At 38.1% G+C, this 72,089-nt stretch overlaps 2 long non-coding RNA genes across 2 annotated transcripts; both read left to right on the top strand.

Annotated features, from left to right (window-relative positions):
• The first annotated feature begins 36,665 nt into the window (after positions 1 to 36,665).
• LOC121778275 lies at positions 36,666 to 38,370 on the top strand. The gene is made up of 2 exons (XR_006045648.1): positions 36,666 to 37,950; positions 38,044 to 38,370. It is a non-coding gene; the product is annotated as an uncharacterized LOC121778275 (long non-coding RNA).
• An 8,212-nt stretch (positions 38,371 to 46,582) lies between these two features.
• LOC121778251 lies at positions 46,583 to 48,287 on the top strand. The gene is made up of 2 exons (XR_006045640.1): positions 46,583 to 47,867; positions 47,961 to 48,287. It is a non-coding gene; the product is annotated as an uncharacterized LOC121778251 (long non-coding RNA).
• Positions 48,288 to 72,089: the final 23,802 nt, after the last annotated feature.

The following is a 72,089-nucleotide window of genomic DNA, read 5'->3' as shown; positions in this document are numbered from 1 at the left end:
AGCGACAAGCCCCAAGAAAGGCAAGGACGAAGCTACAATTCCTAGGCCTAGGAATTTGGAGGGAGGAACTTCCTGGATCAAGGATGACCTTAAGACAGGGAATGTGGAGAAACCCTTGCCAAGGTCAGCTGAGTTTTTTTTCCTCGATCCAGAGCCGAAGTTGGAGAACGAGGCAGTAAGGGAGGAAACTGGAGAATTCTTAGCTGAAAGCTCTACAGGAGCAGGGAAGCGACTGAAGCCTTTCCCAAGCCGGGGGGAAGCCAAGAAGAAGAAGGAAGAGCCGGTGGACTTCATGGATATTTTCGGGAAATTGGAGATTAATCTACCATTTTTACAAGCCTTGAAACTACCGGTGTTTAGCAAGTTCATCAAGGAATTCATAGCTGGGAAGGCTAGACCCAGTGGGAAAATTTTGATAGGCGAGAACGTCTCTGCAGTGATTCAAAAGCGGAGGATGCCTTCGAAATGCAATGATCCAGGTATGTTTACCTTACCCATCTCTATTGGTGATGTGAGAATCGAGCATGCTATGTGTGATTTAGGTGCATCCATAAATGTGTTACCACTTTCCATATACAAGAAATTAGTGGGGGTAGGCATGGTGGACACGAAGGTTGTGATCCAATTGGCAGACAGGTCATGCATCTGTCCTGAAGGGGTACTTGAGAATGTGATAGCCAAGGTACATAACTTCTTGTATCCGGTTGATTTCCATGTGATTAAGATGAGTGATAATGAGTCCGCAGAGTCTGGCGGAGTACTTATAGGGAGACCTTTACTACGTACCGCTAAGACTATCATTGATGTTTTTGATGGAACAATTTGCCTTGACTATAATGGGGAGAAATATACATTCAGTGTAGATGAAGCAATGAAGAAACCTCTTGACGTTGAAAATCTGCATGCTATGGATGTTATTAACCCCTTGGTCCAGGAATATCTTGAGACCGAATTAATGCAGGAACAGATTGAGAATTCTGAGATGAGTCATGCCATTGATAGAGAAGTGGCCAGTTAGTGTCAAGCAATGAACACAAGTGAGTTATCAGATGAAGAGTTAGCTGAAGCAATTCTGGAATTCTGTGCAAACCCGGAGGTAGCTAGGTCAAGGAATACACCTTATGTGGCGAGTGTGGAAGGTTCTGCTGGGTCGACGAAGGGAATGACGACGGAAGCAACAGAAAAAAATCCCTTGCCCCAGGAAAAAGACGTTCCCAAGAAAGAATTGAAAACACTTCCACCAGGGCTCAAGTATGCGTATCTGGAGGAAAATGAAAATTTCCCGGTAATTATTAACAGCAGCTTGACCGAGGGACATAAAGAGAAATTGCTGAAGGTGATCCGGAGACACAAGAAGGCTATTGGGTGGACACTCTCTGACTTAGTTGGGATCAGTCCAGATATGTGCATGCATCACATTTGTCTAGAAGAAGGAGCAAAAGCCTGCAGGGACCCGCAACGCAAGTTGAATCCGAACATGAGGCAAGAAGTGCTGAAGGAAGTATTGAACCTGCTATCCCTTGGAATCATATGTTCTATACCAGACAGTGAATGAGTTAGTCCAGTACATATGGTACCAAAGAAGTCAGGAATACATGTGGTTAAGAATGATAAAAATGAGTTGGTCCCCACTCGACTTGTTACTGGGTGGAGGATGTGTATCGACTACCGGAAGCTGAACGAGGCTACTAAGAAGGATCACTTCCCGTTACCTTTCATTGACCAGATGTTGGAGAGGTTGGCGGGCAAGCAATATTTCTGCTTCCTGGATGGATATAGTGGGTATTTTCAAATCTATGTGGATCCCGAGGACTAGGAGAAGACGACTTTCACGTGTCCCTTTGGAACGTATGCTTATAGACGGATGCCGTTTGGTCTGTGCAATGCGCCAGGCACCTTTCAGTGGTGTATGATCAGTATCTTCTTGGATTTCCTGGAGGATTGCATCGAGATTTTTATGGATGACTTCACCGTGTACGGGAATTCATTTGACTCGTGTTTGGCAAGTTTGGATGTAGTACTGAGGAGGTGTCAGGAGAAGCACTTGGTTTTGAATTTCGAGAAATGCCACTTTATGGTCACCGAGGGAATTTTCCTAGGGCATGTGGTATCGGAAAGAGTCATACAGGTAGATCAAGCAAAAATCGATGTTATCTCAAAACTGCCTTACCCGACGAATCAGAAAGAGGTGAGAGGATTCCTAGGGCATGCAGGATTTTATAGGAGGTTTATAAAGGATTTTGCGAGAATTGCTCAGCCACTCACTCACCTGTTGCATAACGATGTTGATTTTGTTTTCGATGAGGAGTGCAAAAAAGCTTTTCAGTTGTTGAAGAACAGGTTAGTTTCTGCTCCCAATATTAGAGCACCCGACTGGAATCTACCTTTTGAGATCATGTGCGACGCAAGCGACTATGCCGTGGGAGCGGTGCTAGGTCAAAGAGTCGATGGGAAAAGCTATGTGATCTTTTATGCTTCAAAAACGCTGAATCAGGCTCAGAGAAATTATGACACTACTGAAAAGGAAATGCTGGCGGTAGTGTACTCATTTGAGAAATTTTGCCCGTACTTGCTTGGGTCGAGGGTGATAGTCTTCACCGACCACGCGGCTATAAAGTACCTGTTGGCGAAGAAAGAATCCAAACCGAGATTAATCCGTTGGGTGTTGCTTTTGCAGGAATTCGATTGGAAAGTCAGAGATAAAAAGGGGACAGAAAATAAGGTGGCCGATCACCTGAGTAGGATATTTCAAGGGGAGACCGAGGAAGCAATACCCGATGCATTCCCCGAGGAACATCTGTACTATGTGAAAGAATTTCCTCGACCTAAGGGAAGAGATTATGGCGTTAACAGGTCCAGGGGAAGCCGAAAAAGGGAAATGTCATCAAAACGATGAGCCATGGTTCGCTGACCTGCCAAATTACTTAGTCACTGGAGAGGATGAAGCTCAAAAGTGAGGCCAAGTATTATTTCTGGGACGACCCGTATTTGTGGAAAATGGGAGCTGACCAAGTGATTAGAAGATGCATACCAGAATGGGAACAATGGGATGTGCTGAACCATTGCCATGCCCTAGCTTGTGGAGGTCACTTTGGACCTAGGAAGACCGCAGGGAAGGTGTTAGATAGTGGTTTTTACTGGCCTACATTGCATAAGGATGCTTTCGAGTTTTGTCAGAACTGTGAGAGGTGTCAACAGACAGGGGAAATCTCCAGTAGGGACGAAATGCCACAAGTTCCAGTGATTGTGTGTGAGATCTTCGATGTCTGGGGAATGGTTTTCATGAGTCCATTTCCGTCTTCATACGGGAACGCATACATACTTATGGCAGTTGATTATGTTTCAAAGTGGATCGAGGCCAAGGCGACCGCATCGTGTGAAGCCAAAGAGGTAGCGAAATTTCTTAGAGCTAACATCTTTAATAGGTACGGCGTGCCCAGAGTTATAATATCTGATAATGGGACGCATTTCCGTAACCGGACTATTGAAGCTCTAATGAGAAAGTACGGAGTTCACCATCGCCTTTCCACACCATATCATCCTCAATCAAATGGGCAAGCTGAAATATCAAACAGGGAAATCAAAGCGATTCTTGAAAAGACGGTTAATCCGTCAAGGAAGGACTGGAGTAAGAGACTTGATGACGCACTATGGGCATATAGAACAGCATATAAAATGCCCATTGGAATGTCTCCTTATAGGTTAGTATTCGGCAAGATGTGTCACTTGCCGGTGGGAATTGAGCATAGGGCGTACTGGGCAGTCAAGGAGATTAATATGAGTCCTCAAGCCTGTGAGGGAGAGAGGAAACTGCAGCTCCAGGAGTTGGAAGAATTGAGGCTTGAGTCTTACGAATCAGTGATGTGGTACAAAGAAAAGACAAAGCTTTGGCATGATAAGAATCTCCGGACCAAGGAACTGCAAGTTGGGCAGAAAGTTCTCCTGTTCCAATCCCGGCTCAAGTTAATGCCTGGTAAGCTGAAGTCCAAATGGACTGGACCATACACTATTGTGAGTCTTCGTGCAAATGGAGCAATAGAGATCCAGGGAAGTGCTTCAAACTTAACTCCTTTTCTTGTTAACGGTCATCGTGTGAAGGTATTTAGGGATAACTTGGAGCTGTGTGTAGTGGACGAAATGCCACTACGCGCACTCCCTGATATCGCCTTATCGGTCTAGGAAGAGAGTGTTCTTAAGGACTTCCTAGGTCCATGTATCAAAAAATTTTTATCATGACCTGACCTAGGAATCGTGAGAACACTTGAACACAATTTGTAAATATTTAATTGTTTTCCTTAAATCAAGAAAACCCAAACAAATCAGAAAAAATAATCTTCCAAAAATATTTTCGAAATACCAGACTCCTTGGAAATGTTTTTGATATTGTCATATCCTAGATCTGGGGGGTCTGGCGTTTCAATTTTTTAGTTTGATTCTTTTTATGTGTAGTTCTACAGAGAGTATCTACTGGGGCAGGGAGTTGAGGAGCAAAACATTGGCGGGAATTAGCACCGGTTCGGATTTCAAAACTAAAGGGGCACCTTTATGAGGAGACGTATGGTTGCTAGCGTCATGCCTGCAAAACCGTCCTCATCCGTACCCATCAGCTAAAAACCCTGTGCTGCCTTTTATTTTTCCTTACTCACTCTCTCTCTACATCCAGAATTCCCCAAATTTCTCTCTAGGTTTTCTTTCTCTAACCCTAATCCAAGAAAATTTCTGTCCAAGTTTTTGTCAAAATTTCTACAGAATTCTTCATGGATAACAAGCAGAATACCGGAAACACTTTGAGTTCCGCCGATTCTAACGCGGCGGCATTCATGGCTGATCTACTACAAAAATTTGGGGGGCCAGAAAAAGCTATGGAGGCGTTCGCCATGTTCGCATCTATGATGGGGAAATCCGTACCAGCCGTTTCAACATCCACCACACCGCCACCAGAGACAGTTCAAGAAGCCACCGCTGAGCCGGAGGCAGTTCCAGAAATCACTATTGTCGTTCAAGAAACCACCGTCGCGGAAACTCGTGAAGAAGAAGCAGATCTGACCGCGGGGTTGGAATTGTTGGCCGTAAGTGAACCCAGGTTAGGTTCTGTCACTGAGGGGGAAATCCCTGTTTTAGAGGTAAAAGGTAACGTGGTTGACGTTTCTGAAGAGGTGAATACTGTGTTTGCCGCTGTGGATTTTGTTGAGAGAGAATCCCTACCTGAATCTGAGGGTGTGGATCTTTCTGCTGTTACTGTTAGTCGTACAGAGGGAACCCCTGTTTTGGAGGAGTTTGTTGAGGGGGAAACCCCTGTTGTTGGTGATGATGTTCTAAAGGGCGATGACGCCCAAGAAAACGTTAGTAAGGGGGAAACCCCTGTACAAGCGGTGGGTGCCAAAGCCCACGATAGAGATGGTTTGGAGGGGGACAGAAACCCCTATTTACATCACTGGGGCAACCCCTTTACTGCATGAAGAGGGAGAAGCCCTCGTCTTTGGAAATGTACAGGAACCCATCGGCGACAGGATGAATTTGATAGTGGACTTGACTGATGTCCCCGAAGGAACGATTCGCCGGTTAATGCAAGGGAAGCAAGGAGGCAAGCTCGCCGGAGCCTACTTGATGAGATAGATGAAACCGTCCAGCAGACGGAAGAAGGGTCGCTGGGTCTAGAGACTGTAGCCCCTGAGCAGGTAATCTCTCCTAGTCTTAACGATGAGGAGAGTGACAAGGAGGAGCGCCGTCAGGCGGTGGATAGAAAGAGGAAAGGAAAACAGATTGCTCCTTCCTCGATCAAGAAAGCAAAAGGAAAGACCGTTGAACACTCTCTCACTCCACCTGCTAAAGTACCGTACGCTGCTGAGTCCAGTGACTCCGACGAAGAACAAGAGGTGGAGCTCAACTTTGAGCCGAAAGAAATCTGGATTACTAGAGAGCTGCTGAACGAGATGAGGAAGTTCGCGGATCCAAAACGCACAGCAATATACACGGAGAAGAGTGGTTTAGGAAAGGTTGCTAAGTTCGGGAAGATGTACGACTCGACGGAACTAAAGGAGATCTCGAGCAACGATGAATTTCGGGGGTATATAGACGCAATCGGCTTTGGCTGGTTGCTAAAACATAGCACCCTTGAGGTTCTGATAGACTTGGCCCGGGAATTTTTCTCGACTTTTTGGTTTAAATCCACCACTGACTTGGATGCCGATTCCATCAACTTCCGGCTTTTCAATGAAGAGCATGTGATGAGCATCCGTGAGTGAACTTTACGAATGGGTCTGCTGACGTGTACAGAACATGACGAAGGATTATGGAACGAGACAATGGTTGGCCCACCAAAGTTCACACTAGCCTTTAAAGCACAGAGCGCATGGGAATTCTTGACTCACCCGAGGGTGGGTCAATTTAAAACTAGCTTTTCGAAGGCTCACCGCATCGAGGACAGGGTCCTGAGGTTCGCCCAAACCTTCATTAGCTACAATCTGATGGGCACGGCCAACAACGCATTGACGACCCCCGACTTGTACTTCACCTGGTGCATGGCCACGGGAGTGCGTGTCCACTTGGGTTACTGGTTAGCTCAAGCCTGCCACCAAGTAACTGCCAACCCTTCCCGGCATCTATACACATGCCATCTTCTTGGGGCGTATCTACAGCGGAATGTGTTTATGAAAATCCACAAGTCCTGCTGAGAAGTGAAGATGTGTCTACCCCCAGAAGTTTTCAACATGGATTACTTCTTTAACAAGGGGTTGCTAATCACGCACGGGAAGGACGTCTGTTTCTATGAAGTTGGTAAGTCGGAAGCCCAGATCAAACAAGAGCAAGAGGTGGCGGGAGTGAAGGAAGTTGCTGATGTGGATGGAGCCAGACAGTCAGTCGTGGAAGTGGAAGTAATGAGGAAGGAAGTCGGATGGATTAGATCCGAAATTAAAATGGTGAGGGAAGAGATCGTGGCCCTACGGGGCAAAGGAAAGGACAGTGCAGAAAGTGAGAGAGTACGGAAGGAGGTCACGAGAGTAAGAACGGAAGTACACAACGTGCGGATGGAAGTTGGGCAAGTTAGGGAAGAGATCGTGGCCCTTAAAGGGCGTGTTTCCGATCTAGTGGCTACATCGGCCAAGTCTACTGAGAAGATGACGGAGGCCGTCGCACTAATGATGATGATGACAAAATGGTTTAACAGGAAGTTCCCAGACACACCAGAGTTGCTTCGGAAGCACTTCGGAATCGCCGGGGCAGGGAAGTTTATCTCTTCAAAAGCTTTCCCAGCCGACAAAACCTCTAACCGCCCCGTATACCAGCAAGCCCGTGATTGTGAAATCAATCCCCAAATCCATGACCCTGAAGAAGACCGTACCCGGACAGACAGAAGAAAGGACAGAGAAGCGGGAATCACCGGCAAGAAAGAAAGCTAAAGAGACCCAACAGGCCGTGCCGCCCAAGTCTGGCTCCCGAGGGGGCCAGACCCCGAATTAATCTCCCAAACCAAGTAACCTTTACTTTTCTGTTTTTTTTTACTTTTCGTTTTACTTGCGTTTGTGTTTTTATGTGCCAGCATGCTTTGTTTTGTATATATGTGCTATACCCTCCTACACTTAGCCCGATTTTTGGTCTAAGTGTGAGAAGGGGTTGTTTTGTCTTGCATGTCTTGGTTTTGTATGATGTGCCTTCTCCCACTTAGCCTGATGTTCGGTCTAAGTGTGAAAAGTTTGTTTTGTTTGTGCGCCTTGTTTGTTTTTGTTTCATGTTTTTGTCTGCTGTTCTTACTTCCTTTTCCCCCTTCACTAGGATAGCTTGGGGACAAGCTTGAGTGAAGAGGGCGGGGGGGGAGTAAGTATGGTGTCTGTTTTTCTGTTTTAGAGTCTTTAGGATGTGTGTTTTGCATGAGCTAGCAAGATAATAAGGCAAGTTTCCCTTAGTGAGAGAGATTAAAGAGAGAATGCATGTCAACTTTGACACCTTCTTCCTTAATAAACTAAAAGCGGTCTGAATGAAGTTAGGACGATGGAAAAGCCTTAGATAACCTAGCTGTGCAACCCTACTATAAGAGTGAGTTGTAAGCCTAAACACCTTTTGTGCTAACATGTAAAATGGGTTACCACTTGATGCTTAGGGAGTAGAGTATGAAGGAGAAAAAATGGGTTATGGAGGAGGTATAAGCTGGACGAAGTCCAGAACAGGAGGTATAAGCTGGACGATGTCCAGGGAGGAGTATATTGAAAATATATATATATATATATATATATATAGAAAAAAAAGGGGGGGAAAGAAAACGGAGGTATAAGCCGGACGAAGTCCGAGGGAAAATAAAAAGAGGAAAAAGAAGATTAACTACCTAAAGGCAGGAAGAAAATATTACCTGACCCAGGAAAAAAAAGGGGGGGAAGGAAATGATAGAAAGGGGAAACTCTCATAACCCAACGCATCAGTGGTATAACTTTAACTGTGGAACGTGTTGATCCTAACATCCTTGGTGAGGAATGAGCGATCGAGCGAACCTAACCGCTGGGAAATCAAAAGGGTATCTTGACGAACTGACAGACCGTTTAGATAGATGAAGGAAGGGGGAGGATTTGAAGACTGCAGACGATCGGATTGAACTTAAGCTTGTGGGGACGGTCGCCTAAAAGTTGAAACTAGTTCATGTTTATCTGTTATGTTTGTTGTTTTTTGTTTTTGTGATGTTTTCTATTTGAGTCTGTTAGTTGTCTAGGTCTAGGAGTCTGTTGTTGTTTTGTAGAGTCATACTTGGGGACCGTGCCTTGAAATTCGCCTTATTTCTTTTCTTGTCTTTCATACTTGAGGACAACCATGGTTTAAGTGTGAGCAGTTTGATAAGGCCAATTTTATGCATCGGTCTAGGGATTTTATTTCATGAAAACGCTGGGTCTAACGCATGTTTAAAGCCAGGTGTGTGAAGGTTTTCGCTAGATCCAGGAAAGGAAGAGGACGATTGCATGGTCCTAGGAAACTGACGAAAGAGTGGACATTATGAAGAGAATTGCTTGACGGAGGAAGCCTCGGAGTTGAAGGGTAGAATAGGGATTTCTACGAAGACTCTAGAAGGCTATGTCCGCATCTATAAAAGGAAGAAGCATGCAAGCTGAAGGGACCTTCTCGGTTGGAGGCCTCGCTAACAGCTTGTAACTTAGTTCACTTTTCACACACTTGGGTTCTTTTCTAAGGGGAGATTCAGGGTGACGCACCTTGGGTTCACATCTAGCTTTCTCACGTTCTCGATTGGGTTGTAACACCGTCCTTCTGTGGGGCGAAGAAACAATTTAATTTCCGTTTCGTACTTTGCTGAATATTTCTCTTATCTTAATGCAAGTTTCATTTTCGCTTATGTTGATTGTGTTGATTTATGTTTGTTGATTGTGTTTACTTGAATTCTGGAGTTGGAATTGTTGGAGTTGGTTGTTTTCGCTGATTATTGCAGGTTCGTGGTTGGATCTGGGAGAATGGAGTTTGTTTGTGGATGAATCGGGGTTTAGTCTTGCTGATATTGTAGGATTGTCTGTGATTGTTGGAATTCAGAGTTGATCGGAGCAGATCTGTAAGAATCGGAGTTATAGAGTTGATTTTGATGGTTGTTGAGTTCGGGTGGCTTGGATCCGGAGTGGATTGAGCTCTCAACGTGAATCTGAGCAGTGCTGATTTAATTTCATGCCTAGTTTACGTGTTTTCATTTCACTTCGCCTAGTTTATGTCGATCTGATGTATTTCCGATTCGTAGCAAGTTTCCGGCGTCCTGATTTCTATATTCTGTTTGAATCTAGGTACGTGCTCTGTTTTCTCCATTTACGTACTTGAGTCGGTTAGGGAAATGTATGTCGTTGTTAGTCAGGGCATGAGTTGGTTGTTTGCAGCTTTTACCGTACTTGCTATATTTGGAGTCGTGGTCCCCACTGCTTTTATTCTCTCTGTCTAGTCTTAATTTGTGAATCGTTTACATTGTCTAGGAAGTGAATTTTAATACCTCGCGATCATGACGATGTTTGCTGTCAGTGTGTTTACAGTTTCCTAGGTCTAGCATTCACATTTCGTGCCTAGGACTAGAGTTAGGTAAAATTCTCAACCCTTTGCGTGGCAGCAACCGCTTGTTTCCAGAGTCTCTAGCACTACTTCACGAATCCATCTTCGTGGGATCGACCCCGCTTCCCTATACTAATCCATAGTATTTGGGTTGAGGGATTTAATTGTTGAAGGGGAGTCGAGTGTGTCCAACGACAGAAACACTATGTGTTCCTTGAGTTCCTGGACCTAGTGATCCAGTGGATTTAAGAAGCGCGGAGTCTTGACCGAGTATCTGCATTAACTTTCTCTGTGCACACTTGCTCACTCCGCTCCGAGTCATATCTTAGCGAGTACTCGCGGGCGACAACCTTCAATAGTGTATGCGGTTTGTGTATTGTATATATATTGTCGATAGTGCGTGTAGCCGAATGTTTGTATTTTGTGTAGTTTGTATATTGCGTGAATTGTATGTAGTGTTTGTGTACAACGTATTTGAATTTTGTATATAATGTGTGCATTGTGTGTATTTTGTGTGTACTACATGTGTTTGGGTGTATTAAGATTATAATCTGTTTATTGTGTATAGTGTGTATTTTGTGTACTATGTGTATGTGTGTGTATTTTGATTATAATCTGTGTATAGTGTGTATTTTTTGTACAATATATTTTGTAGTGTATAAAGTTAGTGTGTTTATAAGGTGTGTAGTGTGTATTTTCTGGACATGTGTGTTTTATGTAGTGTGTATTTTGTATATGTGCGTGTTTCGTGCATGTATTTTTTGTATATCGTGGGCTCAGAGCCATCTTGCCCAGCTGCAAGATGATCTCGGTGGATTTTTCATGCGTTATTTACTTGTCATCATACCTCTTCATTCATATTTCTTATTCAAATAATGGAATAATTAATCTGGGATTGATTCAAATTGGTATCAGAGCCATTTCGATGGCGGTAATGTATATTAACCGGTTTTCTATGTTTACTTGTCATGTAACTCAAAGCAGAATAGATAAGGAATATTTTAGATCTGAATCTAGTAAAAGAAGCATTGGAATTCAGGATTGGTAAACTTGTAAATCGGTTGGTAAGCCTTGACTTTAGGTGTTCCACGTGTAGTGTTCCCTGCGACCAGCTTCTTTCTACAAAAACAGATCCTTTTTAAACCCTTATCTCTCTGTTTGTCCATGGCCAGTAAATTTGTAAATCTGTTAAGACCCAAAACTGAAAAGAAATATGATAAAAATATTGTTTCAAGTAATGAGATTCATGCACCCATTAATTACTCAGATTGGAGTATCCCTAAAGAAAAGGTTGAAATTTTTTATAAAATAGGTCTTATAGATTTTAGGACTGCCTTTCTATAAGGACTCATGAAGAAACTAGAAGTATCTTGCGCAAGTCAGAAAGCTTTCCTCTCCTCAATAAAGATTCTATAAAAAAATATATAGAAAAAGGCCATAGGGATGCCCATTTTGGTCTAGCCCAAATTGCTGTCAAACCTTTAGTCCGTATAGGAGTCGACACACCCATTTACCTAGATTTGAGAGACAAAAGACTTAAGAAATATCAAACTTCTATCTTAGCCATGGTTCAAACTAATATTTGTGATGGCCCAATATACTTCAACTGCTCCCCGAACTTTTCTGTTGATCTGACTGACCCTATGATTTTAGAATCCCTTGTGCTTGACATTCAGATACAGGGAAATGAGTTTCATAATTGCAAAAATTTTGTTGTCATGTTCAGAGTCTACCTTAGGCTCATGTCTTCAAATTTGAACCCTAAATTTAGTAAGAACCCTTTTGTGAAAGGAGAAACTATTCTCTTACAAGTAGATGCTGAACAATCCACAACATACACTCCTAAACGTCATAAATGGAATCAAATGATAATTCCAAGTCAGTTTATTATAAAAGAACCTCAAATCCCCAGGGACATTGAAAGGAGAGAACCATCTCAAATAATTGAAGAACCTGATGGTACGGTAACAGTCAAATTTGATAGGACAAATTCTTTCTCAAACTACAGAATCAATAGAAGCTTTAGATATGAGGATAGTAGAGCTTCCTGTTCAGATATTCCTAGTCCTTCCGAGAGAAACTGGACGTTCAAAACACCCATACCACAGTCAAACTCCCCGGTTGAAGAAAATATAGGTGACCCTTACTCACCCACTAGAAGTACTATGGTCATAACTCTTAATAAAGAATTTACACCAGATATGGAGTATTTGAATAAAGAATTAAGTTCTCCTTTTTACAGAGAAAAAGAAAGATGGTTTAACAAATTAGATAATAAGATTAGAAGCAAAATAAAGAATGAATGGATGAATGAATGAAAAGAATAAAATCAAACTTTCTTTTTTATGATTTTATAGCAATATACCTCTCTTCAGAAGGATGGTATGATTGTTTTAAAAAACCTACCATTGAAGTTAATTCAAGTCTTATAAAAAAATGGTGTTTGTCAAATAATGGTACTGTCATTTCGGCAGTTCATCCTCCTCTTCAATCTTTAAAAAATCAAACTTATAAAGGTGAAATTATTGCAGACCCTTTTAAACAAACTAAAAAGCCTAATGAAAAAAATCCTGCTGAAATGAAGAATTACAGAGAATTATCCAGCAGAATAATTATTCAAACCAAATTCTTAACACTATTGCTAACCAATTAGATACTATTTCCACCAAGAGCCCTTAACCCATCAAACAGAGTATCCTGAATGATACTTCTACACTTTTTTTCAGAAGTAATGATATTTTTAAAAATAAGAATGTAACTTTTAAACCAAAAACAGAAAAATTATTAACAAAAATTTCTGAAAAACTTGGGGAGCCAAGTACCTCTGATACTAATGTCATCCGAGAAAATCATGAATCAAGTTCTGAACAAGCAAGTTGTTCTTCCTCTGATACGGAGAATGATTCTGTTGAAAAATTAGAAGAAGTTTTCAAAAAGTCTGATAACTCCCCCTTTAAGATAAACAAGATATTTAAAGGAAAAAAGTTTAATAGTAACAAAAATTATTATAATAGACCTTCACCCGCAGATATGCTTTATGAAGAAAGAGGACAATTTCATAAATCTAGTTACGATGGAAATTCAATAACAGAATGGAACATATATGGAAAATCTGAGTATGAAATCCTTAATACTTTGCAAGAAATGAGAATGGCAAAGATTGCTTATAGGTACAATGGAATTTCTGAAAGAGAAGCTTGCATCCTTCTTGTTAATGGTTTTACTGGTCAATTAAAAAATTGGTGGGATAATGCTTTAGATCTTGGAAGCAAGGAACAAATTTTAAGCCATGTTGTGAGTATTGAAGACCAAGACGGAGAAATAAAAGAAACAAGTGATGCTTGTGATTTCCTTGTAGTCACTATTTCAATGTATTTTATAGGAAACCCCGAGAGAGGAATATAACAGTTCTTCCATCGTCCTGACCAATCTTAGATGCCCCTCCTTATCTGATTATAGGTGGTATAAGGATGTCTTCATAACCCAGGTTCTCAAAAGAAATGACTGTAATCAAGCTTTCTGGAAAGAAAGGTTCATTGCAGGATTAGCCAAACTTTTTAGTGAAAGAATAATACAAAAAATCAAAGATGATATAGATTCTGAGAATATTCCTTTTGAAAATATTACATTCGGGCAATTATTTGCTTTTATCAAGAAAGAAGGCTTAGCCCTATGCATGGAAATAAAAATACAAAACAAATACAGAAAAGATAAACAAAAAGAGAAGAGCGAATTAGGATGTTTCTGTGAAATGTTTGGAATTGAAGAGATTGAAGCCCCTTCTTCTAAGATTAAAAGGAAGACTAGGAAGATTAAAAAAGAATCACAAAGGTCTGAATATAAACCTAACAAAAATAAATTTAGAAGAAAAAAACCTAAAAGAACTTATAAACCAACCAATGATAAAGGAAAAAGTGATATAAAATGTTGGTATTGTAAAAAATTAGGACACACTGAAGACCAATGTTGGAAGAAAAAGAAGAAGAACATTAGACTAATAGGTAAACAAATCAATAATCTTTTAAGAGAAAAGGATAACTCTTCTAACTCAGAAAGTGAGTCTGATCAAGAAATAGAAGAGATGCTAAATACCTCTGACGAAAGTGATTATCATAGTAGTATTGAACATGGAAAAGATATTTGCAAAAATTGTATCCAAGTCATTTCTAAAGAAAAGAAAGAAGTCATCTTTGATCTCATCCAAAAAATTCCAGATACCGATATATGGGATGATTACCTTAATAAGTTAAAAGATTTAATTCTTGAAGAACCTTCTACTTCTAAGAGGATAAACATCAATGAACAATTTAGTCTAAATAAACTTTGGGATAAATATCCCTATCAAAGCATATCTAAACAAATAACAACCAAAGACCTCCAAAGTGAAATTAATAGCCTTAAAAAACAAATTAATAAAGAATTTTATGAATTAAAAGAAGAGGACTTTGAAATAGAGACAAGACTCTCTATTATTGAAAATAATAAAGAAATTGATAACTGGAAGAATCTTGATCCAGAAAATAATTCTATAAAAGTTATCCGAGAAATTGAATACCAAAAATGGCATGTTAATATCACTCTTGCGGTTAATGACTTCAAAACCAGTATTATGGCCTTGGTGGATTCAGGAGCAGACCATAATATTATTAGAGAAGGTATTGTTCCTACTAAATATTGTGACAAATCAAAAGAAAAACTTTATACTGCTAATAATAACCTTTTAAAAATCAAATACAAACTCTCCAAAGCTCATATTTGTAACAATGGGTATTGTTTCAAGAATATCTTTACTATTGTTGAAGATATCACATATAATATGATTCTTGGAAAACCTTTCCTAACTCAAATTTATCCTTTCTATGTCAATGATAGTGGTATTACCACCAAAGTTTAGGGAAGAGAAATAAATTTTAAGTTCATCTCTCCCATTAAGAAGCAAGAAATTCTTAATCTTCAGAATAACTCTATATTCAGACAAATTAATAATATTACCCAAAAACAAAAACAAATTGGTTTTCTAAAAGAAGAATTACCTTTTCAACAAATTGAAGACCAACTTAGAACTCCTAAAATCATTTCAAAGATTAAGGAAATCGAAAACAACTTTGTCAAACGAGTTTGTAATGAAATCCCTAATGCCTTATGGGATAGAAAGCACCATGTGATTGAATTACCTTATGAAAAGGGTTTCAATGAAGAAAATATCCCGACAAAATCAAGACCAATCCAAATGAACCAAGAACTCTTAGAAATTTGTAAAAAGGAGATTAAATAATTATTAGATAAGAAACTTATAAGGCCTTCAAAATCTCCTTGGAGTTGTTCTGCCTTTTATGTAGTTAAACAAGCAGAACTTGAAAGAGGAACACCTAGACTTGTCATAAATTATAAACCTCTTAATAAAGTTCTACAATGGATTAGGTATCCTATCCCCAACATAAAGGATTTAATAGGAAGACTTTTTAATGCTAAGATTTTTTCCAAATTCGACCTCAAGTCTGGATATTGGCAAATCCAGATCTCTGAAAAGGATAGATATAAAACAGTCTTCACAGTTCCTTTAGGACATTATGAATGGAATGTCATGCCTTTTGGGCTAAAAAATGCCCCCTCCGAATTTCAAAAAATCATGAATGATATCATGAATCCTCTTAGTCATTTTAGTATTGTCTATATCGACGATATTTTAATCTTTTCCCAAGATATTGATCAACATATCAAACATTTGGACACTCTCTTAAAAATCATAGAAAAAAATGGATTAGCTATATCCACCCCCAAATTAAAACTATTTCGAACTAATATCAGATTTTTAGGACATGAGATTAGCAAAGGAACTTTCAAACCTATCAGCAGGTCGATTTCTTTTACAAACAAATTCCCCGATGAAATAAAAGATAAAAATCAATTATAAAGATTCTTAGGATGCCTGAATTACATTTCAGACTTCTTTCCTAATCTTAGGGAGACTTGTAAACTTCTTTATCAAAGGTTTAGGAAAGACCCCCCTAATTGGACAGAAGAACACACTAATATTATCAAAACCATAAAATAAGAGGTAAAAACTCTTCCATGCTTAGGCATCCCTAATCCAGAAGCCTTTATGATCATAGAAACAGATGCCTCAAATCTAGGTTATGGAGGAATTTTAAAACAAAAAATTAATTCAAAAGAACAATTAGTTAGATACCACTCTGGAATCTGTAATAATACACAGATGAATTATTCCGTTATCAAAAAATAAATTTTATCCATAGTTTTATGTATCTCAAAATTTCAAGATGACCTTTACAATAAAAAAATCTTACTCAAAATAGATTGCAAATCAGCAAAAGAAGTTCTTACAAAAGATGTTCAAAATATTGTTTCAAAACAGATATTTGCCAGGTGGCAAGCTATTCTTTCTGTTTTTATTTTGAAATTGAATTTATAAAAGGAGAAAACAATTCTCTACCTGATTTTCTAACTAGAGAATTTTTACAAGGGAACAGTGATGGACTCGACAAGGAAGAAAATACAAAGTGCTAAAGACTATGAAGTATTCTCTTCAAAACTCCTGTCACTCCTCAAAAATCCAATCAAATTATCCCAAACAGATTCTCTCCAATCCAAAATATACCGGAAATTCCTTATAAAACAGTCTTTGCTTCAAACCTACCAAAACCCACTAATATCCAAATCCCAAACACTCCTGAAGTATACAAATATACAGCCAAAGATTGGCATGATGATTGTGGGATGACTACTTTTTCTGAATATCCAGCGAGTCTTTCTCAAAAAGATTTTATCAAAAATCACTTTCCAAATCCTTCCCAACTTTGGGAATCCGATGATCGTTTTAAAGATCAAAAGTATTATGAGTTCATTTTAGTGGACTCTGATTCAGTGGAAATAACTCACAATTACGATAGATCTAAAGAGATTGAATACTCAAAATGTGTTATCAAAAGAGTTCACACTCCTACCACTTTTGGTGGTCAAAATGAATTCAAAATATTCCCAGTTAACCACCCAGCTCAGGGGTATAATTACATTGATTATAAGAATGCTTGGTCACTCCTGGTTCATAACTTTCCACCACAACTGTGATAAACAACCTCCCGTCTGGTTTGTTGATTGGTGGAGAAAAATGGGGTCTTCTATCCAAATTCTTCCTTTTCAAATTCAAGAAGGTTTTAATGTCTTTGCAGAGTGTTCGACTCTAAAAAATTATCAAAAGCTCATCATCTTCCACGCTGAATTCAAAATTCCTTGGATTTTTGCATGGGATTTCAATTTTGAGAAAATTTATCCAGACTCTACCCCTTATTCTCTGACAAGGGTCTATAAAGTCAAATGGTGGGCGAGGTTCCAAAATCATATTGGAACTGAACTGGTTGTTAGACATATTTTAAGCACTGATGAAAAAGTGATTTATCAAAAAATGATAAAGGAAAAGAAAAAACAGAAACAACCAAGAAGGCCACCAGTTCAGGACAGAAAATTGATAGTTATATGGATCATCTTCTAGATAAAATATCAAGAAAGAATTCTTAGAATATCTGGCGCAAAAGTCTGTCTCTTCAAGATCAAAATCTGAAGAATCTGTCTCCTCAGACCCTATTAGGGATCAAGACCCTTATAACTTTTAATATCTCTAAATTTTCAGGAAAATAGCAATCAAAGAGAAAAAAAAAGAAGAAACAAAATTATCCATATAAAGCATGTTGCACATAGATGCCATTAAGAAAGAATTTGGTCATGAAGTCAGAAGATTAGAAGAAGAAATCAAAAATCAAGAAAGAAGGATCAAGGTCTTCTATGAAATCCGAAGAAGTATAGAAAGAATTTCTAGATTTATCAGATTCAAGAAAGACCATGAAAGAAATATGAGAACTATCGAAGAGCTTATTCAAAGGAGAATCAAAATCATCAAAGAATGCAAAAGAAGGATTCACATCATCCAAATCATACTAGCTGCCTAATCAAAAGATTGTCAGAATATTTGCCACAAAAGACAAAAGTTTTATCACAATTTTCCAAGAGTATACTAAAAGTCAAGAGTTATCATCAAAGGTGTCCACCACTTCACAAGATGATCAACACGTAGCATTTATTGTAATCTTTTGCAATATAATATTATGTAATAGTTAACTTTGTAGCTCTATAAATAGCTTGTAAATTAAGGAGAAAGGGCATACCGGTCTTAGAGTTTTCATGCTTAATCAGTACACCATCCAAGTGGAGACCATTTTGATATACTTGCAGATGATCTCGGTGGATTTTCCATTGGATTTCAATGTTGTGGAAACCATTTTGATATACTTGCCCAGCTGCAAGATGATCTCAGTGGATTTTCCATACGTTATTTACTTGTCATCATACCTCTTCATTCATATTTCTTATTCAAATAACGGAATAATTAATCTGGGATTGATTCAAATTGGTATAAGAGCCATTTCGAAGGCGGTAATGTATCTTATGTGTAAAAAATACAAATACATTACACACTACATACAATTCACACAATACACAAACTACACAAAATACAAACATTGCGCTACACACCACTATCCACAATACAATACACACATCACAATACTATGAACAAAAAATACACACGTAGGTAAAATACACATATTACAGACGCAAAATATACCAATTACACACACATATACTCTAAATACTAGCACAAACACACAACACACACTTTTCATAAAATACACACATTATATACCTACACATATACACATATTGTACACAAAATACACACAATGCACACTTTAAGCACAAAATATACATAATTCACACACTACACATTATATTCATTGCACACAATACACACAATACAATCATTACGCTACAACACTATACACAAAATATATCTACAATACACACACCGCACACACTATAAACAATAAATACACGTAGAAAAAATACACATACATCACATATTACACAATATACACAATGCACATGTTCTACACAAAACACACAAATTACACACTAAACAAACTATAAACACGTAATAATACACAAAATATACACAAAACACGTAACACACACTACACACAAACTACACATACTAAATACATCCACCAAACATACAAAAAGAGCACACACTATACAACAGAAAATACTTATAAAATACACTAAAAACACAATATACGGAAAATATTTGTGCTGGACATATATTATATACTGAATACGCTCAACATACACAAAATGCAAACACTGTTCACAACACAAAATAATTTAAAATAGTTAAAGTAGAGAAATATTAAAGTTAAAATAGGAATAATGTAGATACGACTCTTATCTACATTATTCTATCTTTTTCTTTAATTTTTTTCCATGCTAATCATTTTATATTATTTTCTCAAAAGGAGTGCGAAAAAGAAACGCCTCGCTTATCATGGGATGAAAGGAGTACTATATACGCACACTAACACTGCACACAACACAAAATACACACACATACACATCCTACACACTACACATAATGCACAAAATACAAAATATAAAAACATTATACACAAAAGAAACACTATACACTACACACACTACGCGTAGTACACTACACACAAAATACACACGTTCACACACTATATAAACAAATAGCACACAATATACTAAAAATACATGCCTCGAACACTGCACGAACTACATAAAACACACCCTATGCATAAAATACACACATGTATAGAAAATACACACTGCACACTTATAAACACACTAACTTTATATAGTACAAAAAATATACACACTGCACATACTACACGCACATTAGACACAAAATGCACACAATGCACACACAACATGCACTCACGCAATACACACCTCATACATTGCACTTAATACACACCCTGTACAAATATGTTTAAACACTATATGCAAAATACAAAATACACAATACACACACTGCACACACTACATAAAACAAAATATACATAGAATACAAACACTTATATAAAATACACAATACACACCTTAAATACACAATATCTGCAAAATGCACACACTGCACACACTACACAAAATACACATTATGATAAACGCACAATACATAAAGAATACCCACTATACACTCACTACACACATTATGCATACAACCCGCACACACCACATTAAACATAAAATACATACACTATACACACATTATAAACAAAAAATAAATACATACACACATTCCGTACAAAATACACACAATGAAAAAATACAAACGTTGCGCTACAGACCATATACATAAAATATATATACAATACAAATACCGCACACACTATAAAAAAAACTACATACCCTGAAAACACACTTTGAATAAAATACACACATTATATACCTACACATATACACATAATGTACACAAAATACACACAATGCACACTTTACGCACAAAATACACATAATTCACACACTACACATTACATTCATTGCACACAATACTCACCCTATACAAAATACAAACATTGCGCTACAACACTATACACAAAATATGTATACTATACACCACGGCATACACTATAAACAATAAATACACGTCGGAAAAAATACACATACATCACATATTACACTAAACATACACATACTAAATACATGCACCAAACATACAAAAGAGCACACATCATACAACAGAAAATACTTATAACACACTCTATAAACACACTATACACAAAATAAACACAATACGCTACACACGCATAGTACACTACACATAAAATACACAGTATAAAACCAATCACATGTTGCACACGCTATATAAACAAATAGCACTCGATATACAAAAAATACATGCACGAAACACGCACATATACAAAATACACACACTGCACAGAGTACATAAAACACACCTAGTACATAAAATACACGCATATCCAGAAAATACACACTGCACACCTTATAAACACACTAACTTTATATACTACAAAATATATTGTACACAAAATACACACTATACACAAATTATAATCAAAATACACACATACACATATTGTACACAAAATACACACTATACACAATACACACACAATATAATCAAAATACACACACATACACATTTAGTACACAAAATACACACAATGCACACATTATATACAAAATACAAATACATTACACTCTAAATACAATTCACACAATACACAAAATACAAACATTGCGCTACACGCACTATCCACAATACAATACACACATCACAATACTATAAACAAAAAATACACACGTAGGTAAAATACACATATTACAGATGCAAAATATACCAATTACACACACATATACTCTAAATACTAGCACAGCAAACACATGCTACATACGCAACACGCAGTTCACTCACACAACACACACTTTTCTTAAAATACACACATTATATACCTGCACATTTACAGTACACAAAATACACACAGTGCACACTTTAAGCACAAAATACACATAATTCACACACTACACATTACATTCAATGCACACAATATATACAATACCCAAAATACAAATATTACGCTACAACACTATAAACGAAATATATCTACAATACACACACCGCACACGCTATAAACAAAACTACATACCCTAAAAACACACTTTTCATAAAATACACACATTATATACCTACACATATACACATATTGTACACAAAATACACACAATGCACACTTTACGCACAAAATACACATAATTCACACACTACATTACATTCATTGCACACAATACTCACCCTATACAAAATACAAACATTGCGCTACAACACTATACACAAAATATGTTTACTATACACCACGGCATACACTATAAACAATAAATACACGTCGGAAAAAATACACATACATCATATATTACACAATATACATTGCACAAATTATACACAAAACACACCAATTACACACTAAACAAACTATAAACTCGTAATAATACACAAAATATACATAAAACACGTAGCACACACTACACACTACACATAAAATAAACATACTAAATACATGCACCAAACATACAAAAGAGCACACACTATACAACAGAAAATACTTATAACACACTCTATAAACACACTATACACAAAATAAACACAATACGCTACACACGCATAGTACACTACACATAAAATACACAGTATAAAACCAATCACATGTTGCACACGCTATATAAACAAAAAGCACTCGATATACAAAAAATACATGCACGAAACACGCACATATACAAAATACACACACTGCACAGAGTACATAAAACACACCTAGTACATAAAATACATGCATATCCTGAAAATACTTATAACACACTCTATAAACACACTATACACAAAATAAACACAATACGCTACACACGCATAGCACATAAAATACACAGTATAAAACCAATCACATGTTGCACACGCTATATAAACAAATAGCACTCGATATACAAAAAATACATGCACGAAACACGCACATATACAAAATACACACACTGCACAGAGTACATAAAACACACCTAGTATATAAAATACACGCATATCCAGAAAATACACACTGCACACCTTATAAACACACTAACTTTATATACTACAAAATATATTGTACACAAAATACACACTATACACAAATTATAATCAAAATACACACATACACATATTGTACACAAAATACACACTATACACAGTACACACACATTATAATCAAAATACACACACATACACATATAGTACACAAAATACACACAATGCACACATTATATACAAAATACAAATACATTACACTCTAAATACAATTCACACAATACACAAAATACAAACATTGCGCTACACGCACTATCCACAATACAATACACACATCACAATACTATAAACAAAAAATACACACGTAGGTAAAATACACATATTACAGATGCAAAATATACCAATTACACACACATATACTCTAAATACTAGCACAACAAACACATGCTGCATACACAACACGCAGTTCACTCACACAACACACACTTTTCTTAAAATACACACATTATATACCTGCACATTTACAGTACACAAAATACACACAGTGCACACTTTAAGCACAAAATACTCATAATTCACACACTACACATTGCATTCATTGCACACAATACATACAATGCCCAAAATACAAATATTACGCTACAACACTATACACGAAATATATCTACAATACACACACCGCACACACTATAAACAAAACTACATACCCTGAAAACACACTTTTCATAAAATACACACATTATATACCTACACATATACACATACTATACACAAAATACACATAATATACACTTTACGCACAAAATACACATAATTCACACACTACATTACATTCATTGCACACAATACTCACCCTATACAAAATACAAACATTGCGCTACAACACTATACACAAAATATGTTTACTATACACCACGGCATACACTATAAACAATAAATACACGTCGGAAAAAATACACATACATCATATATTACACAATATACATTGCACAAATTATACACAAAACACACCAATTACACACTAAACAAACTATAAACTCGTAATAATACACAAAATATACATAAAACACGTAGCACACACTACACATGTAATACCCGAAAATTTGTGGAATTTTATTCTTTTAATTAAGGATGAAATTTTTATGTTTTTGTGTTTAAAATATGGTGTGGAAAATATTATTTGTGTTTATTTGATTGTTGTGGATGTGGTTTTTTTTCTACCTAGGCAAATTAAAATGGAATTAAGTAATTAAGCTATGAATAAAAACTCCTAATTAACAAATTAAATCCCTCCCTCCCCAATTCTCTCTTCTTTTTCGAAAAAAAACCTCCCCCATCACCCCATGATTCTCTCAACCGCCCCCACTCCCTCATAACCGATTTCCCTCCCCCTCTTTTCCATTCGTTCTCTCTTCTCGGTCTCTCTCTCTCTCCCTCTCTCTCTCGGTTTACCTTTCCCCATTCATCCCCTTCTCATCATCATCTTGGCTTCTTCAAGGTGTTACGCTCGTACGTTGTAAATCGGTGTAGGGAAAGCTTCGAATTTACGTTTGAACTATCCAAGAAAGGTAACCAAACCCTAACCCTTGTTTAATTCGAAAACTCATGCATATAGGACGTTTTGGATGGTTTAGATGCTGAATAGGGTTTGTGGCTATGTGATATGGTTGAGCATGTTTTTGGTAGTAACTGGCAGTGGGTTCCGACCCCTTTTTATCTAAGCAAACGATCTCCGTTGGGTACGAATTTTGAACTGTATAAAGGTTAATGTGGCTTCTGTGTGGTGTGTAATTTTCAGCCTCTTTGGATGTCGTATGAATTTATTATGATTTTTGCAAGTAAACTGCGCAGTTTCGCGAGTTGTATGTTTTTGGGAGATGTTTTCATGTGCAATTGGCGTGATTCTGAGTGCTATGTTTTTGTGATGAATGTGGGTGTGTTTGACCAAGAGATGGCTCGGGAAAATCAGTGTTTGGTTCGAGGGTTTTGCGTGGGTTGGCCGAGAGTTTTAGGGGCCGGCCTAGGGCAGTGTTGTGGGGGGGTTTTGAAGGGATGATCCCAGGTGTCTGGGTGTGTTTTGGGACGGAGAATGTGTGGTGTGAATGTTGTATAGGGTTTGAGAATCGGAAGTTGGAGGAAAGTGAGTGTGCACGGGACGAGCCAGGCGGCCGAGGTGCCGAGCCAGCGGCCGAGGTGCCGAGCAGGCGGCCGAGGTGCCGAGCAGGCGGCCGAGATGCCGAGCCAGCGGCCGAGGGGCCGAGCAGGCGGCCGAGGTGCCAGAGCCAGCGGCCGAGGTGCCGAGCAGGCGGCCGAGGTGCCGAGCCAGCGGCCGAGGTGCCGAACAGGTGGCCGAGGTGCCGAGCCAGCGGCCGAGACACCGAGCCATGTCGAGACGCCGATCCTTTTTCCGAGTTTTTCCGAACCTTTTCCGAGCCAAGTGAACCGTTGCACAGTAGGGTATGCCAGGACTTGGAGTGCTGTGTTCGTGTGTCGTGTGCGCGTTTTGGGTACGTCGTTTGCGTGCGGGGTGTGTTTCGAACGTGTGACTTTGTGTGTTTGTTTTGTAACATGTTGTTAAGTGTATGTACGTGTAACGTGCTAGATGTTGAAGTCGTCCACGTAGGAATCATGCATTGTCGTTTAAAGTCTCGTCTCTTCTGACTCTAATCATGATACAATTTATCTTTCAAAAGGGTGATCGTTTACGAGGAAAGTGTGGTTGAAGAAGGGAATTATTTTAAAAGCTAAGCAATCGAGGTGGGCTTTTCTACCCTACTTTTACGTGGGTTGTTTTTAATACGGACTCTGTTCCGGAATTGTTTATGGAGGTGAACTGTTTGTCTTGCCAAATGTTTTGATTTGAAACCTATCTGAAGTGGTTTACCCATATGTTTAATCGAATTCGGGTCTGTTGGGCTGCGAACCCTCAGGCTAGTGTACACGAGACTGGGTGCCATCTGAGAGCAAGTTGGCCGGTCTAGATGACCTGGGGTGTGGCCACGCCCCTTGTCACCGTTTGGATCAGTTAGTGTATGATTGAGGGAATAAGGGTGGCAATATCGGAAAATGACTGCGCAGTCGACTTTATGAAATATATTTTGGTGTACTTGGGTTATTTTCATTACACTCAAAACCCCAATGTTACACTGTTATGGCATGACAAACTATGATTTTGGCGTGTGTCCACTGAGTGCAATAAGTACTCAGCCCTGCATGTTGTTTTCTTAATGTGCAGGTTTGAGCGGCGATGGGGGAGGACGGATGTTGAGCAGTTAAAGTCAAAATGCGTTTCACTTTGTTTTGGATAATGTCGTGTCGTCATACCCGGCATTATCTGTCTCTTGATCTTTTTCCGCTGCTTGTAATCCGAAACAATGTTTTCATTTAAACTCTGGTTACTTAAACTTTTGAAATGTCGCTACAGTACCTTGTTTTAAATGAATTTCCTTTTATTAAATGTCTTTGGGTCAAATATCTTGTTTTTTTCCCCTTTCTTCCCCGCTTCTTTACTCCTCCCCTAGTCGCGGTCCACCGTACTTCCTATCCTTAGGAAATGCGGGCGTGACAGAGTGGTATCAGAGCCTAGGTTTTCTCTTTCTGCTCTGGACCCAAAAAATTCTTTTTCTGACTGGAGTAAGTTTTCAAAAGTGTCATTGGCTCAACATCCGACTCATCGCACTCAACCTGAAATGAGGTAATGAAAATTTCGAAATTTTGGAAAGTATATGGAAGTGGAGGAAATTGTGATTTTGGTGTTGAAATGAATTTTTATGTAAAGTTTAAGTAAATGTTGAGACATGTGGAAGGGTACAAAGTGATGTGGAAAAGTTGGAAATTATTTGAGTTATGAATTGTTATGGTGTTATGAACTGTTGATGGTATGATGAACTTATATGCAAAGCATGTGGCTGATGTGTGATGATATGATGACGTGAATGTTGATGTGAGCTTTTTATGTGAGTATGTGTTGGCCTTTTGAATGTTTGAACTTAGACGTGATAGAATTTCACTAGTGTTTTTGGACCTATAGTAGATAAGAACGTTTGGCCTTTGAACACCAGCGGGTTGGGAGTTAGAACATCGATACGTCTGCATACACATATCTCTCTCTCTCTTCTTCGGTTATGTACTCTGTTTTTATACGCGAGGCGGGTTGTTTCTGTTTTTCTATAGATGGCGCGTATGTTCCGAACCCCGCGACGGAGTGATCGCGATAGACTTAGGGCACAGAGGGTGCTCAGAGATTATAGAGTGTACCGGAAGAAGGATCACGTACCGTTGATCGAGTTCGTGGCACACTTCGACACCCTCTGGAGGGCAGCTCAGGAGTTCGGAGTGACAGAGCATGACGGCATTGAGAAGCTAATAGATTTGCTTCCCGTATAGCAGGAAGGAGTGGGCCGAAAGAACGGCGAGGAGGTACACGTGGCATGAGCCCGCTACCGATGACATGGTGGGTGACATGGCTGGCTTTCGGAAAGCCGTGTATTGTGCACTGGTGGACTCTCGAGAGGAGCAGCCCCCACAGGAGGTGGAAGAGAGGGTCGTGTATCAGGACAAGTATGTGAGCATGTACGAGGGTGAACAAGGGTATGAAGATGATTATGAGGAGGCTCTGCCAGGGAACTCCGAGGAGGACGACGACGAAGACCCGGAGGAAGGGCCTATGGATGAGGATGATAGAGTCGTAGTCTAGAATTAGAATAGTTCGTTGTCTTTTCAGTTTTGCTTTCAGTACGATCTACTCTTGGGAACAATGTTGGCCTTCTTTCTTTTAATGAGAATTTGATTTTGATTTATATCCTATGTGTTGCATCTTATACTACATGAAGGTTTTATAAGAAAATTTGGAGAAAGTGGTAATTTTGGATGAGAAATGGGCGGTGAAGTTCCGGGCCGGGCTCAGAGATGAGATAAAGGCCGCATTGGCCTGTCGAGGAGAACTCTCCTACTCGGAGATCTTGACTTGTGCACTGGACGTGGAAGATGCACTCCCTAAGCCAAGAGTTGTGGCAACAACAAACGCAACACCCCTACAAGCTCAGTCAGGCCACCAAGAGAAGAGGAGGTGGGATGGTGACCAGGCTCAGTATGGTGGTAAGAGGCCACAACACATGAGGAACCCACCCTACAATGGCGGGGAGACAGAATACTTTCCAACCGAGGGCAAACTTTCCGCCGAGGAACCCAAAATGTGGAAGGTGCTTCAAGTACCACGCCGGGGAGTGTCGAGACCCTAGGTGCTTCAACTGTGGTGGAAGTGGCCAATTACTTCCGAAGCTGCCCAAATAAGAACATGGGAACGGGAACGAGACAGAACCAGCTAGGTTTCCGTCCACAATCCCAGGCACTACCTGCACCTCCACCGCAACAACGCCGCCAAGGATTACCATCGCAAGCAAGGGCCTACGCCTTGAAGGGGAAGCAGCCGGCAAACGGGAAAGAAACCTTTGGGCAAGGAAACTTGGCAGGTATGGGCACACTTCTCAATATGCCTATAGTTGTCTTGTTTGATACGGGTGCGTCGCATTCCTTTATATCAACGTCTTGTGTGGATACTTTGGAATTACATATTGTTAAGACCGAACCCACTATGAGTGTGACCTCACCGGTAGGCGGGACTATAGATATATCCCGATCTTGTGCATGTGTGAACTTTGGAATAGGTGAACTCAGTTTAGTGGCTTATAATTTGCAAGTAATGACGATGGGTAGCGTAGACATAATCTTGGGTATGGATTGGTTAGCGGAGAACCACGTTACCCTTCATTGTAGAGAAAGGGAAATCTCGTTGAAACCCCCGGAAAAGAGCCGATGAAGTTTCACGGAGTCCCAATGAGCCGACGCAAGTCCATTATCTCTGCGCTGCAAGCCACTACAATGATGAGGAAGGGATGTCCAGCGTACCTTGTTTATTTGAATGGGGAGGAGAAGAAAGACAGGAAGATAGAAGATGTGGCGATAGTGAGTGAATATCCCGATGTCTTCCCCGATGCATTGCCGGGACCCCCACCCGACAGGCAGGTAGAATTCACGATCGATCTGGAGCCCGGATCGGCACCAATATCCAAAGCACCTTATAGAATGGCACCAAAAGAGTTGGAGGAGCTTAAGGTGCAACTGCAAGAGCTGCTGGAATTGGGATTTATTAGACCTAGCGTGTCGCCATGGGGAGCACCAGTGTTGTTTGTGAAGAGAAGGATGGATCGATGAGGATGTGCATCGACTATCGAGAGCTAAACAAACTAACGCTAAAGAACAAGTATCCACTACCAAGGATAGACGACTTGTTTGACCAACTTCGAGGGGTTCGGCGAGAAGATGTACCCAAGACGGCTTTTCGAACAAGATATGGTCATTATGAGTTCGTCGTGATGCCTTTTGGACTGACGAACGCCCCGGCAGTGTTCATGGACCTTATGAACCGCGTGTTCCATCCATTTCTGGATCGGTTTGTCCTAGTTTTCATCGATGATGTGCTTGTTTACTCAAAGAACGAGGAGGAGCACAAAGAGCACTTGAGAACCGTCCTAGCAACTCTAAGGGACGAGAAACTATATGCCAAGTTCAGTAAATGCGAGTTTTGGCTCAAGGAAGTGAATTTTCTGGGACATGTAGTAACCTCAGATGGAATTCGTGTGGACCCGGCCAAGGTGGAAGCGGTGCAGGAGTGGAAGTCACCTTCTACACAAAACGAAATCCGAAGCTTTTTAGGACTGGCGGGCTATTATCGAAGATTCATCGAGGGATTCTCGAAGATAGCAAGGCCAATGACGCAACAACTGAAAAAGGGAGTCAAGATGATTTGGACGCCAGAATGTGAGGCGAGCTTTCAGTTGTTGAAGGAGAAATTGACCACCGCACCAATCCTAGCTGTGCCGGAGCCAGAGACTGACTATGCGGTATATACGGATGCGTCGAAGGTGGGACTGGGATGTGTGCTTATGCAGAAGGGGAAAGTGATTGCATATGCATCGAGACAATTGAAGCCCCATGAACTGAATTATCCGACGCATGACTTGGAACTGGCAGCTGTGGTGCATGCTTTGAAGATCTGGAGACACCATCTCTATGGAGTCCGTTGTGAGATATACACGGACCATAAGAGTCTAAAGTACTTCTTTGAGCAAAAGGAGCTGAATATACGCCAACGTAGGTGGCTCGAGTTGGTGAAGGACTACGATTGTGGTATAAATTACCATCCGGGAAAAGCAAACGTAGTGGCCGATGCTCTTAGTAGGAAGTCTCAATCTCAGCTGGCCACCTTTCTTACTATCGAGGAGAGTATAATCCAAGAGTTCAGTAAGATGCGCTTGGAAGTGGTGAGAATGCCCGAGGACTGTGGAAGGGATAGTAGCCACGTTGGTGATGGAACCCGACTTAAGAGCCAGAATTGTGGAAGCTCAACGGCGAGATACGCTACTAGAAAGGATTCGCTCAGAAGTGAGGACGGGTGAACCCGGAAGTTTCCGTGAGGCAGCGGATAACGGTCTCACCTACAAGGGAAGGTTGTGTGTGCCCAAGGATGAAGGCCTGAGGATGGAAATCATGAGAGAAGCACATGAAACCCCATACGCTGCTCATCCAGGGAGCACCAAAATGTATCAAGACTTGAAAAGACAGTTTTGGTGGAACGGTATGAAAAAGCATGTTGCAGCTTTTGTGGAGAGATGCCTAGCGTGTCAACAAGTAAAGGCGCTACACCAACGGCCCTATGGGAAATTGCAACCCCTCGAGATTCCAGAATGGAAGTGGGAACATATTGCAATGGACTTTGTGATAGGACTGCCAAAATCCCAGCGAGGGAACACGGTGATTTGGGTGATTATAGATCGCCTCACCAAATCTGCCCACTTTGTACCGGTTCGCGCTACTTATGGATCCGACCAGTTGGCTAAGGTATATGTACGGGAGATTATACGCTTGCATGGAGTTCCAGCGACAATCACAATCTGATCGTGATGCTAAATTCACTTCTAGATTTTGGACAAGCCTGCAACGCCGAGTTGGGGACTAAGTTGAATTTCAGTACAGCTTTCCACCCTCAAACCGACGGGCAGTCGGAGAGAACGATACAAGCCTTGGAGGACATGCTACGAGCCGTGGTGCTTGATCGAGGCTGGGGTTGGAAGAAGTGTTGCCATTGGTTGAATTCGCGTACAACAATAGTTACCAGGCGACTATCAAGATGGCCCCATATGAGGCCTTGTATGGAAAGAAGTGTAGATCGCCACTTTATTGGGATGAAGTGGGTGAGAGAAGAATTCTCGGACCAAGACTCTATAGAAGAGATGATAGAGATTGTCCGACAAATCCGTGGGAGGATCAAGGAGGCACAAGATCGACAGAAATCTTATGCGGATGTTCGAAGGACCGAGTTACAGTTCGAGGTCGGGGAAAGGTCTTTCTGAAAGTTTCCCCTTCTAAGGGAATAACTCGTTTTGGAGTGAAGGGAAAGCTGAGACCCCGATTTATTGGTCCATACGAGATTTTGGATAGAGTCGGCGTGGTAGCATACAGGTTGGCTCTACCACCAAGCTTTGGAAATGTGCACAACGTCTTCCATGTGTCACAATTGAGGAAGTACGTGTTTGACCCCACACACATAGTTCACCAAGAAGAGATGATGGTCCTAAATCCCGATCTAAGCTATGAGGAGAAGCCCGAGGCCATTTTGGATCGAAGAGTGCAAGAATTGAGGAATAAGTCAATTGCTTCGGTGAAAGTACGGTGGAGGAATCATGGAACCGAAGAGGCAACATGGGAATCAGAAGATAAGATGAGAGAGAAGTTTCCAGAGCTGTTTGAGTAATCTAACAAATTTCGAGACGAAATTTTGTTAAGGTGGGAGGAATGTAATACCCGAAAATTTGTGGAATTTTATTCTTTTAATTAAGGATGAATTTTTATGTTTTTGTGTTTAAAATATGGTGTGGAAAATATTATTTGTGTTTATTTGATTGTTGTGGATGTGGTTTTTTTCTACCTAGGCAAATTAAAATGGAATTAAGTAATTAGGCTATGAATAAAAACTCCTAATTAACAAATTAAATCCCTCCCTCCCCAATTCTCTCTTCTTTTTCGAAAAAAAACCTCCCCCATCACCCCATGATTCTCTCAACCGCCCCCACTCCCTCATAACCGATTTCCCTCCCCCTCTTTTCCATTCGTTCTCTCTTCTCGGTCTCTCTCTCTCTCCTCTCTCTCTCTCGGTACTTCCCTTTCCTCCCCTCCCCTTCTCATCATCATCTTGGCTTCTTCAAGGTGTTACGCTCGTACGTTGTAAATCGGTGTAGGGAAAGCTTCGAATTTACGTTTGAACTATCCAAGAAAGGTAACCAAACCCTAACCCTTGTTTAATTCGAAAACTCATGCATATAGGACGTTTTGGATGGTTTAGATGCTGAATAGGGTTTGTGGCTATGTGATATGGTTGAGCATGTTTTTGGTAGTAACTGGCAGTGGGTTCCGACCCCTTTTTATCTAAGCAAACGATCTCCGTTGGGTACGAATTTTGAACTGTATAAAGGTTAATGTGGCTTCTGTGTGGTGTGTAATTTTCAGCCTCTTTGGATGTCGTATGAATTTATTATGATTTTTGCAAGTAAACTGCGCAGTTTCGCGAGTTGTATGTTTTTGGGAGATGTTTTCATGTGCAATTGGCGTGATTCTGAGTGCTATGTTTTTGTGATGAATGTGGGTGTGTTTTGACCAAGAGATGGCTCGGGAAATCAGTGTTTGGTTCGAGGGTTTTGCGTGGGTTGGCCGAGAGTTTTAGGGGCCGGCCTAGGGCAGTGTTGTGGGGGGGTTTTGAAGGGATGATCCCAGGTGTCTGGGTGTGTTTTGGGACGGTGAAATGTTGTATAGGGTTTGAGAATCGGAAGTTGGAGGAAAGTGAGTGTGCACGGACGAGCCAGGCGGCCGAGGTGCCGAGCCAGCGGCCGAGGTGCCGAGCAGGCGGCCCGAGATGCCGAGCCAGCGGCCGAGGTGCCGAGCAGCGGCCGAGGTGCCGAGCCGAGCGGCCCGAGGTGCCGAACAGGTGGCCGAGGTGCCGAGCCAGCCGGCCGAGACACCGAGCCATGTCGAGACGCCGATCCTTTTTCCGAGTTTTTCCGAACCTTTTCCGAGCCAAGTGAGCCGTTTGCACAGTAAGGGTATGCCAGGACTTGGAGTGCTGTGTTCGTGTGTCGTGTGCGCGTTTTGGGTACGTCGTTTGCGTGCGGGGTGTGTTTCGAACGTGTGACTTTGTGTGTTTGTTTTGTAACATGTTGTTAAGTGTATGTACGTGTAACGTGCTAGATGTTGAAGTCGTCCACGTAGGAATCATGCATTGTCGTTTAAAGTCTCGTCTCTTCTGACTCTAATCATGTTATTTATTTATCTTTCAAAAGGGTGATCTTTTACGAGGAAAGTGTGGTTGAAGGGAATTATTTTAAAAGCTAAGCAATCGAGGTGGGCTTTTCTACCCTACTTTTACGTGGGTTGTTTTTAATACGGACTCTGTTCCGGAATTGTTTATGGAGGTGAACTGTTTGTCTTGCCAAATGTTTTGATTTGAAACCTATCTGAAGTGGTTTACCACATATGTTTAATCGAATTCGGGTCTGTTGGGCTGCGAACCCTCAGGCTAGTGTACACGAGACTGGGTGCCATCTGAGAGCAAGTTGGCCGGTCTAGATGACCTGGGGTGTGGCCACGCCCCTTGTCACCGTTTGGATCAGATAGTGTATGATTGAGGGAATAAGGGTGGCAATATCGGAAAATGACTGCGCAGTCGAATTTATGAAATATATTTTGGTGTACTTGGGTTATTTTCATTACACTCAAAACCCCAATGTTACACTGTTATGGCATGACAAACTATGATTTTGGCGTGTGTCCACTGAGTGCAATAAGTACTCAGCCCTGCATGTTGTTTTCTTAATGTGCAGGTTGAGCGGCGATGGGGAGGACGGATGTTGAGCAGTTAAAGTCAAAATGCGTTTCACTTTGTTTTGGATAATGTCGTGTCGTCATACCCGGCATTATCTGTCTCTTGATCTTTTTCCGCTGCTTGTAATCCGAAACAATGTTTTCATTTAACTCTGGTTACTTAACTTTTGAAATGTCGCTACAGTACCTTGTTTTAAAATGAATTTCCTTTTATTAAATGTCTTTGGGTCAAATATTCTTGTTTTTTCCCCTTTCTTCCCCGCTTCTTTACTCCTCCCCTAGTCGCGGTCCACCGTACTTCCTATCCTTAGGAAATGCGGGCGTGACAACACACTACACATAAAATAAACATACTAAATACATGCACCAAACATACAAAAGAGCACACATTATACAACAGAAAATACTTATAACACACTCTATAAACACACTATACACAAAATAAACACAATACGCTACACACGCATAGTACACTACACATAAAATACACAGTATAAAACCAATCACATGTTGCACACGCTATATAACAAATAGCACTCGATATACAAAAAATACATGCACGAAACACGCACATATACGAAATACACACACTGCACAGAGTACATAAAACACACCTAGTATATAAAATACACGCATATCCAGAAAATACACACTGCACACCTTATAAACACACTAACTTTATATACTACAAAATATATTGTACACAAAATACACATTATACACAAATTATAATCAAAATACACACATACACATATTGTACACAAAATACACACTATACACAATACACACACATTATAATCAAAATACACACACATACACATATAGTACACAAAATACACACAATGCACACATTATATACAAAATACAAATACATTACACTCTAAATACAATCCACACAATACACAAAATACAAACATTGCGCTACACGCACTATCCACAATACAATACACACATCACAATACTATAAACAAAAAATACACACGTAGGTAAAATACACATATTACAGATGCAAAATATACCAATTACACACACATATACTCTAAATACTAGCACAGCAAACACATGCTACATACGCAACACGCAGTTCACTCACACAACACACACTTTTCTTAAAATACACACATTATATACCTGCACATTTACAGTACACAAAATACACACAGTGCACACTTTAAGCACAAAATACACATAATTCACACACTACACATTACATTCAATGCACACAATATATACAATACCCAAAATACAAATATTACGCTACAACACTATAAACGAAATATATCTACAATACACACACCGCACACGCTATAAACAAAACTACATACCCTAAAAACACACTTTTCATAAAATACACACATTATATACCTACACACATACATATATTGTACACAAAATACACACAATGCACACTTTACGCACAAAATACACACAATGCACACATTATATACAAAATACAAATACATTACACTCTACATACAATTCACACAATACACAAAATACAAACATTGCGCTACACGCACTATCCACAATACAATACACACATCACAATACTATAAACAAAAAATACACACGTAGGTAAAATACACATATTACAGACGCAAAATATACCAATTACACACACATATACTCTAAATACTAGCACAACAAACACATGCTACATACGTAACACGCAGTTCACTCACACAACACACACTTTTCATAAAATACACACATTATATACCTACACATTTACAGTACACAAAATACACACAGTGCACACTTTAAGCACAAAATACTCATAATTCACACACTACACATTGCATTCATTGCACACAATACATACAATGCCCAAAATACAAATATTACGCTACAACACTGTCACGACCGCAACTTCCTAGTCAAAGAAAGCGCAGCTATTTCGCGACTAAAAATTCTAAACTGTCTCAACACATCCTCATAATTACGGAAATTAAGGAAATACTGTCTAAAAGTCATCAAAAAGCAAATTATTACATCAGAGTGAAAAGGGGGACATTGTCTTTACTGAGACAAAGCTAGGTTTATGCAGCGGAAGAGTTCCAAGACAAGTATAACATGTATGGAGACATACTATACTAGCTACCCTTCTTTCATTCCATCTTCAGTCCCAACACCTCCTCTGCCTCGATCGATCAACCTGCACATTAAGGAAAACAATATGCAGGGCTGAGTACTTGATATACTCAGTGGCTTATGCCGAAAACTGTTTTTCTTTTAATTGTCTGCCAAGCTGAGTGAACGCAGGGTTTTTTTCTGAAAACAAGTCCCGGTCACTAAAATCTGTTATTTCTTTCTGAAATAGACTGCAGTCTTTTAACTTCCTGATGATATACCATGTCAAGCTGTGTGAATCGGGAATGTGGCCACATTCCACGATCACTGGGTCGGCCAACCTGGCGCTAGCTCACGACCCACGAACCGGCCAACCTTGCGCTAGCTCACGGTCCCTATGTGTACACTAGTCCGAGTAGGATTTACTGACCTACTGGGACCCGAATTCGTCTTAACCATGAATGGCAATCACAAAATAAAACATGGCATGACAATTTATTCAAAAGTTCACACTCATTCTCATAGAGTTCTGTAAATAAAAAGGAAAGAAGCCCACACATAATGTAGGATAGAAAAGCCCACACATAATGTAGGATAGAAAAGCCCACCTCGTTTGCTTAACTCTTTCAAACGGGTACTGTCTGACTTGAGATTTACTCGTCGGGCGACGACGCCCCTTTTCAAAAAAAAAGGTACTTAAATTAGGCTTTAAGTAATTATTCAAATCTTGCATGAATGCATGCCTAAGCGTGCTCTTTTATTTTAATTTCTGCCTTCTAAAAAAAAATTAGAAATCTTAAATCTTTAATTAAATCGGCGATTTAATTTTCTGAAACGGGCATTAACATTTTCCGCATTTTTCTTAAGTATTTTTAAAATACTTTCTGTGACTATTAAAGTTAGCTTAATTCATTTATCGCAAAGCTATCCCACACGGTTTAATATTTCTTTTCTTCCGTTGCTTAGGAAATTAAATTCCATAGATTAAATTCTGTTATGAGCAGTGGCCCAATAATATTTAACCTCTGCGGCCCGAAGAAAAAAATATCAGGCCCGACCTGTTTTAACTAGTAGTGGCCCGTTTAAAAATTCTTTTCTCTTCTTCCTCCTTTTTTTTTTTTTACACAAGGAGCCCAAGTTTAAATAAATTGGCTATGGTCCAATTCGAAATACCCACCTAGCCCAGATTGTAAAATGGCCCAGATCCTTACTCTTCTTCTCCATCGGCCATTCCCCTTTTCCCCCAAAATCCCAATTCCAAAAGAAAGGAACCCTACTCTTCTCTCTTCCGCTTTCGACCTGGTCGGATGTCACCAGAGCACGCCGCCGCTCACAGGCGTCGCCCCTCGCTCCCCAGTTTACGCCAAGATCCCCCTCTTCCCTTTCACGTTTCGCTGAGTCCCTTACGACGACGTCGGCGTTAGGATGCGAAGCCACCGCCGCCGCCAGCCGTCAAGGACGAGCAGCCATCTTGCTGCTGCCGTTGTCGACTCCTCGGCGGGTCTGCAGAGTTGTCGCCTTGTCTTCGGCGTCTCGAAGAACAGGGCCACCTCCTGCGGTGTTGCTCAGCCCGAACTCTCTTCGCCGACACGCTCGCAACTGTCTAGCGGCTTTCGGGATTCAGCCGACACTTGCTCTCGTCCGGCAGCCTCGACTAATAAGCTAAGTTTTCCTTCTAGTTCATAGCTTATTTCGTGGATTTCTAAATGACAGTGGCTACGCGACAGTTGGGAGTGATGATGCGTAGTGTTTAAATGGTGTTTACTGCACTTAAATGTGGGAGCTCGAGTTACTAATCTGGGCAGCCCTTCAGGCTACGACATACTTGATTGAGCATTTTTGTTGTTGGATGCTTATCCTATGTTATTCCTGAACTAGATGGCAGGGGTGTGTTAAATCATGCTGTCCTAAAAGGTCATTCTAGCATGCTTCGATTTTCTATATGATGATATGGAAATCAAAACGAGTTGGGACTGAGTGAGGTTACCTTCTCCTCACAATGCTATGCCTTCCCCTTCTGCTAGCTTTGATCTCCCCCACTCCTCCCCTTGTTGCTCAGTTTAGTGAGTATTTTGTTATGGGAATGAAGGGTAGAACCGAGGGGAGTTGGCTTATTTATGCCCAGCTTGTAACTGAAAGCTGCACAAAGGCTGTTCTTTTGCAGCTCTGCAGAGCTTACCCTGTTCTCTTGGCCTCTTTTGTAACTGATTCTGTTGTGTCATGGCAGTGGTTGTTCCCTCTGCAACTCGCAGGGATGTACTCGTGCATTTATTGGCATTGTAGCCTCTTATGTTATCAATTTGCAGGGTGTTTTGGCTCTTGTTTGTGACTGCCTACTCACTGAACTTTGTGTAACCTTTTCGCAGGTACTAGCTGGGGTACAAGTGGTTAGGATTGGAGTGAAAGTGCTGTGATTCTCTGTGCTTTGCTGCACTTGGCAGCCTGCGGTCTTACCCTTTTTAGCAAGTTGTTGGTCTCCAAACCTTAAAGTAGTGTTGCCCCTTTTCTTGTTTGTTTTGCCTATCAAATGCCTTATCTTGCTACAACATTTGCTTATTGTTCATTCTTGTTGTTCCTGGCAGGAAAAAGGCTGGCTACACAGGGCTCGTTTCCAATGCCCCAGCCCATCGGCCTCTCCGATTCTGGGTCGAGACGGCTCGCGCTGAAGGCCGATGAAGTTCACTAGGGACTCTTGATTGTTGTAGCTCGATATGAACTCCTTTTGTCTGCCTTAACAACCATGTAGTATCTAGAGTTGTTGGTGTGTAGTTCGTTTTTCCTTTAATTTCATCGTTAAAGATTGTAGTTCTAGTTTGAGATTCTGTAATTTGTAATTTGTACCCTTTCTCAAGAAATAACAATACTCTTTTCATTCGATAAAAAAAAAGTTCTAGCGTTTTATTTCATAACTCCCGAGAAATCTAAGTCTCGGCTATTACATTCTACCCCCCTTAACAAAAATTTCGTCCCGAAATTTTGTCTCGGTTAGGCAAAAAGCTGTGGGTATTTCTCTTTCATCTGGTCCTCGAGCTCCCACGTCGCCTCCTCGCGGTCGTGGTGCTTCCAAAGGACTTTCACTGTCACAATATTTTTACTTCGCAGTTCTTTAACTTTTCTGTCCAGAATTGCTTCTGGCTTTTCTTCATAGCTCAAATCTGGTTCTAACACCACCTCTTCTTGGTGCACTATGTGTTTGGGGTCAAACACGTACTTCCTCAACTGTGATACATGGAACACATTATGAACATTCCCGAAACTTGGCGGAAGCGCTAATCTGTACGCCACAGGGCCGACTGTTTCTAGGATCTCGTAAGGTCCGATAAAACGCGGTTTCAGCTTGCCCTTGACGCCAAATCTGGTTATCCCTTTTGATGGGGATACTTTCAGAAAGACCTTGTCTCCTGCTTTAAACTGTAAATCCGTTCTGCGAGCATCTGCATAGGATTTCTGTCTATCTTGAGCTTCCTTGATTCTCCCTCGGATTTGTCGGACAATTTCTATCATTTCCTCTACCGAGTCCGGTCCGAGAATCCTTCTCTCACCAACTTCATCCCAGTAAAGTGGTGATCTGCACTTTTTCCCATATAATGCCTCGTATGGAGCCATGTCAATAGTTGCCTGGTAACTGTTATTGTAGGCGAACTCTATAAGTGGAAGTACTGACTCCCAGCTCACTCCACGGTCGAGCACTACAGCTCTTAACATATCTTCCAATGTCTGGATCGTCCTTTCGGACTGTCCGTCCGTCTGTGGATGGAACGCTGTGCTGAAATTCAGCTGAGTGCCTAACTCTCGCTGTAGGCTTATCCAAAATCTAGAAGTAAATTTTGAATCTCGATCTGAGGTGATCGTTACTGGGACACCATGTAAACGTACGATCTCTCGCACGTAGATCTGTGCCAACTTGTCTGAACCGTATGTGATACGAATTGGTATGAAATGAGCGCTTTTGGTGAGGCGATCGATTACAACCCAGATGGCCGTGTTTCCCCGTTGTGATTTTGGCAATCCTGTCACAAAATCCATTGCTATATGCTCCCATTTCCATTCTGGAATCTCGAGAGGCTGCAACTTTCCATAGGGTCGTTGATGCAAAGCTTTCACTTGCTGACAAGCCAGGCATTTTTCCACAAATGACGCTATGCTTCTCTTCATGCCATCCCACCAAAATTGCTTCTTCAAGTCCTGATACATCTTTGTACTTCCAGGATGGGCAGTATAGGGTGTCTCATGAGCTTCACTCATGATCTCATTTCTGAGTGTCTCCTTATTGGGTACGCATAATCTCCCTTTGAAAGTGAGAGCATTATCCGCCTCTTCGTGGTAGTATTCACCTTTTCCCGTCCTCACTCTGAGACGGATCTTTTCTAGAGCGTCATCGTCTCTCTGGGCTTCCACAATTCTGGCTCTTAAATCTGGTTCTATGACCAAGGTGGATATTCTGCTGTCCACTGTCTCCGGGGCTCTTACTATTTCCAGTCGCATCTTGGCGAATTCCCGGATAAGCTCTTCCTCCTGTGTGAGGAAAACAGCTGCTTGAGGCGCTGTCTTTCTGCTCAAAGCATCTGCTACTACATTGGCTTTGCCTGGGTGGTAGTTTATACCACAGTCGTAGTCTTTGACTAGTTCCAGCCATCTGCGCTGTCTCATATTCAGATCCTTCTGTTCGAAAAAGTATTTGAGACTCTTATGATCTGTGAAGATCTCACACCGAACTCCGTAGAGGTGATGTCTCCAAATCTTCAGTGCATGGACCACTGCTGCTAATTCCAGATCGTGCGTCGGATAGTTCAACTCGTGCGGCCTCAATTGACGTGACGCATATGCTATCACCTTACCCCTCTGCATCAGCACGCACCCGAGTCCGACCTTCGATGCATCTGTATACACCACATAGTCGACTCCCGCCTCTGGTACGGCTAGCACCGGCGCTGTGGTCAACTTTTCCTTAAGCAATTGGAAACTTGCTTCACATTCTGGGGTCCAGTTGACTTTAACTCCTTTCTTGAGTTGTTGAGTCATCGGCCTTGCTATTTTAGAAAACCCCTCAATGAATCTTCGGTAGTATCCTGCTAGTCCTAGGAAACTTCGAATTTCATTGGGCGTTGCTGGTGACTGCCAACGTTGCACGGCTTCAACTTTAGCGGGGTCTACTCGGATCCCTTCTGCTGTCACTATGTGTCCAAGGAAATTCACTTCATTGAGCCAGAACTCACACTTGCTGAACTTAGCATAGAGTTTCTCGGCTCTTAACGTTTCCAAGGTGGCTCTCAAATGTTCCTCGTGTTCCTTTTCGTTCTTCGAATAGATGAGCACATCATCTATGAAGACCAGAACGAACTTGTCCAGGTACGGGTGGAACACGCGGTTCATTAGGTCCATGAACACAGCTGGAGCATTGGTAAGCCCAAAAGGCATTACCGTAAATTCATAATGGCCATATCTGGTGCGGAACGCAGTCTTTGGTATATCGTCTTGTCGAACTCTCAACTGGTGATAACCCGATCTCAAATCCATCTTCGAGAACACTCCAGCTCCTTGCAGCTGATCGAAGAGGTCGTCGATTCTCGGTAAAGGATACTTGTTCTTGAGGGTTATTTTGTTCAGCTCTCGATAGTCGATACACATCCTTAAGGTGCCATCTTTCTTCTTTACAAAAAGTACTGGTGCGCCCCACGGCGACACACTGGGTCGAATGAAGCCCAGGTCTAGTAGTTCCTGTAATTGCATTTTGAGTTCCTCTAACTCCCTTGGTGCCATTCTGTAAGGCGCCTTTGATATTGGAGCTGATCCTGGTTCCAGATCGATGCTGAACTCCAATTGCCTGTTTGGTGGCAAGCCTGGTAGCTTTTCTGGGAATACATCAGGATATTCTCGTACTATTGCCACGTCCTCAATTTTCTTGTCCTTTTTCTCTTCTTCGTTCAAAAAGATGAGGTACGCAGGGCATCCTTTCCTCATCATGGTTGTTGCTTGTAGGGCAGAAATAATCGATTTTCGTTTCCTCATGGAGATCCCATGAAACATTACGGGTTCTGTCCCAGGGTATTGTAGCGCTATCTGTCTCTCCTTACAACGGATTGTGGCGTAGTTCTCGGCTAACCAATCCATTCCTAGTATAATGTCGACGCTCCACATCAACATCACATGTAAGTTATGAGCTACTAGGTTCAGGTTTCCCATGGAAAATTTTATGTTTGAGCACGTTCGTGTGATATCTATCAGGCCTCCTACGGGTGAGGACACCCTCATACTATGTTCCATCACGTCCGTAGGCAAGTTCAAAGTATCCACACAAGATGTTGATATAAAGGAGTGTGATGCACCGGTATCAAACAAAAGGGCGATTGGTACGTTGAGGAGAGTTCCCATACCTGCCAAATTGCCTTGCTCCCGTTTCCCTTCCCCGGCCCTGGCCTGCTTCTGCTGCAGTGCGAAGGCTCTTGCCTGTGGGGGAAGTCTCGGGCGTAGCTGTCGCTGAGGACGTGGTGCAGGGGGCATCGCCTTCTCTCTCCTTGGTTCAACCTGGAGTGCCCGCAGTTGCGGACGCTGTCCTCCCATTCCAGTCGCCTTGCTCGGGCAGTTTCTGGCAAAATGTCCCTTCTGCCCGCAGTGGAAACATCCACCAGTCCCGGCCTTACACTCGCCGTCATGTCTCTTCGAGCATCTCGCACATAGAGGTGCCTGGGCTCCGCGCTCCGCAGCTGGAGTCGGGGCAGTTTGGTACCAACGGTTCTGCTGTGGCTTAGGGGCAAACTGTGGTTTCTTAGCATCAGTCGGGACTCGGTCTCCTTCCTAATTCCTCTTTTCTCGAGGGAACCGCTGCTGTGGCGGCGGTGGAGCAGTGGTGACATGTGTCGTCGGCCTCTCTTTGGGCATAGCTGCCTCAATGTCCAGGGCCCGGCCCAATGACTCGACATAAGACAGACCTCCATGACTGGCCAGAGCCATTCTTATTTCCGATCTCAGGCCAGTACAAAACTTTTCGGCCATTTTCTCGTCCGTGTCTACTAGTTCAGGCGCATAGCGTGACATGTCACAGAATAACCTATCGTACTCGGTCACTGTCATCTTTCCCTGTATCAAACTGTAAAACTCCACCTCTTTGGCCTTGCGGTAGCTCTTGGGGATGTACTTGCCGTACAGCTCATTCTTAAACTCCTCCCAGGTCAGGTGCTCCAACTGTTCGCGAGTCATAACCTTTCGCCTAGCTTCCCACCAGAAGTCGGCGGACTCAACCAGCTGAAACTTCACACATGAGAGTCGCTCTCTGTCGGTGCACCGAAGAAAATCAAAGATGCGCTCGATCGCACGTACCCAGGTCTCGGCTGCAGCAGGATTCCCCAAACCGTTGAAGACAGGTGGGTTCTGTTTGAGAAATGTTTCTTCCACTCGCCTCTCCGGCACTGCAGGAGGCGGTGGTGGAGGAGGTGGCGGTTGTGCTCCTGCTTCCCCAGCCTGGTCTCTCCTAGGTACCTGCTCTGGTACTCGCGCGTACCTTCTCGGCCTGCCTGCTTGTCTTCTGGGAGGCATTCTGTTTATAACACGATATCAGTACTAGTTATTCACTTTCATCAATACAGAGTGTGTATCTCTTTAGGATTCATTTCATACCTTATGCATTTTCTTTCATGCATATACTTAAAATAAATCAATAGGAGCCATAATTTGTGCAGCGTCATATGCATTCATCATAGAGTGGAAAATTGCCTCTCGCGAGGTCTTAATATCTTTTACACATGACATCATCGAAGTTCTACAAAAGAAAGGAAACTAATCTACTAAGCTAGCACGGCTATGTCCCGTCTGACCGACCCCTACTCCAAGTCACTGTCGATCCACATCGGGTCGTCGTGGCTCGTCCCAGGGAGGGGCATCTCTATAGGTGACCATACCTCCTCCTCGCCCTCGGAGGCGACAGGCTGTGGAACTACTGGGGTCACATAAGGCGCCACTGGTATGTTGGGATCGGCGGCAAAGTTGGGATCCACGTACTTCGCGTATAGATATAGGCTCCCGTAGAAAGCCTGGTCTACCGGATGGAGCGGCAGCTGCGGCTCCTCAGGATAAGGCTCCACAGGGGGCGGAGGAATCTCTAGTGGAGGCTCAAGAGGCTGTGGTGGTCTGGTATCTGTCATCAGGTCCGTGGGGCCGCCAGTCTGTGGCTCCTCGTCGTCGTCATCATCATCGTCCCCTACTATGTCCTCCTCGGGATCCTCCTCCTCTGGATCCTCCTCCTCTGGATCCTCCTCCTCTGGACCCTCCTCCTCTGGATCCTCCTCCTCTGGATCCTCGTTGCCCTCTCCACCTCCTGTGCCACTCTCCATCGGCTCAAACTCGTCGCCGGACTCCGACACATCTCCTATCTCTGCCCTACTCCTGCGACGGCCGGGAACTCGGGACGACTGTCCCTTCTCGAACACTCCGTCTGCCGCCCGCATCAGGGCCAAAGGTGGCAGGCTACGGAACCGCTCACTACCCGGGGCCTGCATGTCTGGCGGGGGCCCGTTCCCAAAGTGGAAACACCCTGCCGAGACTGCACTCAAGAAGCCCGGCATGTCTCCTATTGGCTCATAGGTCGGAGGCCGCGAAGAAGTGTACAACTGGGCTGTGGTTGCCATCCACCCCTGCCACTCCGGTGGGAACAACTCCACCAGTCTCACGATGCCCTCGTAGGGTTTCACCCCATGCCAATTCGCCTCCTCCCATAGCTTACCATAATGGGCGACGAATTCGGCGAGAGTGTCCCCGTGGCAACGCCGGTACGTCCTGTAGTAACGTACCACCGCATCTGGATCAGCACCTGTCCGGAGTGGGCGTCGGTGGGTAAAACGCTGTCGTGCCATCTCTACATAAAAGAAGAAAAGCCCTCAAAACGGCTCGTAACTGAAAGTATGCATATACAAGTATGCGAAAAGCTGTAAAAGATGGTATGAACTGAGTCGTTGTCTCTCGAAGAGGTCGTACTAGGTTCGTCTGTGGCTATGTCTCATAACCGGCTGGTATACACATATATCTATATATGTACTATCTGTATGCTCAAAGGAATGGACTTCCTTTCTTTGCTGTCTATTGATATTGCAACGATACTTTCTGGTTCGTTGTTGATTGATTTTTTTTTTGAAATTCTGTGGAATTAGGGGTTCTCCCTAACTGATGAGTTCAGTTGGTCTCGTCGCCGTGGAAGGCGGTAACAAGCTCTCATTCTGCTAATACTTGATTTCTGCATGTCTCACCTAAGGTACTTCTCTAAAGCACTCTAGGTTCACATACATAGTCCCCATGACATCTATACATTCATGTCAAGCTCATAAAACACAGATACAGTAAGCATATCTCATGCAAAGTATCAGCTATCACGTTGCATCTTGCAAGCATTTCAAATAAACATTTTCGTTCCCATGAGGGCTGTGAAAATTATTTTCTTTTTCTGGAAAAACTTAGAAAATTTCATTTTCTTTCTCAAAATGGAAAAAATATTTTCTTTCTCAAAAAAAAAATTTTCTTTCTTCAGAATTCTCTTTTCTGGACGAGCGGGCATCGACCCCTGTTTCTGGTGCAGTTGATCGTGTCGAGCTGAGGTGTTGGGATCTTGTACTGATCATTCTGTTCACCTTCTAGCCTAGTGCTACTGTTCTGGACTGAGGCTTAGAAAGAAGGTTCTTGGGTCAGAGCGAAAGAAAAGTGCTCTGATACCACTCTGTCACGACCGCAACTTCCTAGTCAAAGAAAGCGCAGCTATTTCGCGACTAAAAATTCTAAACTGTCTCAACACATCCTCATAATTACGGAAATTAAGGAAATACTGTCTAAAAGTCATCAAAAAGCAAATTATTACATCAGAGTGAAAAGGGGGACATTGTCTTTACTGAGACAAAGCTAGGTTTATGCAGCGGAAGAGTTCCAAGACAAGTATAACATGTATGGAGACATACTATACTAGCTACCCTTCTTTCATTCCATCTTCAGTCCCAACACCTCCTCTGCCTCGATCGATCAACCTGCACATTAAGGAAAACAATATGCAGGGCTGAGTACTTGATATACTCAGTGGCTTATGCCGAAAACTGTTTTTCTTTTAATTGTCTGCCAAGCTGAGTGAACGCGGGGTTTTTTTCTGAAAACAAGTCCCGGTCACTAAAATCTGTTATTTCTTTCTGAAATAGACTGCAGTCTTTTAACTTCCTGATGATATACCATGTCAAGCTGTGTGAATCGGGAATGTGGCCACATTCCACGATCACTGGGTCGGCCAACCTGGCGCTAGCTCACGACCCACGAACCGGCCAACCTTGCGCTAGCTCACGGTCCCTATGTGTACACTAGTCCGAGTAGGATTTACTGACCTACTGGGACCCGAATTCGTCTTAACCATGAATGGCAATCACAAAATAAAACATGGCATGACAATTTATTCAAAAGTTCACACTCATTCTCATAGAGTTCTGTAAATAAAAAGGAAAGAAGCCCACACATAATGTAGGATAGAAAAGCCCACACATAATGTAGGATAGAAAAGCCCACCTCGTTTGCTTAACTCTTTCAAACGGGTACTGTCTGACTTGAGATTTACTCGTCGGGCGACGACGCCCCTTTTCAAAAAAAAAGGTACTTAAATTAGGCTTTAAGTAATTATTCAAATCTTGCATGAATGCATGCCTAAGCGTGCTCTTTTATTTTAATTTCTGCCTTCTAAAAAAAAATTAGAAATCTTAAATCTTTAATTAAATCGGCGATTTAATTTTCTGAAACGGGCATTAACATTTTCCGCATTTTTCTTAAGTATTTTTAAAATACTTTCTGTGACTATTAAAGTTAGCTTAATTCATTTATCGCAAAGCTATCCCACACGGTTTAATATTTCTTTTCTTCCGTTGCTTAGGAAATTAAATTCCATAGATTAAATTCTGTTATGAGCAGTGGCCCAATAATATTTAACCTCTGCGGCCCGAAGAAAAAAAATATCAGGCCCGACCTGTTTTAACTAGTAGTGGCCCGTTTAAAAATTCTTTTCTCTTCTTCCTCCTTTTTTTTTTTTTACACAAGGAGCCCAAGTTTAAATAAATTGGCTATGGTCCAATTCGAAATACCCACCTAGCCCAGATTGTAAAATGGCCCAGATCCTTACTCTTCTTCTCCATCGGCCATTCCCCTTTTCCCCCAAAATCCCAATTCCAAAAGAAAGGAACCCTACTCTTCTCTCTTCCGCTTTCGACCTGGTCGGATGTCACCAGAGCACGCCGCCGCTCACAGGCGTCGCCCCTCGCTCCCCAGTTTACGCCAAGATCCCCCTCTTCCCTTTCACGTTTCGCTGAGTCCCTTACGACGACGTCGGCGTTAGGATGCGAAGCCACCGCCGCCGCCAGCCGTCAAGGACGAGCAGCCATCTTGCTGCTGCCGTTGTCGACTCCTCGGCGGGTCTGCAGAGTTGTCGCCTTGTCTTCGGCGTCTCGAAGAACAGGGCCACCTCCTGCGGTGTTGCTCAGCCCGAACTCTCTTCGCCGACACGCTCGCAACTGTCTAGCGGCTTTCGGGATTCAGCCGACACTTGCTCTCGTCCGGCAGCCTCGACTAATAAGCTAAGTTTTCCTTCTAGTTCATAGCTTATTTCGTGGATTTCTAAATGACAGTGGCTACGCGACAGTTGGGAGTGATGATGCGTAGTGTTTAAATGGTGTTTACTGCACTTAAATGTGGGAGCTCGAGTTACTAATCTGGGCAGCCCTTCAGGCTACGACATACTTGATTGAGCATTTTTGTTGTTGGATGCTTATCCTATGTTATTCCTGAACTAGATGGCAGGGGTGTGTTAAATCATGCTGTCCTAAAAGGTCATTCTAGCATGCTTCGATTTTCTATATGATGATATGGAAATCAAAACGAGTTGGGACTGAGTGAGGTTACCTTCTCCTCACAATGCTATGCCTTCCCCTTCTGCTAGCTTTGATCTCCCCCACTCCTCCCCTTGTTGCTCAGTTTAGTGAGTATTTTGTTATGGGAATGAAGGGTAGAACCGAGGGGAGTTGGCTTATTTATGCCCAGCTTGTAACTGAAAGCTGCACAAAGGCTGTTCTTTTGCAGCTCTGCAGAGCTTACCCTGTTCTCTTGGCCTCTTTTGTAACTGATTCTGTTGTGTCATGGCAGTGGTTGTTCCCTCTGCAACTCGCAGGGATGTACTCGTGCATTTATTGGCATTGTAGCCTCTTATGTTATCAATTTGCAGGGTGTTTTGGCTCTTGTTTGTGACTGCCTACTCACTGAACTTTGTGTAACCTTTTCGCAGGTACTAGCTGGGGTACAAGTGGTTAGGATTGGAGTGAAAGTGCTGTGATTCTCTGTGCTTTGCTGCACTTGGCAGCCTGCGGTCTTACCCTTTTTAGCAAGTTGTTGGTCTCCAAACCTTAAAGTAGTGTTGCCCCTTTTCTTGTTTGTTTTGCCTATCAAATGCCTTATCTTGCTACAACATTTGCTTATTGTTCATTCTTGTTGTTCCTGGCAGGAAAAAGGCTGGCTACACAGGGCTCGTTTCCAATGCCCCAGCCCATCGGCCTCTCCGATTCTGGGTCGAGACGGCTCGCGCTGAAGGCCGATGAAGTTCACTAGGGACTCTTGATTGTTGTAGCTCGATATGAACTCCTTTTGTCTGCCTTAACAACCATGTAGTATCTAGAGTTGTTGGTGTGTAGTTCGTTTTTCCTTTAATTTCATCGTTAAAGATTGTAGTTCTAGTTTGAGATTCTGTAATTTGTAATTTGTACCCTTTCTCAAGAAATAACAATACTCTTTTCATTCGATAAAAAAAAAGTTCTAGCGTTTTATTTCATAACTCCCGAGAAATCTAAGTCTCGGCTATTACAAACACTATACACGAAATATATCTACAATACACACATCGCACACACTATAAATAAAACTACATACCCTGAAAACACACTTTTCATAAAATACACACATTATATACCTACACATATACACATACTGTACACAAAATACGCACAATGCACACTTTACGCACAAAATACACGTAATTCACACACTACATTACATTCATTGCACACAATACTCACCCTATACAAAATACAAACATTGCGCTACAACACTATACACAAAATATGTTTACTATACACCACGGCATACACTATAAACAATAAATACACGTCGAAAAAATACACATACATCATATATTACACAATATACATTGCACAAATTATACACAAAACACACCAATTACACACTAAACAAACTATAAACTCGTAATAATACACAAAATATACATAAAACACGTAGCACACACTACACACTACACATAAAATAAACATACTAAATACATGCACCAAACATACAAAAGAGCACACATTATACAACAGAAAATACTTATAACACACTCTATAAACACACTATACACAAAATAAACACAATACGCTACACACGCATAGTACACTACACATAAAATACACAGTATAAAACCAATCACATGTTGCACACGCTATATAAACAAATAGCACTCGATATACAAAAAATACATGCACGAAACACGCACATATACGAAATACACACACTGCACAGAGTACATAAAACACACCTAGTATATAAAATACACGCATATCCAGAAAATACACACTGCACACCTTATAAACACATTAACTTTATATACTACAAAATATATTGTACACAAAATACACATTATACACAAATTATAATCAAAATACACACATACACATATTGTACACAAAATACACACTATACACAATACACACACATTATAATCAAAATACACACACATACACATATAGTACACAAAATACACACAATGCACACATTATATACAAAATACAAATACATTACACTCTAAATACAATTCACACAATACACAAAATACAAACATTGCGCTACACGCACTATCCACAATACAATACACACATCACAATACTATAAACAAAAAATACACACGTAGGTAAAATACACATATTACAGATGCAAAATATACCAATTACACACACATATACTCTAAATACTAGCACAGCAAACACATGCTACATACGCAACACGCAGTTCACTCACACAACACACACTTTTCTTAAAATACACACATTATATACCTGCACATTTACAGTACACAAAATACACACAGTGCACACTTTAAGCACAAAATACACATAATTCACACACTACACATTACATTCAATGCACACAATATATACAATACCCAAAATACAAATATTACGCTACAACACTATAAACGAAATATATCTACAATACACACACCGCACACGCTATAAACAAAACTACATACCCTAAAAACACACTTTTCATAAAATACACACATTATATACCTACACACATACATATATTGTACACAAAATACACACAATGCACACTTTACGCACAAAATACACACAATGCACACATTATATACAAAATACAAATACATTACACTCTACATACAATTCACACAATACACAAAATACAAACATTGCGCTACACGCACTATCCACAATACAATACACACATCACAATACTATAAACAAAAAATACACACGTAGGTAAAATACACATATTACAGACGCAAAATATACCAATTACACACACATATACTCTAAATACTAGCACAACAAACACATGCTACATACGTAACACGCAGTTCACTCACACAACACACACTTTTCATAAAATACACACATTATATACCTACACATTTACAGTATACAAAATACACACAGTGCACACTTTAAGCACAAAATACTCATAATTCACACACTACACATTGCATTCATTGCACACAATACATACAATGCCCAAAATACAAATATTACGCTACAACACTATACATGAAATATATCTACAATACACACATCGCACACACTATAAATAAAACTACATACCCTGAAAACACACTTTTCATAAAATACACACATTATATACCTACACATATACACATACTGTACACAAAATACGCACAATGCACACTTTACGCACAAAATACACGTAATTCACACACTACATTACATTCATTGCACACAATACTCACCCTATACAAAATACAAACATTGCGCTACAACACTATACACAAAATATGTTTACTATACACCACGGCATACACTATAAACAATAAATACACGTCGGAAAAAATACACATACATCATATATTACACAATATACATTGCACAAATTATACACAAAACACACCAATTACACACTAAACAAACTATAAACTCGTAATAATACACAAAATATACATAAAACACGTAGCACACACTACACACTACACATAAAATAAACATACTAAATACATGCACCAAACATACAAAAGAGCACACATTATACAACAGAAAATACTTATAACACACTCTATAAACACACTATACACAAAATAAACACAATACGCTACACACGCATAGTACACTACACATAAAATACACAGTATAAAACCAATCACATGTTGCACACGCTATATAAACAAATAGCACTCGATAAACAAAAAATACATGCACGAAACACGCACATATACAAAATACACACACTGCACTGAGTACTTAAAACACACCTAGTATATAAAATACACGCATATCCCGAAAATACACACTGCACACCTTATAAACACACTAACTTTATATACTACAAAATATATTGTACACAAAATACACACTATACACAAATTATAATCAAAATACAAACATACACATATTGTACACAAAATACACACTATACACAATACACACACATTATAATCAAAATACACACACATACACATATAGTACACAAAATACACACAATGCACACATTATATACAAAATACAAATACATTACACTCTAAATACAATTCACACAATACACAAAATACAAACATTGCGCTACACGCACTATCCACAATACAATACACACATCACAATACTATAAACAAAAAATACACACGTAGGTAAAATACACATATTACAGATGCAAAATATACCAATTACACACACATATACTCTAAATACTAGCACAGCAAACACATGCTACATACGCAACACGCAGTTCACTCACACAACACACACTTTTCTTAAAATACACACATTATATACCTGCACATTTACAGTACACAAAATACACACAGTGCACACTTTAAGCACAAAATACACATAATTCACACACTACACATTACATTCAATGCACACAATATATACAATACCCAAAATACAAATATTACGCTACAACACTATAAACGAAATATATCTACAATACACACACCGCACACGCTATAAACAAAACTACATACCCTAAAAACACACTTTTCATAAAATACACACATTATATACCTACACACATACATATATTGTACACAAAATACACACAATGCACACTTTACGCACAAAATACACACAATGCACACATTATATACAAAATACAAATACATTACACTCTACATACAATTCACACAATACACAAAATACAAACATTACGCTACACGCACTATCCACAATACAATACACACATCACAATACTATAAACAAAAAATACACACGTAGGTAAAATACACATATTACAGACGCAAAATATACCAATTACACACACATATACTCTAAATACTAGCACAACAAACACATGCTACATACGTAACACGCAGTTCACTCACACAACACACACTTTTCATAAAATACACACATTATATACCTACACATTTACAGTACACAAAATACACACAGTGCACACTTTAAGCACAAAATACTCATAGTTCACACACTACACATTGCATTCATTGCACACAATACATACAATGCCCAAAATACAAATATTACGCTACAACACTATACACGAAATATATCTACAATACACACACCGCACACACTATAAACAAAACTACATACCCTGAAAACACACTTTTCATAAAATACACACATTATATACCTACACATATACACATACTGTACACAAAATACACACAATGCACACTTTACGCACAAAATACACGTAATTCACACACTACATTACATTCATTGCACACAATACTCACCCTATACAAAATACAAACATTGCGCTACAACACTATACACAAAATATGTTTACTATACACCACGGCATACACTATAAACAATAAATACACGTCGGAAAAAATACACATACATCATATATTACACAATATACATTGCACAAATTATACACAAAACACATCAACTACACACTAAACAAACTATAAACTCGTAATAATACACAAAATATACATAAAACACGTAGCACACACTACACACTACACATAAAATAAACATACTAAATACATGCACCAAACATACAAAAGAGCACACATTATACAACAGAAAATACTTATAACACACTCTATAAACACAATACGCTACACACACATAGTACACTACACATAAAATACACAGTAGAAAACCAATCACATGTTGCACACGCTATATAAACAAATAGCACTCGATAAACAAAAAATACATGCACGAAACATGCACATATACAAAATACACACACTGCACTGAGTACTTAAAACACACCTAGTATATAAAATACACGCATATCCCGAAAATACACACTGCACACCTTATAAACACACTAACTTTATATACTACAAAATATATTGTACACAAAATACACACTATACACAAATTATAATCAAAATACAAACATACACATATTGTACACAAAATACACACTATACACAATACACACACATTATAATCAAAATACACACACATACACATATAGTACACAAAATACACACAATGCACACATTATATACAAAATACAAATACATTACACTCTAAATACAATTCACACAATACACAAAATACAAACATTGCGCTACACGCACTATCCACAATACAATACACACATCACAATACTATAAACAAAAAATACACACGTAGGTAAAATACACATATTACAGATGCAAAATATACCAATTACACACACATATACTCTAAATACTAGCACAGCAAACACATGCTACATACGCAACACGCAGTTCACTCACACAACACACACTTTTCTTAAAATACACACATTATATACCTGCACATTTACAGTACACAAAATACACACAGTGCACACTTTAAGCACAAAATACTCATAATTCACACACTACACATTGCATTCATTGCACACAATACATACAATGCCCAAAATACAAATATTACGCTACAACACTATACACGAAATATATCTACAATACACACATCGCACACACTATAAATAAAACTACATACCCTGAAAACACACTTTTCATAAAATACACACATTATATACCTACACATATACACATACTGTACACAAAATACGCACAATGCACACTTTACGCACAAAATACACATAATTCACACACTACATTACATTCATTGCACACAATACTCCACCCTACACAAAATACAAACATTGCGCTACAACACTATACACAAAATATGTTTACTATACACCACGGCATACACTATAAACAATAAATACACGTCGGAAAAAATACACATACATCATATATTACACAATATACATTGCACAAATTATACACAAAACACACCAACTACACACTAAACAAACTATAAACTCGTAATAATACACAAAATATACATAAAACACGTAGCACACACTACACACTACATATAAAATAAACATACTAAATACATGCACCAAACATACAAAAGAGCACACATTATACAACAGAAAATACTTATAACACACTCTATAAACACACTATACACAAAATAAACACAATACGCTACACACGCATAGTACACTACACATAAAATACACAGTATGAAACCAATCACATGTTGCACACGCTATATAAACAAATAGCACTCGATATACAAAAAATACATGCACGAAACACGCACATATACGAAATACACACACTGCACAGAGTACATAAAACACACCTAGTATATAAAATACACGCATATCCAGAAAATACACACTGCACACCTTATAAACACACTAACTTTATATACTACAAAATATATTGTACACAAAATACACATTATACACAAATTATAATCAAAATACACACATACACATATTGTACACAAAATACACACTATACACAATACACACACATTATAATCAAAATACATACACATACACATATAGTACACAAAATACACACAATGCACACATTATATACAAAATACAAATACATTACACTCTAAATACAATTCACACAATACACAAAATACAAACATTGCGCTACACGCACTATCCACAATACAATACACACATCACAATACTATAAACAAAAAATACACACGTAGGTAAAATACACATATTACAGATGCAAAATATACCAATTACACACACATATACTCTAAATACTAGCACAGCAAACACATGCTACATACGCAACACGCAGTTCACTCACACAACACACACTTTTCTTAAAATACACACATTATATACCTGCACATTTACAGTACACAAAATACACACAGCGCACACTTTAAGCACAAAATACACATAATTCACACACTACACATTACATTCAATGCACACAATATATACAATACCCAAAATACAAATATTACGCTACAACACTATAAACGAAATATATCTACAATACACACACCGCACACGCTATAAACAAAACTACATACCCTAAAAACACACTTTTCATAAAATACACACATTATATACCTACACACATACATATACTGTACACAAAATACACACAATGCACACTTTACGCACAAAATATACATCATATATTACACAATATACATTGCACAAATTATACACAAAACACACCAACTACACACTAAACAAACTATAAACTCGTAATAATACACAAAATATACATAAAACACGTAGCACACACTACACACTACATATAAAATAAACATACTAAATACATGCACCAAACATACAAAAGAGCACACATTATACAACAGAAAATACTTATAACACACTCTATAAACACACTATACACAAAATAAACACAATACGCTACACACGCATAGTACACTACACATAAAATACACAGTATAAAACCAATCACATGTTGCACACGCTATATAAACAAATAGCACTCGATATACAAAAAATACATGCACGAAACATGCACATATACAAAATACACACACTGCACAGAGTACATAAAACACACCTAGTATATAAAATACACGCATATCCAGAAAATACACACTGCACACCTTATAAACACACTAACTTTATATACTACAAAATATATTGTACACAAAATACACATTATACACAAATTATAATCAAAATACACACATACACATATTGTACACAAAATACACACTATACACAATACATACACATTATAATCAAAATACACACTCATACACATATAGTACACAAAATACACACAATGCACACATTATATACAAAATACAAATACATTACACTCTAAATACAATTCACACAATACACAAAATACAAACATTGCGCTACACGCACTATCCACAATACAATACACACATCACAATACTATAAACAAAAAATACACACGTAGGTAAAATACACATATTACAGATGCAAAATATACCAATTACACACACTTATACTCTAAATACTAGCACAGCAAACACATGCTACATACGCAACACGCAGTTCACTCACACAACACACACTTTTCTTAAAATACACACATTATATACCTGCACATTTACAGTACACAAAATACACACAGTGCACACTTTAAGCACAAAATACACATAATTCACACACTACACATTACATTCAATGCACACAATATATACAATACCCAAAATACAAATATTACGCTACAACACTATAAACGAAATATATCTACAATACACACACCGCACACGCTATAAACAAAACTACATACCCTAAAAACACACTTTTCATAAAATACACACATTATATACCTACACACATACATATACTGTACACAAAATACACACAATGCACACTTTACGCACAAAATACACACAATGCACACATTATATACAAAATACAAATACATTACACTCTACATACAATTCACACAATACACAAAATACAAACATTGCGCTACACGCACTATCCACAATACAATACACACATCACAATACTATAAACAAAAAATACACACGTAGGTAAAATACACATATTACAGACGCAAAATATACCAATTACACACACATATACTCTAAATACTAGCACAGCAAACACATGCTACATACGCAACACGCAGTTCACTCACACAACACACACTTTTCATAAAATACACACATTATATACCTACACATTTACAGTACACAAAATACACACAGTGCACACTTTAAGCACAAAATACTCATAATTCACACACTACACATTGCATTCATTGCACACAATACATACAATGCCCAAAATACAAATATTACGCTACAACACTATACACGAAATATATCTACAATACACACACCGCACACACTATAAACAAAACTACATACCCCGAAAACACACTTTTCATAAAATACACACATTATATACCTACACATATACACATACTGTACACAAAATACACACAATGCACACTTTACGCACAAAATATACATCATATATTACACAATATACATTGCACAAATTATACACAAAACACACCAACTACACACTAAACAAACTATAAACTCGTAATAATACACAAAATATACATAAAACACGTAGCACACACTACACACTACATATAAAATAAACATACTAAATACATGCACCAAACATACAAAAGAGCACACATTATACAACAGAAAATACTTATAACACACTCTATAAACACACTATACACAAAATAAACACAATACGCTACACACGCATAGTACACTACACATAAAATACACAGTATAAAACCAATCACATGTTGCACACGCTATATAAACAAATAGCACTCGATATACAAAAAATACATGCACGAAACATGCACATATACAAAATACACACACTGCACAGAGTACATAAAACACACCTAGTATATAAAATACACGCATATCCAGAAAATACACACTGCACACCTTATAAACACACTAACTTTATATACTACAAAATATATTGTACACAAAATACACATTATACACAAATTATAATCAAAATACACACATACACATATTGTACACAAAATACACACTATACACAATACACACACATTTTAATCAAAATACACACACATACACATATAGTACACAAAATACACACAATGCACACATTATATACAAAATACAAATACATTACACTCTAAATACAATTCACACAATACACAAAATACAAACATTGCGCTACACGCACTATCCACAATACAATACACACATCACAATACTATAAACAAAAAATACACACGTAGGTAAAATACACATATTACAGATGCAAAATATACCAATTACACACACATATACTCTAAATACTAGCACAGCAAACACATGCTACATACGCAACACGCAGTTCACTCACACAACACACACTTTTCTTAAAATACACACATTATATACCTGCACATTTACAGTACACAAAATACACACAGTGCACACTTTAAGCACAAAATACACATAATTCACACACTACACATTACATTCAATGCACACAATATATACAATACCCAAAATACAAATATTACGCTACAACACTATAAACGAAATATATCTACAATACACACACCGCACACGCTATAAACAAAACTACATACCCTAAAAACACACTTTTCATAAAATACACACATTATATACCTACACACATACATATACTGTACACACAATGCACACTTTACGCACAAAATACACACAATGCACACATTATATACAAAATACAAATACATTACACTCTACATACAATTCACACAATACACAAAATACAAACATTGCGCTACACGCACTATCCACAATACAATACACACATCACAATACTATAAACAAAAAATACACACGTAGGTAAAATACACATATTACAGACGCAAAATATACCAATTACACACACATATACTCTAAATACTAGCACAGCAAACACATGCTACATACGCAACACGCAGTTCACTCACACAACACACACTTTTCATAAAATACACACATTATATACCTACACATTTACATTACGCAAAATACACACAGTGCACACTTTAAGCACAAAATACTCATAATTCACACACTACACATTGCATTCATTGCACACAATACATACAATGCCCAAAATACAAATATTACGCTACAACACTATACACGAAATATATCTACAATACACACACCGCACACACTATAAACAAAACTACATACCCTGAAAACACACTTTTCATAAAATACACATATTATATACCTACACATATACACATACTGTACACAAAATACACACAATGCACACTTTACGCACAAAATACACATAATTCACACACTACATTACATTCATTGCACACAATACTCACCTTATACAAAATACAAACATTGCGCTACAACACTATACACAAAATATGTTTACTATACACCACGGCATACACTATAAACAATAAATACACGTCGGAAAAAATACACATACATCATATATTACACAATATACATTGCACAAATTATACACAAAACACACCAACTACACACTGAACAAACTATAAACTCGTAATAATACACAAAATATACATAAAACACGTAGCACACACTACACACTACATATAAAATAAACATACTAAATACATGCACCAAACATACAAAAGAGCACACATTATACAACAGAAAATACTTATAACACACTCTATAAACACACTATACACAAAATAAACACAATACGCTACACACTCATAGTACACTACACATAAAATACACAGTATAAAACCAATCACATGTTGCACACGCTCTATAAACAAATAGCACTCGATATACAAAAAATACATGCACGAAACATGCACATATACAAAATACACACACTGCACAGAGTACATAAAACACACCTAGTATATAAAATACACGCATATCCAGAAAATACACACTGCACACCTTATAAACACACTAACTTTATATACTACAAAATATATTGTACACAAAATACACATTATACACAAATTATAATCAAAATACACACATACACGTATTGTACACAAAATACACACTATACACAATACACACACATTATAATCAAAATACACACACATACACATATAGTACACAAAATACACACAATGCACACATTATATACAAAATACAAATACATTACACTCTAAATACAATTCACACAATACACAAAATACAAACATTGCGCTACACGCACTATCCACAATACAATACACACATCACAATACTATAAACAAAAAATACACACTTGGTAAAATACACATATTACAGATGCAAAATATACCAATTACACACACATATACTCTAAATACTAGCACAACAAACACATGCTACATACGCAACACGCAGTTCACTCACACAACACACACTTTTCTTAAAATACACACATTATATACCTGCACATTTACAGTACACAAAATACACACAGTGCACACTTTAAGCACAAAATACACATAATTCACACACTACACATTACATTCAATGCACACAATATATACAATACCCAAAATACAAATATTACGCTACAACACTATAAACGAAATATATCTACAATACACACACCGCACACGCTATAAACAAAACTACATACCCTAAAAACACACTTTTCATAAAATACACACATTATATACCTACACACATACATATACTGTACACAAAATACACACAATGCACACTTTACGCACAAAATACACACAATGCACACATTATATACAAAATACAAATACATTACACTCTACATACAATTCACACAATACACAAAATACAAACATTGCGCTACACGCACTATCCACAATACAATACACACATCACAATACTATAAACAAAAAATACACACGTAGGTAAAATACACATATTACAGACGCAAAATATACCAATTACACACATATACTCTAAATACTAGCACAACAAACACATGCTACATACGCAACACGCAGTTCACTCACACAACACACACTTTTCATAAAATACACACATTATATACCTACACATTTACAGTACACAAAATACACACAGTGCACACTTTAAGCACAAAATACTCATAATTCACACACTACACATTGCATTCATTGCACACAATACATACAATGCCCAAAATACAAATATTACGCTACAACACTATACACGAAATATATCTACAATACACACACCGCACACACTATAAACAAAACTACATACCCTGAAAACACACTTTTCATAAAATACACACATTATATACCTACACATATACACATACTGTACACAAAATACACACAATGCACACTTTACGCACAAAATACACATAATTCACACACTACATTACATTCATTGCACACAATACTCACCCTATACAAAATACAAACATTGCGCTACAACACTATACACAAAATATGTTTACTATACACCACGACATACACTATAAACAATAAATACACGTCGGAAAAAATACACATACATCATATATTACACAATATACATTGCACAAATTATACACAAAACACACCAACTACACACTGAACAAACTATAAACTCGTAATAATACACAAAATATACATAAAACACGTAGCACACACTACACACTACATATAAAATAAACATACTAAATACATGCACCAAACATACAAAAGAGCACACATTATACAACAGAAAATACTTATAACACACTCTATAAACACACTATACACAAAATAAACACAATACGCTACACACTCATAGTACACTACACATAAAATACACAGTATAAAACCAATCACATGTTGCACACGCTATATAAACAAATAGCACTCGATATACAAAAAATACATGCACGAAACATGCACATATACAAAATACACACACTGCACAGAGTACATAAAACACACCTAGTATATAAAATACACGCATATCCAGAAAATACACACTGCACACCTTATAAACACACTAACTTTATATACTACAAAATATATTGTACACAAAATACACACTATACACAAATTATAATCAAATACACACATACACGTATTGTACACAAAATACACACTATACACAATACACACACATTATAATCAAAATACACACACATACACATATAGTACACAAAATACACACAATGCACACATTATATACAAAATACAAATACATTACACTCTAAATACAATTCACACAATACACAAAATACAAACATTGCGCTACACGCACTATCCACAATACAATACACACATCACAATACTATAAACAAAAAATACACACGTAGGTAAAATACACATATTACAGATGCAAAATATACCAATTACACACACATATACTCTAAATACTAGTCACAGCAAACACATGCTACATACGCAACACGCAGTTCACTCACACAACACACACTTTTCTTAAAATACACACATTATATACCTGCACATTTACAGTACACAAAATACACACAGTGCACACTTTAAGCACAAAATACACATAATTCACACACTACACATTACATTCAATGCACACAATATATACAATACCCAAAATACAAATATTACGCTACAACACTATAAACGAAATATATCTACAATACACACACCGCACACGCTATAAACAAAACTACATACCCTAAAAACACACTTTTCATAAAATACACACATTATATACCTACACACATACATATACTGTACACAAAATACACACAATGCACACTTTACGCACAAAATACACACAATGCACACATTATATACAAAATACAAATACATTACACTCTACATACAATTCACACAATACACAAAATACAAACATTGCGCTACACGCACTATCCACAATACAATACACACATCACAATACTATAAACAAAAAATACACACGTAGGTAAAATACACATATTACAGACGCAAAATATACCAATTACACACACATATACTCTAAATACTAGCACAGCAAACACATGCTACATACGCAACACGCAGTTCACTCACACAACACACACTTTTCATAAAATACACACATTATATACCTACACATTTACAGTACACAAAATACACACAGTGCACACTTTAAGCACAAAATACTCATAATTCACACACTACACATTGCATTCATTGCACACAATACATACAATGCCCAAAATACAAATATTACGCTACAACACTATACACGAAATATATCTACAATACACACACCGCACACACTATAAACAAAACTACATACCCTTAAAACACACTTTTCATAAAATACACACATTATATATCCAAATACACATATACACATACTGTACACAAAATACACACAATGCACACTTTACGCACAAAATACACATAATTCACACACTACATTACATTCATTGCACACAATACTCACCCTATACAAAATACAAACATTGCGCTACAACACTATACACAAAATATGTTTACTATACACCACGGCATACACTATAAACAATAAATACACGTCGGAAAAAATACACATACATCATATATTACACAATATACATTGCACAAATTATACACAAAACACACCAATTACACACTAAACAAACTATAAACTCGTAATAATACACAAAATATACATAAAACACGTAGCACACACTACACACTACACATAAAATAAACATACTAAATACATGCACCAAACATACAAAAGAGCACACATTATACAACAGAAAATACTTATAACACACTATATAAACACACTATACACAAAATAAACACAATATGCTACACACGCATAGTACACTACACATAAAATACACAGTATAAAATCAATCACATGTTGCACACGCTCTATAAACAAATAGCACTCGATATACAAAAAATACGTGCACGAAACACACACATATACAAAATACACACACTGCACAGACTACATAAAACACACCTAGTATATAAAATACACGCATATCCAGAAAATACACACTGCACACCTTATAAACACACTAACTTTATATACTACAAAATATATTGTACACAAAATACACACTATACACAAATTATAATCAAAATACACACATACACATATTGTACACAAAATACACACTATACACAATACACACACATTATAATCAAAATACACACACATACACATATAGTACACAAAATACACACAATGCACACATTATATACAAAATACAAATACATTACACTCTAAATACAATTCACACAATACACAAAATACAAACATTGCGCTACACGCACTATCCACAATACAATACACACATCACAATACTATAAACAAAAAATACACACGTAGGTAAAATACACATATTACAGATGCAAAATATACCAATTACACACACATATACTCTAAATACTAGCACAGCAAACACATGCTACATACGCAACACGCAGTTCACTCACACAACACACACTTTTCTTAAAATACACACATTATATACCTGCACATTTACAGTACACAAAATACACACAGTGCACACTTTAAGCACAAAATACACATAATTCACACACTACACATTACATTCAATGCACACAATATATACAATACCCAAAATACAAATATTACGCTACAACACTATAAACGAAATATATCTACAATACACACACCGCACACGCTATAAACAAAACTACATACCCTAAAAACACACTTTTCATAAAATACACACATTATATACCTACACACATACATATACTGTACACAAAATACACACAATGCACACTTTACGCACAAAATACACACAATGCACACATTATATACAAAATACAAATACATTACACTCTACATACAATTCACACAATACACAAAATACAAACATTGCGCTACACGCACTATCCACAATACAATACACACATCACAATACTATAAACAAAAAATACACACGTAGGTAAAATACACATATTACAGACGCAAAATATACCAATTACACACACATATACTCTAAATACTAGCACAGCAAACACATGCTACATACGCAACACGCAGTTCACTCACACAACACACACTTTTCATAAAATACACACATTATATACCTACACATTTACAGTACACAAAATACACACAGTGCACACTTTAAGCACAAAATACTCATAATTCACACACTACACATTGCATTCATTGCACACAATACATACAATGCCCAAAATACAAATATTACGCTACAACACTATACACGAAATATATCTACAATACACACACCGCACACACTATAAACAAAACTACATACCCTTAAAACACACTTTTCATAAAATACACACATTATATACCTACACATATACACATACTGTACACAAAATACACACAATGCACACTTTACGCACAAAATACACATAATTCACACACTACATTACATTCATTGCACACAATACTCACCCTATACAAAATACAAACATTGCGCTACAACACTATACACAAAATATGTTTACTATACACCACGGCATACACTATAAACAATAAATACACGTCGGAAAAAATACACATACATCATATATTACACAATATACATTGCACAAATTATACACAAAACACACCAATTACACACTAAACAAACTATAAACTCGTAATAATACACAAAATATACATAAAACACGTAGCACACACTACACACTACACATAAAATAAACATACTAAATACATGCACCAAACATACAAAAGAGCACACATTATACAACAGAAAATACTTATAACACACTCTATAAACACACTATACACAAAATAAACACAATATGCTACACACGCATAGTACACTACACATAAAATACACAGTATAAAATCAATCACATGTTGCACACGCTCTATAAACAAATAGCACTCGATATACAAAAAATACGTGCACGAAACACACACATATACAAAATACACACACTGCACAGACTACATAAAACACACCTAGTATATAAAATACACGCATATCCAGAAAATACACACTGCACACCTTATAAACACACTAACTTTATATACTACAAAATATATTGTACACAAAATACACACTATACACAAATTATAATCAAAATACACACATACACATATTGTACACAAAATACACACTATACACAATACACACACATTATAATCAAAATACACACACATACACATATAGTACACAAAATACACACAATGCACACATTATATACAAAATACAAATACATTACACTCTAAATACAATTCACACAATACACAAAATACAAACATTGCGCTACACGCACTATCCACAATACAATACACACATCACAATACTATAAACAAAAAATACACACGTAGGTAAAATACACATATTACAGATGCAAAATATACCAATTACACACACATATACTCTAAATACTAGCACAGCAAACACATGCTACATACGCAACACGCAGTTCACTCACACAACACACACTTTTCTTAAAATACACACATTATATACCTGCACATTTACAGTACACAAAATACACACAGTGCACACTTTAAGCACAAAATACACATAATTCACACACTACACATTACATTCAATGCACACAATATATACAATACCCAAAATACAAATATTACGCTACAACACTATAAACGAAATATATCTACAATACACACACCGCACACGCTATAAACAAAACTACATACCCTAAAAACACACTTTTCATAAAATACACACATTATATACCTACACACATACATATACTGTACACAAAATACACACAATGCACACTTTACGCACAAAATACACACAATGCACACATTATATACAAAATACAAATACATTACACTCTACATACAATTCACACAATACACAAAATACAAACATTGCGCTACACGCACTATCCACAATACAATACACACATCACAATACTATAAACAAAAAATACACACGTAGGTAAAATACACATATTACAGACGCAAAATATACCAATTACACACACATATACTCTAAATACTAGCACAGCAAACACATGCTACATACGCAACACGCAGTTCACTCACACAACACACACTTTTCATAAAATACACACATTATATACCTACACATTTACAGTACACAAAATACACACAGTGCACACTTTAAGCACAAAATACTCATAATTCACACACTACACATTGCATTCATTGCACACAATACATACAATGCCCAAAATACAAATATTACGCTACAACACTATACACGAAATATATCTACAATACACACACCGCACACACTATAAACAAAACTACATACCCTTAAAACACACTTTTCATAAAATACACACATTATATACCTACACATATACACATACTGTACACAAAATACATACAATGCACACTTTACGCACAAAATACACATAATTCACACACTACATTACATTCATTGCACACAATACTCACCCTATACAAAATACAAACATTGCGCTACAACACTATACACAAAATATGTTTACTATACACCACGGCATACACTATAAACAATAAATACACGTCGGAAAAAATACACATACATCATATATTACACAATATACATTGCACAAATTATACACAAAACACACCAATTACACACTAAACAAACTATAAACTCGTAATAATACACAAAATATACATAAAACACGTAGCACACACTACACACTACACATAAAATAAACATACTAAATACATGCACCAAACATACAAAAGAGCACACATTATACAACAGAAAATACTTATAACACACTCTATAAACACACTATACACAAAATAAACACAATATGCTACACACGCATAGTACACTACACATAAAATACACAGTATAAAATCAATCACATGTTGCACACGCTCTATAAACAAATAGCACTCGATATACAAAAAATACGTGCACGAAACACACACATATACAAAATACACACACTGCACAGACTACATAAAACACACCTAGTATATAAAATACACGCATATCCAGAAAATACACACTGCACACCTTATAAACACACTAACTTTATATACTACAACATATATTGTACACAAAATACACACTATACACAAATTATAATCAAAATACACACATACACATATTGTACACAAAATACACACTATACACAATACACACACATTATAATCAAAATACACACACATACACATATAGTACACAAAATACACACAATGCACACATTATATACAAAATACAAATACATTACACTCTAAATACAATTCACACAATACACAAAATACAAACATTGCGCTACACGCACTATCCACAATACAATACACACATCACAATACTATAAACAAAAATACACACGTAGGTAAAATACACATATTACAGATGCAAAATATACCAATTACACACACATATACTCTAAATACTAGCACAGCAAACACATGCTACATACGCAACACGCAGTTCACTCACACAACACACACTTTTCTTAAAATACACACATTATATACCTGCACATTTACAGTACACAAAATACACACAGTGCACACTTTAAGCACAAAATACACATAATTCACACACTACACATTGCATTCATTGCACACAATACATACAATACCCAAAATACAAATATTACGCTACAACACTATACACGAAATATATCTACAATACACACACCGCACACACTATAAACAAAACTACATACCCTGAAAACACACTTTTCATAAAATACACACATTATATACCTACACATAAACACATACTGTACACAAAATACACACAATGCACACTTTACGCACAAAATACACATAATTCACAAACTACATTACATTCATTGCACACAATACTCACCCTATACAAAATACAAACATTGCGCTACAACACTATACACAAAATATGTTTACTATACACCACGGCATACACTATAAACAATAAATACACATACATCATATATTACACAATATACATTGCACAAATTATACACAAAACACACCAATTACACACTAAACAAACTATAAACTCGTAATAATACACAAAATATACATAAAACACGTAGCACACACTACACACTACACATAAAATACACATACTAAATACATGCACCAAACATACAAAAGAGCACACATTATACAACAGAAAATACTTATAACACACTCTATAAACACACTATACACAAAATAAACACAATACGCTACACACGCATAGTACACTACACATAAAATACACAGTATAAAACCAATCACATGTTGCACACGCTCTATAAACAAATAGCACTCGATATATAAAAAATACGTGCGCGAAACACGCACATATACAAAATACACACACTGCACAGACTACATAAAACACACCTAGTATATAAAATACATGCATATCCAGAAAATACACACTGCACACCTTATAAACACACTAACTTTATATACTACAAAATATATTGTACACAAAATACACACTATACACAAATTATAATCAAAATACACACACACATATTGTACATAGTACACAAAATACACACAATGCACACATTATATACAAAATACAAATACATTACACTCTACATACAATTCACACAATACACAAAATACAAACATTGCGCTACACGCACTATCCACAATACAATACACACATCACAATACTATAAACAAAAAATACACACGTAGGTAAAATACACATATTACAGACGCAAAATATACCAATTACACACACATATACTCTAATTACTAGCACAGCAAACACATGCTACATACGCAACACGCAGTTCACTCACACAACACACACTTTTCATAAAATACACACATTATATACCTACACATTTACAGTACACAAAATACACACAGTGCACACTTTAAGCACAAAATACACATAATTCACACACTACACATTGCATTCATTGCACACAATACATACAATACCCAAAATACAAATATTACGCTACAACACTATACACGAAATATATCTACAATACACACACCGCACACACTATAAACAAAACTACATACCCTGAAAACACACTTTTCAAAAAATACACACATTACATACCTACACATATACACATACTGTACACAAAATACACACAATGCACACTTTACGCATAAAATACACATAATTCACACACTACATTACATTCATTGCACACAATACTCACCCAATACAAAATACAAACATTGCGCTACAACACTATACACAAAATATGTTTATTATACACCACGGCATACACTATAAACAATAAATACACATACATCATATATTACACAATATACATTGCACAAATTATACACAAAACACACCAATTACACACTAAACAAACTATAAACTCGTAATAATACACAAAATATACATAAAACACGTAGCACACACTACACACTACACATAAAATACACATACTAAATACATGCACCAAACATACAAAAGAGCACACATTATACAACAGAAAATACTTATAACACACTCTATAAACACACTATACACAAAATAAACACAATACGCTACACACGCATAGTACACTACACATAAAATACACAGTATAAAACCAATCACATGTTGCACACGCTCTATAAAACAATAGCACTCGATATACAAAAAAACATGCACGAAACACGCACGTATACAAAATACACACACTGCACAGACTAAATAAAACACACCTAGTATATAAAATACACGCATATCCAGAAAATACACACTGCACACCTTATAAACACACTAACTTTATATACTACAAAATATATTGTACACAAAATACAACCTATACACAAATTATAATCAAAATACACACACACATATTGTACATAGTACACAAAATACACACAATGCACACATTATATACAAAATACAAATACGTTACACTCTACATACAATTCACACAATACACAAAATACAAACATTGCGCTACGCGCACTATCCACAATACAATACACACATCACAATACTATAAAAAAAAAATACACACGTAGGTAAAATACACATATTACAGACGCAAAATATACCAATTACACACACATATACTCTAAATACTAGCACAGCAAACACATGTTACATACGCAACACGCAGTTCACTCACACAACACACACTTTTCATAAAATACACACATTATATACCTACACATTTACAGTACACAAAAGATGAATTTAAAATTTATTTCTCTTCCCTGAACTTTGGTGGTAATACCACTATCACTGACATAGAAAGGATAAATTTGAGTTAGGAAAGACGTTCCAAGAATCATATTATATGTGATATCTTCAACAATAGTAAAGATATTCTTGAAACAGTAGCCATTATTACAAATATGAGCTTTAGAGAGTTTGTATTTAATTTTTAGTAGGTTATTGTTAGCAGTATAAAGTTTTTCTTTGGATTTGTCACAATACTTAGTAGGGACTATTCCTTCTCTGATAATATTATGGTCAGCTCCTGAATCAACTAGGGCCATAATACTGGTTTTTGAAGTCATTAACAGCAAGGGTGATATTAATATGCCATTTTTGATATTCAATTTCTCGGATGACTTTTATAGAATTATTTTCTGGATCAAGATCCTTCCAGTTACCAATTTCTTTATTATTTTCAATAATAGAGAGTCTTGTTTCTATTTCAAAGTCCTTTTCTTTTAATTCATAAAATTCTTTATTGATTTGTTTTTTAAGGCTATTAATTTCACTCTGGAGGTCTTTTGTTGTTATTTGTTTAGATATGCTTTGATAGGGATATTTGTCCCAAAGTTTGTTCAGACTAAATTGTTCACTCATGTTTATCTTTTTGGAAGTAGAAGGTTCTTCAAGAAGTAAATCTTTTAATTTATTAAGGTAATTATCTCTTATATCGGTATCTGGGATTTCTTGGATAAGGTCAAAGATGACTTCTTTCTTTTCTTTAGAGATGACTTGGATACAATTTTTGCAAATATCTTTTTCATGTTCAAAACTACTATGATAATCACTTTCGTCAGAGGTATTTAGCATCTCTTCCATTTCTTGATTGGATTCACTTTCTGAGTTAGAAGAGTTATCCTTTTCTCTTAAAAGATTATTAATTTGTTTGCTTATTAGTCTAATGTTCTTCTTCTTTTTCTTCCAACATTGTTCTTCAGTGTGTCCTAATTTTTTACAATACCAACATTTTATATCACTTTTCCCCTTATCATTGGTCGGTTTATAAGTTCTTTTAGGTTTTGTTCTCCTAAATTTATTTTTGTAGGGTTTATATTCAGACTTTTGTGATTCTTTTTTAAACTTTCTATTCTTCCTTTTAATTCTAGAAGAAGGGCTTCAATCTTTTCAATCCCAAACATCTCGCAGAAGCATCCTAATTCACTCTTCTCTTTTTGTTTATCTTTTCTATATTTGTTTTGTATTTTTATTTCCATACATAGGGCTAAGCCTTCTTTCTTGATGAAAGCAAATAATTGCCCGAACGTAATATTTTCAAAAGGAATATTCTCAGAATCTATATCATCTTTGATTTTCTGTATTATTCTTTCACTAAAAAGTTTGGGTAATCCGGCAATGAACCTTTCTTTCCAGAAAGCTTGATTGCAATCATTCCTTTTGAGAACCTGTGTTATGAAGACATCTTTATACCACCTATAATCAGATAAGGAGGGGCATCTAAGATTGGTCATGACAATAGAAGAACTATTATATTCCTCTCTTGGGTTTCCTATAAAATACATTGAAATAGTGACTACCAGGAAGTCACAAGCATCGCTTGTTTCTTTTATTTCTCCGTCTTGGTCTTCAATACTCACAACATGGTTTAAAATCTGTTCCTTGCTTCCAAGATCTAAGGCATTATCCCACCAATTTTTTAATTGGCCGGTAAAACCATTAACAAGAAGGATACAAGCTTCTTTTTCAGAAATTCCATTGTACCTATAAGCAATTTTTTGCCATTCCCATTTCTTGTAAAGTATTAAGGATTTCATATTCAGAT

This window comes from Salvia splendens, chromosome 19, assembly GCF_004379255.2.
Source record: "Salvia splendens isolate huo1 chromosome 19, SspV2, whole genome shotgun sequence".
Lineage (NCBI taxonomy): Eukaryota > Viridiplantae > Streptophyta > Magnoliopsida > Lamiales > Lamiaceae > Salvia > Salvia splendens.
This window is presented reverse-complemented; position numbering and strand designations above follow the sequence as displayed.